Source organism: Mixophyes fleayi, chromosome 11, assembly GCF_038048845.1.
Source record: "Mixophyes fleayi isolate aMixFle1 chromosome 11, aMixFle1.hap1, whole genome shotgun sequence".
NCBI lineage: Eukaryota > Metazoa > Chordata > Amphibia > Anura > Limnodynastidae > Mixophyes > Mixophyes fleayi.
Window position 1 is genome coordinate 18456114 of NC_134412.1, and position 51669 is coordinate 18507782.

Sequence of the window (51669 nt, forward strand, 5' to 3'; positions counted from 1 at the left end):
ATATATATATATATATATATATATATATATATATATATATATATATATATATATATATATATATTATGTGTTGTGGGGGGCAGTAGGAGGAATTATGAAGCAAAGTTACATATATATGAATAGTTAATGTGAGGCAGTAGAACTAACGAGAGTTAAATGGGAAGTTGCAGCCACTGAGTCCTGTGGACAGATATGCATTGTTACATGACAATATAACTTGTGTAGCAAGCAGTGCAGCAGTCAGGCAGACAAGATACTTAAATAGCGATGCAGGGGGGTAAACAACAATAATTGCACAGCAATGTGAGGTCACTGGGTGCTCATATCATTTTATAAGGAGTGTTTGCATGACCCCCCCACCCCTCCTTGTTTCCTTTATACAGGAGGAGGAGCCCTTCAGGGAACAGAGTGAGAAAGCACCTGGGTGTGTTATGTGAGAGCGGGGAAGTCCCTCTGTGACTGCTGCTTCCTACACAGAGCTGCCAGTCTGTGAGCTGCTGGCTGCAGAGAGGGGGGACACCGGGGGAGTGCGAAGAGACGGGGAAGTGCAGGAAAGAAGGGGTGGGGGGGATTCAGGAACTTTGAGGGGATTATTAAAGGAAAAAAAAAAAAGGGTGACTCTGTTCAGTGTAGTTGGAAAGGCAGAAGGGAAGAAGAAAAGGGAAAAGCAGAGGAATCTATACACAGAAGAGGGTTATGTTGCAGGCAAGTGTCAGCTCACAGGGCTACCTGTGCATAGGATGTTAGGGATCAGAGGGTGCAGTAAGGTAGAGAGAATGGACATGCAAGGGGCAGGTGAACATAGTCAGAAGACTGAGGTCCTATAATTAGACAGTGACTGAGACTTGCAGCTCTTGAATAATTAACCCAGATAATTATATGCAAGAAGAGGGCAAAATAATATTACCCCAAACAGATATTAAAAGGGGAGGAGGGAAAAAAAAGCCACTTATGAAAGGGAGGAGGAGAAGGGAGGAGAGAGATTAGAGTGTCAGACTTAGAGCTGTGCTCCCCAGGGATTGCAGCTGTCTCTTTTATGGAGTGACAGCCAGTGATTTATCAATGGACAGCCACCAAAACCACCTTTCTGGAGGCAGGGAGACCTCCTCCTCTCCCTTGGACCTCAGCATCAGGAAGAACATGAACATGTTGGATGTCATCTCCAGGGGCCCTCCAGGATTTTGGACCAGAGGACCTGTAAGGGGGTCCATGCCCCTAAAAGAGGTTAAGTTGGAGAATACAGAGCAGACCGCAGAGGGCCAGAGTGACTCGTTTGATGAACCAGGACTGTACAAAGACCAAGCCTGTTTGCCCCTGCGGAAGCGAAAATACCCCCCTTCACCTAAGGAGGAGAGACCCCTTCCGAAATACACACACGAATATTCAGACTGGACCAGGAAATATTATGGCCCTCCTTATATGACAGTGTCATTACCCTCTTTTCCAGCAGCTTACTACCAAGGTAAGTATCTTGAGGTGAGGGGAGCAAAGAATTTGTAATCAGATGTATCAAAGTCAAGTAAAACATCTAAATAACAAACATCATGATAAACATAAACAAAGCAATAATGCAAAATAGAGCACTCTCACCACAACTGTGCATAAATATTATTAACTAATAACACATACAATGTAATATGCAACTCTCACCTTTATAGTCTGATTGCACAATTTGGTTTAAATCTGCAGTAATTTTGCACAATAGACTAAATCTACCAGTAAAATAATGGTGCAGATCCTGGAGTTTATAATTTTCTTGTTTGTCATTAGTGAAAGATATTAGTAGAGTTTTCAATAAGTTTTCTATCACATGTTAAATGCAGGAAAAAATGCGTTTGCACTAAATAAATGTGTATTTGATATCTGTGTAGATGCATTGACAAGTGCAGCAAATTGGGATTTATTTTTAAAGGTGTCTGACAAAGCAAGAAGTTATCTTGTTCCAGCTAGATATATGGGGAAAAAGCTTATGTTAATGCTTTTTGATGGCATCTTGTTGCGTTTACGAAACACTGCCATTGAGATGACTAAATTTACCCGTGTCAGATGCAAACAATGAAACGAGAATCATAAGGAAAAAATACCCTGCAGCAAAATGCAAGTTAAATGCATGGAAAATTGCAAATATATATTGTCTTGTTTGGTACGGTGATTTTTATTTTCACAACTATTTGCATGCACTTAAGTTACGTTACAAATGCGCCTTAATGCAATTGTCTACAAAGTCTTAGAGGTACACACCTTATCATTACTACATTACATGCTATTGGGTGCAAAACCTTACTAACATGAATACACCTGTTGGAACGTTATAATTGGCATATGTGCTGTTAGCCAAGGATTGGGCAATGTTGATTAATGCAAATAATATGAGACCTTTTTGAAAATTGCTTAGTGACTGTTTAGTGCCGTGTACAGTTTCTAGTGTATCTTTATTGTATTGTCTTCTACAGCCACTGACCAAGATGCTTGCTGATCTCATATATGCACTCACTAGACACTGTACAGATGCAGGCCTTGCTGCAGTGAGTGTTGCACTATGGCCACGGATTAAGTGGAGAATCTGTGCTGTCCTATAACAGATCTTTGTGAGAAGCTCAGGATATTCCAGTTAATTGCAAAAACTTGAAATGTGCCATAGATTACCATCCACTGCAATACACTATACTTCATCTATAAGACCGATTCTTTTCTCTCATTACTGTAATGTCCGGCTGTGCTCATTTCTGGGTGCTACAGTACCCGAACACTGTGTATTTTCTCACCCATCTCTGTGGGGTGCGAGGGGAAAATCTGTGATGTTGGATCGGTGCGGAGTACCCCCGTGAACGATACGGAGGCACTCCGCAGAGAATTGAACCTATTAGTCGGGTCCAGTCTCGTGTAAGAAGTGAAAACTTTTCGCGCTGGTAACTTTGCACAATCCTTCGTGCCCAAAACTGTACATTATTCATCATCATCATCATTTATTTATATAGCGCCACTAATTCCGCAGCGCTGTACAGAGAACTCACTCACATCAGTCCCTGCCCCATTGGGGCTTACAATCTAAATTCCCTAACACACACACACACACACACAGACTAGTGTTAATTTGCTAGCAGCCAATTAACCTACCAGTATGTTTTTGAAGTGTAGGAGGAAACCGGAGCACCCGGAGGAAACCCACGCAAATACGGGGAGAACATACAAACTCCTCACAGATAACACAATTGTTGGGAATTAAACTCATGACCCCATTGCTGTAAGGCAGAAGTGCTAACCAATTAGCCACCGTGCTGCCAATATGTTTTATAATTTAATGAAAGTAGGAAATTTGGATGTGCAAATAGAAAATGTTGCGTGTACTTCTCTGAAGAGAGGAAAATACAAAAATACAGCCGACTCTATGTGGCGGGAGTGGACGGTCCCCCCCCCCCCCCAAATAAAACAGCTGTGTCTTAGATACAAGTCCCCCATTGCATTATTTGTGTATGTCTGCACATACAGATACCTGCACATATATCTGTGTGTATATTATGAATCCCTGTTTTCCTGAATCTTCTCTTCACCCTCAGTGTGGAGATCAGATTCACTCAAGAACAATTCTCTGCTCACGTAAGAAAGTCACGCATGTGAGGAATAGTTTTTCTGGCATGCAGCCACAGTTTTCTAATATGAGGAATTGTTGGCAAAAGTACTTTTTAGTTTTTGTTTTGTGTAGTTTTGTTTTTTGTTTCTTCTTCTGTGCAATAGTGAAAAGTTAGACATTTGAATAGGGGAAGAAAGAAAAAAATCTTTTCGCTTTTCACAGGACTACCGTTTTTAGTTCATGGCAGTGAACAGACCCCCTACATGTGAGCGTCTCGCAAATTCTAACATTGCATCGTATTTCTACCAATGCTAAAGGCTTGATCCCACCACATGCGCATTTGCCACATTATTGTGCATTTGCCGTTGGTCTCTACCCATTCCCACCTCAACGTGAACTGACGTGTGATAAAAATGTTGCAAGTCCTGTGTTTTACGTATGTGTAGCTGTGACAAGACTGTAGCTGTTGTCATAGGGAGAAGTGAATTCTGCAATAGTCGCATTTCTCTTCCTTGCTGCAAACGTGGTCCATGAATTCACATAATGACAGGTTCATATAACAGATGCTGTTTTCCTGCATCACAATTAATCCTGAATATAATAGACTTAAAAACAGACAGAATAGTATCCTATAATTTGAATTTAACAAAAAATGTAATTCAGATTAGTATATTTTCTCTATAGTTTACCATACCCGTCCAATAGTCCAAACTTTGATGGGACAGTCCGGATCCGTGGGGTGGGGTGGGGTGGGGTACATCATTACGATGACCACCATTCCGACAAGAGTTATAGCGACACTACTATGCCGATCGGTATAACTTGGGCATGGGATGAGTCTGGGTGTGTTGGAGTGTGGCCAAGTTCTGTCCCGATTTTGCAGTGTTGGGAGATACCGTTTTATCGATTTGAATTGATTTACGAGTGCAGGTTCTCGGTGTCCTCAACACTCAGTTGGCCAGGCTTGGATTGGCGTGGCTAACTTGCTGCATAGATTGTGGGAATGTACTGTCCTATTTTTGTAATATCAAAATTACTGAAAAAGGACCAAAGAGGTGAAGTGCCTGAGGTTGGTGTGATCTCATCCATAGCTTCCTCTTCTAAGTCAACCACATGCACCGATCTTGTAGCTTGACTCGAGCTCCGAAGGGCAGGATTTGTTGCCAATTAAGGCACCCGTTTGGCTAACGTGCACAGGTCCTGCCGTTCGGTGCACAGACCACATGATCACATCACATGACGGTCAGCTATAGACCCTATAACCTTACATACAGACTTTTGGGCATGCCGATTCTTTCGAGACCAAGCAGGCGGTGATGTCCAATTTTCTGGTATCGCCACTAAATGTGAGGCCGGCACAAGATTATAGACAACACTGTCCGCTAAATTGTGATTTATTTACCTTATCTGTTTCAGCACAGTGAAAAGTCACACAAATAGATATTTATTCTGCCCTCCTAAACCTTATGTACTGTCTAAGCATAAATATACATTATTGGCAATGTATAGATGATTTTGACTGTCACTTTAAGAGATCAATAAACGTGGTGGGCAGTATTGATACGACTCTGGTTGACGGACGGAAAAAGACTAAAAATAAATATTTGCAACAACAGAATTTATTGAAAACCGGCGCACTTTAATGATTAATTGTCATATTTCCCTACCCCACCCCCACCCATCTACTTACTGCCAAAAAAATGCTTTTTATTTTTCCATTTAATTAACATCGTCCAACCCTTGGCTAACAAAAGCTATGCCACTTATATAAGGTTCTAGCAGGTGTATTCACGTCTTGTTGGTTACATACTTCCTACTAATGTTCCTTTCCTTTTTTTCTGAGAAGCCTTTCATAACAGTCTGTATAAATATGTATGAGCCAGGGGTAACTAGGACTATAGAAAGCTCTTACTGCTAATTACAGCGGTAAATGAACTAATAACTTGCAAAACCTACAAGAAAAAAATATATACTAAATATCCTATACCCCTGTGTATATATAGTCTGGGGTCTACTTGATTAAAAGCAAAACTAATATAAATAAAAATTATATATATATATAAATTTACCTTTTTGAACAGAGTTGTAAAACTATTACTAGTGTACACAGTTTTGCAGTTTTGTGTATGTTTTGGATACAGTGAATCCATTGTAATGCTTTAGAAACTTATAGTTCTTCTACGATGTGCGGATTCGGAAGAGTACAAGAGATCAGCGGATCCTATTATCAGGGCTGGTTTAAGGTTTGTGGGGCCCCCTAGTGCAAGTAGCCTGATCCTGCCACATTTGTGCCTAACTTTTAATGAGGGCCCTTTGTTCACTTACAGGCTTTTGGATGGTGAATGCGGAATGCAGGGTTGTGTTCCCCCCGTCCCCGTCCCCGTCCCCCCTCCGCGCTCTTGTGTGGTCATCCCTGGACCACTACCTATAATCCCGCTCTGTCTTATTATTTGTAGAATGCAGTGGTTTGGTCATTTTATCATTTGGCTTTGTTGGTTGGTAAAACAGCCAAACAGGTTAATAAATTAGCCGGTACATTAATCGAATTTCAACTGGTTTGCATGTAACAATTTATAGTAATATATTTGTGGATCAAACTGCGTAGTACTATTTTTATTTTTTTTTTATTTTTTTTTTCTAATTTGTGTTGTCGTATGTTACATTGTTTTGGTTGAATGTCTTCACTTTAAGAGCATTTTGACTAAGGGAAGAAGATTGGATTTGTATGACTGATTTTTCAAAATGATTCGTGATCCAGATTGATGGCAATCCATGGCAAATCTCACCTCATTTTGAATATCGCATCCTAGGAGATGTCCAACTATAATTAAATCCATACCCTGGAGCTTTCCCAGTTTTTATAGGAGAGTATGCCTTAGTGTATTGGGGTCCTGGCTGGAGGGGGGTTTGTTATGGAAAGATTGGGGTGTTGCCTCTTTTGAACCCCTATTTCGTTTGCAATATTGGGAGTCTGTAAAAGTAGTCGAAAGTCAAGATCAGTAGCAATCTACTGAAGGACACTGCTAGACTACACTTAACAGGCCTGAGTCATTCATACTTGCCTACTCTCCTGGAATTCCCAGCAGGCTCCCGAATTTTGGGGAGTCCTGCCGGAATAGTAGGCAAACCTCCCGGATTCATGGTGTTGAATGGCAGGGGCGGGACTTAATTGTGTTTTTAAGGCCCACCCCCTGCTATTCAGTGCCATGAATTTCGTCATTTTATACAGTCACATGACTTCTTCCCCGGGGGAGAAATGTTGACAGTTGACATGCATGGAGTCATTAAGGAGAGCAAAGCATAAAAAAGGAGTAACTTTGCACCTGGGCAAACCCATGTTGCATTGGAGGGGGGAGGTAAATTTAAAATGTGGGGACAGGTTTATAGTTGGGGTAGGGCATGTCCTAGATTAACTTTTAAATTTTAGTGTAAAAATAAAGCTATCAAGTATTTGTGTGCTACATGAAAAAACAGCCAGTACTTTCCTTACATGCAAAATAATAAAGTCACTTGCACCCCTTGTAACATGGTTTGTCCAGGAACAAACTTGCTCCTTTTTTTTGCCTTGCTTTCCTTAATGACTCGGGCCCAACATGTACAAAAAAGACCAGTGGTAAGTAACAACAATGTTCTTGAGCATTAACAGCCCTGGCATTATGCAAATAACAATTTTTGCAAGGCAGGGCCAGATTACCTTCTAGATCAGGCCTGTCCAACCTGTGGCCCTCCAGATGTTGTGAAACTACAAGTCCCTGCATTCCCTTCCAGCTATCAACTGGTTGTCTACCAGCAAAGCATGCTGGGGCTTGTAGTTTCACAACACCTGGAGGGCCGCAGGTTGGACAGGCCTGTTCTAGATGATCTTGGTCCCCATCTTGGACCTGGGGATCCTTTTTTGTTTTTTTGTCAGCCTGACCTGAATTTTGAACCGTAGGGAAGGGGTATAGGGAAGGACCTCCCGTATCTACCACGGAGCCTGGATCACTTATATATTACTTGGGTGCAGTGTATACCGTCCCGTCATTTCTCTTACCACATGTGCCGAGCTCCTCCAATCAGGACTCGGCACTTGTTGACTTTTCCCGCTCAGACATGAGTGAGCTGAGCGTTCTTGATTATTGCTCATGGGACCTTAGATCAGGGGGGGCCAGTGTCCCCAGGCAGGCTGTGAGTACAGCATTATTAATGAAATAATTTATGTAGCCAGACCTTAAAGCTGATCTTTATTGTACAACCTGCTGTCCTCTAGTTGCTATAAAACGACAAGATACAGTAAGCCCCCAGGGAAACTCAGCTACACCAGCTAACTTTTATTGATAAATTTTTCCGCCAGGTCATAATCTATTAGACTCCTGTATTTGATTTTTTTTTATGCATCTTGCATAAATGAAACGCATGCTGTTTGTAAATTACCCTGAGAGCGTGCTTATAAATGCTACCAGTGTTTCACCTTCTATAATACATGAATACCTTATTTGTATTCTGTAGAGGATATAATAGCAGAAAAAAATTATTGTGGCACAAACGTGTTTAGAAACAATTCCCCCAATTGTGAACTTGAATAACAGGATAATAAACCACAGGACTATGAACCATGGAAGCTGGAAGCTAATGTAAATTGTGTATGTTATCTGATGATGTAGTATTTGTGAAATATGTCGGAAGTAGCTGATGTCTTTTCCTGTTGATTGTGATATCGCGTATGCGGCATCAGGCTGATGAAAACCTTAACTAATCATACTCCCATTTTCCTGGAAAAACTCTTTAAAATGAATTTCTCAACAGGAAAAGGAACCAGGCTGGGAATTGTCCGCAGTGGCTGGATACACATATTGCTAATCTAATGTTAGACATGAATGTTTTCAATGGAGATACAAAGGGGAGGGGAAGACAGAAGTGCAAACCTTGCTGCGAGTTTGGGTGGCTGTTTTGTTCGGGTTCCTCTGTGTCTGCCTTGCATAACTATGCCCTATGGAAGTCAGTGGTCTGTTGTGATACTGTGCAGCTATCTAAGCCATGACTTGGCAACATGTGGCTTTCCAGCTGTTATGGAACTACAAATCCCAGCATGCCTTGCTAGAACTTGCAGGACCATCGCAGCTAAACAAGCCGCAGGGCGTTTACCATTTCTGGAAGCTTTGCACGTACATGATTCTGATGACCTCAAAGTAATGTAATGTACTTTGAGGGCAGCACGGTAGCTTAGTAGTTAGCACTTCTGCCTCACAGCACTGGGGTCATGAGTTCCCGACAATGGCCTTATCTGTGTGGAGTTGGTATGTTCTCCCCATGTTTGCGTGGGTTTCCTCCGGGTGCTTCGGTTTCCTCCCACACTCCAAAAACATTCAAGTTTGTCAATTGGCTGCTAACAAATTGACCCTAGTCTGTGTGTGTGTGTGTTCAAATAAGATTAAAGTCTCGTGTACAGCGAGTGGAATCGGGCATTGCTGTACTATCTGGTGAAGGCTCAAAGAAGAACCTAATTTCAGCACGGGATTGTTGGAAAATCTGTTGTGATCAATTCACAAAGTGCTGGAAATTGTTTCATGGGCTTAAAAAGAAAGGTCGCCTTTTTTCCATTGAACATGGTCATAAACCGTATAATACCAGAGGAATGGAAGTTCCCAGATAAACGTTTTCTTAATATGAATAGATTTTGTAGGATGGACCTTTTTCTTCTGAGGAGACTATAGTTTGGGAGATGCCCCCAAGGCTGGATATGGCAGTAGCCAGACTGACCAAAAGAACTACAATTCCTCTTGAGGATGATAACTCCTTCATGGATGCTGTGGATAAAAGGGTTGGAGGTGCAAAAAACAATGACACCTGATTTTTCCCCGATGATGCCAGACAGACCCCGATGATGCCAGACAGACCCACTCGATGGTAGATGTTACGGTAGGAGGCAGAATTATAAATGTTTTAGCAGAATAGGCATTAACCACAACAGATGAGTGGGTACTATCTACGATACAACAAGGTTACAGATTGGCATTCCTATCGCAACCTCGGTCAAGGAGTTTTCCAAGAATCACCAAATGCCAGAAGCTGGCAAAAACTGGTGCTAATGAAAAAAGATCTGAAAATGTTTTTGAATTGGAGTCATTTGCAAAGTTCCAGAATCACAAAAAGGGAAAGTGTTTTTATTCAAAGATTTTCATAGTAGAAAAGAACAGTAGAGGTTTTCGAAGCATACTAGTTTTAAGAGGCCTCGACAAACCTATTAATACTAGGAGATTCAAGATGGGAGTCAATGAGAACAATCGTCAATGCCAGGCATATGGACAAAGAAGCAGAGGCAACGTCCAAGACATATTATGGAATCTGGGACATTTTTTGGAAACTCTGCCATGATAAACCGTTTTCACCAAGAAGGACATCCATAGGTACTACACTTGATTTCATGCGAGATGGACTTGACAAAGGACTAGCTGTTAATACACTAAAGGTCCACATTTCTGCTCTTGGACCACTGTTACGCAGAAGGTTAGCCGACAAGTATATAATAAAGTTTATGCAGGCAGCAAGGAGAATAAGACCCATTTATAACTCTTGTTAGGCTCCATGGGACTGGAAGCTGGGAATGGAGAACCTAAGAGAATCACTTTTTGAACCTTTTCAAGCGATTTCCATAAAATACTTAACAATGGAGGTAAGTTTTCTAGCAACAATTACCACAGCAATGTGGATTTCAGAGCTACGAGCTCTCTGGGCAGAGGAGCATTTTCTGATTATGCATAAGGATAAGGTTGTGCAAAGAACCAATCCAAAATTTCAGCCAAAACTAGTCTCACAGTTCCATATCAATCAAGAAATTGTTCTACCCCCACTATATTCAAAATCAAAGCCTCAAGTACATTGTTGGACTTGCACTGGGCCTTTAAAATTTATTTGAGGAGGACACAGGAATTTAGGAAAACAAAGCAGTTATTTGTTTTAATACAACAATAAAAAAGAGGGAGAGGATGTAAACCAGGAGGTTATTAACTGATTTCCTTCTAAGTTTTTTTTCTTTTTTTGGTGTGTGTGTCTGCGTGTGTTTGGTTTTTTTTGTATTTTTTATGGTATTAAGATATTTTTTAGCTTGGGGGGGAAAACCATGAGACACAGAGAGAAGGGAAGCGTGGAACTTTGTACCCTCCGGGTGTTCCTTCTTATCTGTCCTGACTCACCTGCAAGGGGGAATTAACCCCATAGTGTGTGCTACCATAGAGGAGTACAGGAAACCAGTTTAACAGGTTTGCCGTTTTTAGACCTGGGACAGTCCCTGAGGGTTATGAACAGTAAGCACTGGTAAATGATCAGTCGGTAGCAGAAAAGGCTGCGTATAAACTTAAAAAAATACAATTTTGGTACATGACTGTATGATGTTGACTGTCTGGATAGACTGCAGCAATGGAATGTGGGCTGTAGCACAGAAAAGCAAGATATCCTCCTTGGCCGTGCAAGATAGCGGCGTATATATGTGATTCAACTCTTTGTTATTGTAGACATAGAAACATAGAATTTGACGGCAGATAAGAACCGCTTGGCCCATCTAGTCTGCTCAATTTTTAATCTATGGTAGCCTCAAACCCTATTTGATCCTTAGTTCTTTGTAAGGATATCCTTATGTCTATCCCAAGCATGTTTAAATTGCTCTACTGTTGTAGCTTCTACCACCTCTGATGGGAAGCTTTTCCACTTACCCACTACCCTTTCTGTGAAGTAGTCTTTCCTCAGATTTCTGCTGAATCTACTTACCCCCCCCCCCCCCAGTGTCAGTGCATGTCCTCGTGTTCTAATACTTCTCTTCCCCCCCATTGTCAGTGCATGTCCTCGTGTTCTAATACTTCTCTTCCCTCCAGTGTCAATACATGTCCTCGTGTTCTAATACTTCTCTTCCCCCCCAGTGTCAGTACATGTCCTCGTGTTCTAATACTTCTCTTCCCTACAGTGTCAGTGCATGTCCTCATGTTCTAATACTTCTCTTCCCCCCCCCCCCCCCAGTGTCAGTACATGTCCTTGTGTTCTAATACTTCTCTTCCTTTGTTTCCCTCCTGCACCTTGTTATAACCATTGATATATTTGAAAGTTTCTATCATGTCCCCCGTTCCCTTCTCTGCTCCAAACTATACATATTAAGATCTTTTAGTCTTTCCAAGTAAGTTTTGTGCTGTAGACCATGCACCATGTTAGTTGCCCTTCTTTGTACAGTCTCTAATGTATTTATATCCTTCTGGAGATACGGCCTCCAGAACTGAACACAGAATTATAGATGAGGCCGTACCAATGACCTATACAGTGGCATTATTACTTCTTTTCCTTCTGATTCCTCTCCCTATGTAACCAAGCATCTGACTTGCCTTTGCTATTGCTTTGTTACATTGCTTACTTGTCTTTAAGTCACCTGAATTAGGCAGACAATGTGAATGTTATATTGTGTTGCTTTATCCAAAAGCTTTGCCTCTGGTTGTTCAATGTCTGTCAATTAACCTTTGTACTAACAATGGTGGTTACTGGACAATTATTGCAAACTTTTCAATATCGTTCAACTTTAGACATTATTTGCATGGTAAGTGTCCAACACATTAAGGTGGAGAGTACCATTTCTGTTGTCACTCTGAATGTCTCCTACTAGCCTTCTAACACTCAAGTAAGTGGGTTCACCTCTTGTAATAGTCCGTTAGAAGAGTGGTACTTAAACTTCAATGTGTCAGTGTTCCATTGTTCTGGAACGCCAAATAAGGCTCTAGGACCTCACGCTGGGGTCCCGACCCAAAGACCACACAGCTCTGAGCTAAAATTCTCGTATTCCTGGCTCATAGAATCTGAAGTAAACCTCAATCTCTAACAGGTTGTATTGCAAAATAAATATAGGGCCTGATTTATTAAAACACGCAAAATGAACATAAATTGCGTTGTTTTTGTTTTTTTAAAACGCACATAAATCAGCATACGCACGTCCGTATTCAACAAGGAGCGCATCTGAAGAAACGGCGCTTGCTGAATATGGGTTTAGGTCCGCTCTGCTCTAACAGACAACACACAGCAGGATATGTCCAATACATATGTACAATATAAAGCAGAGGGGGTGAAGCCGCAATAGATTGGGCAGCACGGTGGCTAAGTGGTTAGCACTTCTGCCTCACAGCGCTGGGGTCATGAGTTCAATTCCCTACCATGGCCTCATCTGTCTGGAGTTTGTATGTTCTCCCCGTGTTTGCGTGGGTTTCCTCTGGGCGCTCCGGTTTCCTACCACACTCCAAGAACATACTAGTAGGTTAATTGGCTGCTATCAAAATTGACCCTAGTCTCTCTCTCTCTCTCTCTTTGTCTGTCTGTGTGTATGTTGGGGAATTTAGACTGTAAGCTCCAATGGGGCAGGGACTGATGTGAGTGAGTTCTCTGTACAGCGCTGCGGAATCAGTGGCACCATATAAATAAATGGTGATGATGATGAATAGTGTGTCTAGTTTTGCAGAGCAGTAAAGAAACACTGTTATCTTTTTTTAGAGCGATATTATCGAATTAAGATAAAGTAGTGGTGAGGGTCGACTGGGACTTGAATTTTGTACCAATTAAGAGCCAACAGTCTTTGGGGCATATTCAATTGTTCCTCCGGCCGCCGGAAAAACGAGCGCGTTAAAGCTATTACCGTTTATACGGTAATATTGCGCGTAAATACCGTTCATACAGTAATTTACTCGCTTAATTACTGTATAAACGGTAATAGTTTTAACGCGCTCGTTTTTCCGGCGGCCGGAGGAGCAATTGAATACGCCCCTAAGGATCTTGACCTATTCTTATGGGACCTGTTTTGTGCACTTTGGAATGTGTAGATACACTGTATGTAATAACAATCTGGAGGTTCACACATAAAAAAAATATATATATATAAATAGACATTCCAGATACCCCTTACTCATGAATCATTTAAGCTATAAATAAGGCTAAACCAAACTGTACTTTAGTGGGGGAAAAATGGGCATCCTTAATGAAAGGGGTAGTACTGAAGGTTGTGACATTTAGGGGTAGATTCATTTAACCTTCTAAAAAGGAAAAGTGGAGGTGTTGCTCATAGCAACCAATCAGATTCCAGCTATCATTTATCTAGTACATTCTTGAAAAGCTACAATCTGATTGGTTGCTACAGGCAACACGTCCAGTTTTCCATTTTAGAAGGTTTAGTAAATCTACCCCTCACACTTTTGTACAATGTAATTCGTATATGTTATTACTTGACCTTTTAATGAAGATAAAATACAAGTTGGTATTTTATGTTTTTAGTGACTCTAAGTCCACTCTATTCCATATGAAGTTAATTGAGGCATTCACAAAGGAAAAGTGTAGTCCTTCTATGTCTGGGATCAGGGAACTTTTTTTACCTTTTACCCCCAAATATATTTAGATACGCCGACGTTACCCCCTTGATTTGAAAGGAAGGAAATCTAATATTATTAATGGAATTTAAAATGTTATTGAATCTATTAAAAATTTTTGAAAGCTTCAACTTAAAAACGTCAAGTTTTGGAGAAATTATGTTGCTTCATTTTTGATACGAGAGCATCAATATTGGGGCATTTTGATGTCAGAGCAATTTGGATACAGTCTTCAGCGTCCATTCGATTTCTCTGCTTTGTTTTTGTGTTCGTTAGAGTGGAAAATCCTTGTTCGCAAAGGTAGGTTGTTGCAAAAGGCAGCAACTTTTTGACTGCCTCATGTGCAATTTTGATGCCTTTGCAGCTGTTGACATCCAAAAATGTGACAGATCTGCTTTGTTTTCAATGCAATACGTGCTTCATTATTGCATCGAAGCTCAAGAAGTGCCTCTGCCAACCCTTGAGGCTCTTCTGGTACAACAGCAATTTCACATTTAAAGGGGTCTAAAATCCAACTGACAGCATGTGAATCGGCAGCATTACCCCCAGGAATTTTTACCCCATTTGGGGTAATTTACCCCTGTTCCCTGACCATTGTTCTATGTAATATGGGGGGTGGGGGATATGTGGAAGCCCGATTTGGGCTTTCATTTCCACTGGTGAAAAGATCAGAGTGGGGACCACAAGTGTATATGGACACATATCACGGAAACCCCCACACGGCCAGGCGTCATAGCAGACTGCTCCAGACGTAGCCACTTCCCTGTTCCCGATGTCTGTAACGCGGTTATTGGTTTGCATAATTTAGTTGTACGGCATAGGAATAGTTACTAAAAATATGATTGCGCTATTAGACCTTCAGACTCTCCCATTCTACTGTTTGAGTTTCATCAACGCCTCTCACTTAATAACCGCCAACCCTTGTCCGTCACCTTGACGAGATTGCATGTCTAGGCGTTGTCTTCATATTTGCATCTCGGTCGCATTAAGAAACGTCCAGGGAAAAATGGTAAGCCTAGAAAATTCAGGTAGTTTCCAGAGCTGGCATCAGTTTCATGAGCTTCCCATAAAACAATGGGAATACACGTAGCATCAGCGAATTCAACACAGTAACATTTCTGCTTTTACATTCTAATCAGCTGCTACCGTTCGTAAACAAGTACCTTAAATCAACAAAACAAATAATAAGATAAATGAGCGCATAATGTTTAGGTACTGTTTATTTTTGGGGTTTTTTCTTGCCCCTGCCCCCAACAACCATAACGTGTCATTTCAGTTCCTCTACAAACTTTTATAGATGCCTGTTACCAGGCTACTTGTGATGTTCTCCTACAGCAGCCACTCTTCCATCAACGTTCTATACTTTCACAAGTACGCACTTATTCCCAAGCTTGCACGTAACAATTTAAATGTTTATAGGTATAAAGGCAAGTTAGCCGCTGGAACACCCAAACTGAAAACAGGTGAAGGTCAAAACCAAACTAGACCGTACAATGCAAAATTTGCAAGCAGTCTTGTGGACAAATACAAGCAATGGTCTTTCGGCAGACTGGTGAGCACACAAGGGTCCGAGCACTGCCTACATCTATATGCTGATCTGATACTTGCGCCTCTTTAAGCCTGGAGGAGCACGTCGCAGTCAGAGTACAGTAACGATGCGTTTGCGTAAATGTGAACTGAGGGAAAAAAATACACTGACGTCATCAGTTTGCGGATTAACCTCTGGGGTTAAATTTATGAAGCTGCAGTTTTGAAAAAGTGGAGATGTTGCCTATAGGAACCAATCAGATTCTAGCTGTCATTTGTAGAATGTACTAAATTAATCATAACTAGAATCTGGTTGCTATAGGCAACATCTCCACTTTTATCAAACCCGCAGCTTGATAAATTTACCCCCTGGATATAGTGCTTTCATCATTGACTATGCCTATATTATATGATTATTTTGGGCGTATTTGAACTATAAATTTTGCTACCTTTCACACATACACGAGAAGGAAGCCTCCGACTTACGGGTAATTTTTTTTTATTTATGTTTTTAACACCGATGCGGCCAACTGAATGAAAAACTGTGGAGCCTCAAATGTCCATACAAACCTAAATTTGAAATTATAAATGCAGTTTTTTTTTTTTTTTTTAATGTTTTTTTCATTTGATGCTACTGTACCTCACTGACACATCTTAGAGATGTCTGAGCCTTCCAAGTGCTGATTTCTGCTACAAGTCCTAGGGAACACATGGGGTGACAGAAAGAGGTGAGGCAGGAGCCAAACATTGTGACATAATTTTGAAATTAAGTCAGTCACGTATATATATTTTGAGAGAACTTTGGGGTTTGTGGGTGCAATAGATTATCATGATGACTGAAAGCATACATTCTGTAGTCTGTATTTATTAAACAAGAAAAATAATTTACACACGTGAATCCATCTGTAGTTTTTGGAACGACTTCTGATATGGTTGGGGTTTGGCTACTCAAGTTGACATTTAGAGAAAAATAATAATGACGTTATAAACACTACTTTACCATGAGAATTGCATTACTTAGCTGTCATCTGGTACTAAGCTATTACCTATAATCAAATATAATTATAGCTCTAATGAAATCTCAAAAGTGTATAATGCGTGAAATTACACAGATAAGATTAGAGACTGGATTTGGGCCTAATGAGAAAGGAGTTGGTTAGTTATCACCATAAAATATAGTTATTGTAATAGGATATTGTAACGATAGAGCTGCTCTTAAAAATGTGCTATTTATAAAAATGTGTTTTTCTCCTTTTAGTTTAGCTCTCTTACCTAGCTCATTAGCCATAACTAAACTAGTCATTACTAGGACACTTGCACTTCAATAATACATGTACGGTAAATCCCACTTGCAACGCCAGTGCTGGATTTGTGAGCTTTGAGTTTGTGCTGCTATTGCTGTGTGTTCCATGTTGGAGTTTATGGTTGATTATAAATTATTATTAGCTGGCTAAGAGTCAACTATGTGTTGGTTAAAGGGCTGTTTCCTTTGTGCGCATATACCAGTTAACTTTTATAGGTCTCCTAAAAATCTTAATTTGGTCACGTAAGGGCAGATAAAGGGTTTAATTTCTAACCAAATAAACTGAGTGTACCTACAACTGAGCCACATGGCTAACCATCGTGCCGTGTGGCTCAGGGTAGTCTGATTGTTTTTGGCTGTGTGGTAAACCAGGTCAGCCGATAACCTCCACGTGTATTATGGATATGTGTAACGTTGTCTGCCGGAAGTCATCAATCTAGCTAAACAGTCGGATAGCACCGTGTTTGTCCAATTTAGCAGAACCTCCTAAAAATACTTGCGATCTCTTGGGACAATCTCCAGAACACGAGTGAATAGTTTCTTAAACATACAATTTACAGCTGCAAAGTCTTAACAATTTGTAACAGGCAAACATCCAGGAACAACGGGGAAACCCAAAGTTCCTACCATGAGAAAGCCAGGAAGGGACTGCAATAATCAACATTCAGATATTGTTAGTATGAGTCCAAAAACCTTGCAAAATCCCCAAGTAATGTTTATGTGAAATGTGTATAATTTTTTTCTGTGCATAGTTCAGACATTTACAGTTACAGTAAACATTTACTGCTAAAGGGTATATCATCAGTAACTCAACTCAGATGCAAATGGTAATTTCATCTGGCTAATTCATTAAGCAGTAGCTGCTGAGCTTTCCTAATATTCTATTTATTGCGATAAAATTACTCTATAGGATAATAGAATATTGTGGCAGTGGGCTGGCAATGCTTATAGTACATAGGCTATTGTGGCATGTAATGCAGAGATTATTGTTATTGTCATTGATTTGTAAGGTTATGCAGCACCGAACAGTGGGTAAAAGAGAGAATACATAAAACAGGGACATACAAGGGAGACTGAAAAATACGGGCTTGGGAATAAAAGGTTACAGAAGATCCTGCTCCTTCTACAATCAACGGAATAAAGGGCAGCGCTGAGATAAGAGAAGTGAATGCGGCTTAGAGTAGATGTTGGTACTGCAGCGAGGCAGTAACTGTGTAATATAGGTGGAAGTAGGGTAGGCTGTTGTGAGGAGGTGGGGGATTGGAGAGAATTTAAAGGCAAGGGGAAAGTATGATCAGCGTGGAAGGGAATACCAAAGATGGGTAGCGGCGCAGGAGAAGTCTTGTAGTTGGTACTCAGAAGTAGTTACCAGAGAAGAGGTGTAGGCCAGAGGAAGATCTATTAAGCTGTGAGGGAGAGTATTTTGAGATGTAAGAAGGTTGTCTTTCTTCAGGGCTTAGTAAGTCACAGGGAGTAAGTTGAAGTGGATTCCGCAGTTCCGGAGAATAGGGGTGTAGGGATTTGCAGAATGATCTGCTACCTGTGGAGTGGCACGAGCGGAAGACCAGTTTTGTTGCAGCATTTAGGATGGTTTGGAGTGGGCAGAGATGGGTGAGTGGAGTGCTTGAAAGCAGGAGGTTGCCGTAGTCAAGGTAGGAGATAAGAGAATGTGTAAAGAGGTTTGGTTGCATCTTGAGTAATAAAAAATCCATATTCTAGAAATATTTGAAGGTGGAGGCGACAGACCTGGAGAGTTACTGGATGTGCGGAATAAATGGGTTTGAGAGACTGAGAACATTTTTGTGGTGTTGACGGTGAGAAATTTGAGAGGAGCGGGTGAAGTTGAGAGAGGATGATTAGCTCTTTTTTGGAAATGTTGAGCTTTAGGGAGCATTGGCGACATCCGTGGGGAAATAGCGTAGAGACAGGATGTCACATGGATGACGTGAAGGAGAGGTCGTACACAGAGGCTGAATGAGTGAATGCGTTCACCAAGAGCAGAGATGTATAGTGAGAAAAGGGGGCCAAGAATAGAGTCTTGTTGGACTAAAACAGATAGTGGTGGTGTTCCAGAGACAGTGAAGTACGAGGTGGATAATTAGGACGTGAACCTGCAAAGACCTTTGTCACGAAGGCCAGTGTATCATGAGCCAATGTGCATGTTTCCCTACAGAAAGCATTTGGCTGTAAATATTTTCTAACCCAAAGCATGGTGGGTAAATCTGCTGGCTGATTATTGGTGTAGGCAACGAATACTTATTAATATTGCACTAATTAGTAGACCTGAATTGAGCTTGTGGTTTCTCTGTGTCTTCTCTTATCTGTAGAAACACAGCAGCTCATGGAGCAATTGTTTCTTTGCGAGTCCTACCAGATCGTGTGCTTGGGTATTCAAACAAAAAGTATCAGCTATAAAATATATGTGCACAAGTTTAAACATTTTCACTCATGTTTTTTTTCAGTTCATCTTCTCCAAATGATAAGATAATTTGCAAAACAAAAAACACTTTTCCAAACCATCTTATCATATGGGGGCATCAGGTACACACACGTTTGGTCATGAAAAACAAGACGCAATACAAATATACAATTTGTAACTGGAATCGGCAGATTAAATCATCAAGAGTTGCTGAATCATTCAAGAAAAGGATAAACTATTGGCATATGAGCTTATCTAGCAGAGTAGGTCATAGTGGTTAAAAACATTCAACTGAGCGTCAGATAAAGTCACTGTATTAGTGTTAGAATATTCACCAACCACAATTATGCACAACAAATAACATTAGGGGCTAGATTTACTGAACTGCGGGTTTGAAAAAGTGGAGTTGTTGCCTATAGCAACCAATCAGATTCTAGTTGTCATTTATTTAGTGCATTCTACAAAATGACAGCAAGAATCTGATTGGTTGCTATAGGCAACATCTCCACTTTTACCCCTAGGTCTTATTTAATAACATAAGGCAATGTGGGGTAACCCATAACTATCAATCAGATGCCATTAGATTTATTAGTTTGCAAGTTCAAATCCATATTGCATCCCTACTAGCATATAACATCCTTAAGGATGGAAGACGCTTCTTGGGCCCCCAATGCTATGGTCTGTTGGGTCCCCTCCACTGGCTGTGGGCTCGGGGGGAATGCGAGCAGAACCTAGGGGGTGTGTCTGCATGAACCAATAAGCTGCAGGCCCTCCTGCAGTCGTCCACACCCTTTTTGTACTGCTCTGCAAATATGTACTGTGTATGCAATCTACCACTGACCCCCCCCCCCCCCACCCCCACCTTGAACATCAATCCATGGCTGAATAGCCCATCCCTTTATCCATATGCATGTATACCCAGCGATGATTCAGATTGGGAGTAGAAAAGTTACACATTTGCAGTTCTCCTGCAGCAGCAGGGTAGTGTCCCAAAACAGCCAAATATTCTGCTTGCCCCTAGTTCCCAGCCATGGACTTGTGACAAATAACCTTTATAAAAAAAATAGCATAATTTGTTTCCTCTGATTTCAGGGAGTGCTGCTGCATATTTACCATCCACGTTACCCCTGTACCCCACGCCTACAATTGTGAACCCACACCACCTGAGACTTCAACCATATCACACAGTGCTGCTTTCTACAGACCCAGATCTACAGGCCGACCTCCGAGCAGCTACACAGTCGGATGAAGACGGAGACACGTAAGTCCTCCCGGCTTTCTGCTACATTAACCTTTATTACGTCAGAACAGTGCACGTTTTCTGTACTGTATCCTAAATTTTAATACGACCATATCTCTTGCTACTGCTACTATGCCTACTAAAATAATCAAGCTGTTATGACTTTATTCTAGAATTGCACAATAGCACAGTGGTTAGCATTGCAATCTCAGTGCTGGGGCATTGGACTTTCTTCCGAGCCAGAGTGCTATCTCTATGGGGTTTGTATGTACTCCCTTTGCTCATGTGGGTTCCATATGGGTGATCTAGTTTTCTCTCCTAGCCCAAAGGCATACTGTTAGGTAATTGGCTTCTAAACTGGTTATGTTCTTTCTGTGATAAAGAAATCGGGGCTGGTATTGATGAGAATAACATTATCTGATTGTACAGCGCTGGGGGATATTATAATAAATTAAATTCTAATACGACATCTCAGCAGACTGCTCCTTTCTCTCATAAGACCCATTTATACTCCAAAGGAAATATTTATAGGTATAGGACCTAGGCACAAATAGGGAAGATTGTTTTTCTGTAGAATTCTAACTCGTATTGTGGCTATATACTTGTTTGTTTAAGGACTTTTCTCTCTCCAAAGTTGGTTAGGGAGTTGCCCCCCCAGCAAAGCCCCATTCTGAAAACTGCAGCGCTATCACTCTCTGGAAATAGCAACCAGCTATTGAAGAACTGTGTATTTTATTATTATTATTATTATTATTATTACCATTTATTTATATAGCGCCACTAATTCCGCAGCGCTGTATAGAGAACTCCCTCACATCAGTCCCTGCCCCATTGGGGCTTACAGTCTAAATTCCCTAACACACACACACACACACACACACACACACACACACACACACACACACACACACACACACACACACACACACAGACTTGGGTCAATTTGTTAGCAGCCAATTAACCTACTAGTATGTTTTTGGAGTGTGGGGAGAACATACAAACTCCTCACAGATAAGGCCATGGTCGGGAATCGAACTCATGGCCCCAGTGGTGTAAGGCAGAAGTGCTAACCACTGAGCCACCGTATTTATAGTAAACCTAAAGCATTTTGCTTAAGCCCCTGTGACCCGATTGTGGCTTGAATACTGACGTCTATTAACCAGGCCTTCATGTTATTACTGGAATGTCAGAAATAAAGGACATAGAGACTACCTAGTATGGCTGTTCAAAACCCACAAATTTTACCCCATGTCCCCGAGACCACTAACTTCCTCCACCCTCCAAACCTTCCCTGTTTACCTTCTTTAGCTTGTTTTAATGATATCTACTTGTGGCTACAGGTTTTATCTTACTCTTTCTGAAACCGTTCATGCCGTCCTGGTTACCAGGTCTAATTTCCATATTTAGACCAATAATAGTTCAAAAGCAAACCAAATATTCACTTCCTCAAATAGCCCTAAACAAAGTCCCTAATTTGCAATGAAAACATACACTGATCAACCCCAACATTAAAACCACTGAGAAGTGAAGTGAATCACATTGATTATCTCGTTACAGTGGCATCTGTCATGGGGTGGGATATATTAGGCAGCAAGTGAACAGTCCGTTCTTGAAGTTGATGTGTTGGAGGCAGAAAAAATTGGGTCAGCGAAAGGACCTGAGCGACTTTGACAAGGGTCAAATTGCGATAGCTAGATGACTCCAAAGTATCTCCAAAATGGCAGGGTTTGTGGGGTGTTCCTGGTACACAGTGGTTAGTAGATACCAAAAGGGTCATGGGCGACCTAGGCCCATTGATGTGCGTGGAGAGCGAAGGGTAGCCCGTCTAGTCCAGTCCGACAGAAGAGCTACTCTGGCACAAATTGTTGACAGAGTTATAGCTGGCTATGATAGAAAGATATCTGAACACACAGTGCATCGCAGCTTGCTGCGTAGCCACAGACCGGTCAGGCTGTCCATGCTTGCCTCGTTCCACTGCCAAAAGCACCTACAATGAGCATATGAATGCCACAGCTGGACCATAGAGCAGTAAAAGGTGACCTGGTCTGATGAATCATGTTTTCTTTTACATCATGTGGACGGCCGGGTGCGCGTGCGTTGTTTACCTGGGGAAAAGATGGCACCAGGATGCACTATGGGAAGAAGGCAAGATGGCGGAGGCAGTGTGATGCTCTGGGCAATGTTCTACTTGGAAAGCTTGGGTCTTGGCATTCATGTAGATGTTACTTTGACACGTACCCTTTACCTAAACATTGTTGCAGACCAAGTACACCCCTTAATGACAACGGTATTCCCTGATGGCAGTATCCTCTTTCAGCAGGGTACTGCTTCCTGCCACACTGCAAACATTGTTCAGGAATGGGTTGAGGAACATGACAAAGAGTTCAAGATGTTGACTTGGGCTCCAAATCTCCCAGATCTCAATCCAATCGAGTATCTGTGGGATGTGTTGGAACAACAAATCCGAGCCATGGAGGCCCCACCTCACAACTTACAGAACTTAAAGGATCTGCTGCTAATGTCTTGATGCCAGATACCACAGGACACCTTCAGAGGTCTTGTGGAGTCCATGCATCAACGGGTCAGAGCTAGTTTTGCGACATGAGGGGGACCTACAAAATATTAAGACGGTGGTTTTAAATTTAAAGTTGTGGCTGATCGTGTATATCTTTATTGGTGACCTTGATAGATATAAAATATTTGCAATATCATATGCATACATAAAAATTAATAGCATCTTGCTAATTGTCCTTCGGCACAAGAGACCCTTAAAAATTAGGTTGGACTTCTACTCCATGATGTAGAAGGTGTGAGAGAGACCCCAAGGATCCATTATTTCTCTTTTTGATTAAAGACAGTAATTTGATTGAAAATGTTCCATTGGACATTCTGTCAGATGCTTGAGAATGGAGTAAACGGTGCAAAGGCCCAAAGTCAGCCAAAGCTTCTCCGTCAAGGGTCCCACACTCCAACGAAAACTAATCCATCCTCTTTGGCTCTCCGAGTTAAAACCTCCTTCAATTTGTAAGGATCAAATCTACCCTCGGGGTGGTTACCAGCTACTTGAGCTGTCCCTTATGAACCATCTAACACTCCTTGCCTCCCCCTCGCGCTCAGGCTTAAATGTAACAGAGATTTATACTCTGGTCTAAAATCTGATGTATGAGAGGGCATTATGCTTGTATTTTTATCAGCTTATGTGACCATTTGTGCTTTTCTACCCTGGGTCCCGTCCTGCATTAGCTGCCCCCTCGTTCCAGTGCATGACGTCTATCCTAAGCCTTGCAATACGCCAGACCCAGAGTGTGACTGTCAGTTACCGGACCCAACATCTGGTGCTCTTTGCTCCGTCACTCGGCCACTGCGTATAGCACAGCACTTCCTCATATTCCTAACTGTGTGTCAGCTGACTGCTAATATCATTTAAGCAGCACTGTGCACTTTCAGTGCCAGAGTGTTACATCCAACAGTTTCCTGTTATACTGCTTCCCAGAGGCTTGATCTTTCCTGCTTTCCCAGACCCAGCTTGTTGGACTTCTCTTTCGTCTCCTGACTTTGTACTCTGTTTGGTGTCTATACTTTCTTCATTCTGGCTTGTTTCGATGACTCTTCTGACTTCAGGTTTCATGCTTCACCTTCTACTTGTAGCAGACATTAGGCTGCTTGATTCAACTTCGGCCTACTGATTGAGTACACAATCCGATGACCACGACCTGAGGATCCCTCTGCAGCCAAGCCCAAAGCTCCTTGCAGGGGTCTTGGACTCCACATCACTGCTTTGTTGGCAGTAAGTTGTCTGCTATCTCCAGATCCTACTTTCTGACAAGCCTAAATTGTTGGGTTGATCCCTTAACTAACCGTACAATTCACCCTGCTCACTTCTCCAAGACCCCTGTGAGACCTTCAACTTACATAAGCTAATTCTAATGAATTCTAATTCCTGACTGCTGAAATCTAATGTAAGATTTACTACACTACACATTAAGGGATTCAACCACCCAGAGAAGAAGTCAAATGTCCTTAGACTTCTAGCCTAAATAAATCATTCATCTGCTTTGCCTTCAGGAAATTGGACCGCCATCCTCCCATAAAAAAACATAACTTGTCCACTTTGGTATTATAGTTTATAATATCCTCAAACAGTCCAGAGGGGGTATCCATTGGCTTGTTCCATTTTACACACATTGCTGAACTTAAAGCTACCTGGTTCTAATCTAGAAGATTACCTTGGCCAACATTGATGCCCCAAACATAGGTCAAGTCTCTCTCTCATCATCATCTGTGCTGGATATTTTGGTATTCGATCCCCATTCTTATGATTTCTGTTATTTTCAAATGTAAAGCTTTAGCTGCAATCTGATAGTTGTGCCCAGCAGATTGTCGTTGTAGTGGGGCCTCTTAAACCTATATATTAATCTTAACATTAATACACCATCATCATTCTAGCAGGAAACAATCACTGTGTTAAAGATGAGACAGACTTCTAAAGTAGTCAAGTTTGTCTGGAAACCTGCCAACCTGACATCACTAGACAGTAGGCTAAAAGGGTAATTCCCCGTAAAACGTACTGTAGACCAACCAGCCCTGGAGGAGTTTTAGACCTTGCTGAAGGAAAAAAAAGGATCCAGCTAATCGGATGAGGGAGCTAGAACTAATCGGATGAGGGAGCTAGAACTAATCGGATGAGGGAGCTAGAACTAATCGGATGAGGGAGCTAGAACTAATCGGATGAGGGAGCTAGAACTAATCGGATGATGGAACTAAATAGGGAATTATACTTTGCTACTGCAGAGGATCTGTAGGAGTAAGTAGCACAGAACAGAAATGCAGTCTATATTCTGCATTTGCCCAGAGCATACAGACATATTTCATGCTCTCTTCCAGACTGAAGACTTTTAAACACATTGGAAAATAGTTATTATCCAAAGCATGACATAAATTCATTAAACCAGTGGTGGACAAAACAAAGTGAAATTCCGGAGCCCGTTGGTCAAATCTAGGAGTTAGAATGTTTTTTATAGGTGCCAGGGAAGATGTGCACCCCATTGACAGTGATGGAAATGACCCCTGATAGTTAAGCACCAGCCACCTTTTTAGATACATGTAACTTTTTTAAATTTGCCTTACAGTTTTAGGCATTGGGGGGTAACATCTTGGCTCAACTCTAAATCGTAATGTAACAACAAAGCTGCCCAAAGTTTCTGTGCTACAAGGAAAAACCAGAAAATTGTATGTGCACCACTTACAATATGTTTTTTTTCTCCATGTGCAAATTTGCACCCTAATCTGGATTTGTATACGTATGCATGTATATAGGTACATAGCTTTTCTAAAGCTATCTTCCCCCGACAAACGTTTGCGCCGCAGGACATAACCAGGTCACTCTTCGGTAGTGAATACGTAAATTCAAAACCTCTCTGTATAGAAAATGAGAAACTGTTAGTGGGTGGTGTCGTGTATTTTGAGTGGGGGCCCATGTATTAGTTCCATGGGGCCCCTGGTAGTGTTATTTTGCCAGTGTTCTTTCTCCACGCCTGCCCCGTTCGATACAGCCGCCTCTCCACCTGTTCTTCTGCACTTTGCAAACTTTAGAATTCTTCTGCTGTCCTTCTTACACTAATATGATATTGTTCTATACAGAACACGTAACCGCACCCCAGCCCCCGTATTATTGTATAATCTCTGCTTTCACATCTCCCAATGCTGTCTTAACTCTGTGTGTTATCTGTGTGTGTATCTCTACAGTGTTTCTCCTCCCCCTGAAATCTTCAGAAGTTTCACTTTATAGTAAAAGCTTTTTCTGTGAAATCCCGTAACTTCCTAAAACTGACACACATCTAAATTTCCGCCCCCAGTCAATGCACTGCCCGCCCCCTATTTTATTTTCTGCCTACCACTGATTTAACACTTGTTCATCCAACAGATACATTCTATATGTCCCACTAACATAAACTTGTATGGGTGTCGGCTGGATTGCTGTTTCATATGACTCGTGTACTGGCCAAAACCTCATAGGTCCTTTCTTTTGCAAGTCACTATTTTAACTTAGAACTAAAGTCTTGAAAAATATATTCATTTAGTTGCTATTATTCTCTCCGGTCCCAAATACCTTGGAATTTTAAATGCATTCCCTTTCTTGTAATTATGTATACTTTATAGTATGTAAAATCATTTTTATTATTAAATTACGCTGCAAATGTTAAAAGCAGATACACAATTTAAATAAAAAAATATTAGTTTATTGTACTGTTTTTATTTTATTGTTAATCATTTAAGTAGCATGCTACCCCAGGAACAATACATGCACTATGTTAGTGTGTACGCTTCCATGATGCACGATTAACGTTCCAAAGCACATTGTATTGTTTGATTTGGTTTTATAAACGGACTAAAAATCTCGGTCAACGATGGAACGAAGTCGTTCCAATCCTGCAGTGTGTAAGCACTCATTACCGGCAGTGTCCATAGATCTCTATGGAGTGTGCAGAGTCAGCATATTTTCAGCCCATGGTTATGACAGATGAAGAGCACAGATCTGAAGGTAAATCTTGTAAAAGGTGTTTAGTGTGTACCCATGAATCGGCTGCTGATCGGAACTTTCAGTCATTGATTAAATCGTTCACGATTATTAATGCTGCAAAGTTCCGTGCTGATGCTCTTCAACAACAACATGAATCTTGCGCTATGGGTGGAGATCTCTCAGATACTCCTCTTGACAGCTATATCTGCGGCTGCTTCCACCTCTGAATGTTCCACAATTGCGTGAATACCCCCTTACTCTACGTGCCCTACACTTGCCCTCCTCCTCTCTAAGTCTAAGGAGTCAAGTGTAATATGCGTCACTTGGCATTGCATGCATATCTATTAATTATAACCTGCACATTATAAACTATGTGCAGGTAATAGAGAATAGACCTCTGGTGAACGGTCACATGGGGCAGCTACCTAATTATGGAATGTCCAAACAACCTCTATAAATACAACAAGTTTGATTCTAGGCTTAATGGTCCTTTAGTGTCTGCTGGTCAATGTTCTCTGTTCTTCTTGACTTCATATTCTCCTATCCATCACATATCTTCTGTGCTTACCTGCTTATCTCAACCCTCGTCCCAGGCAAACTCCTCTTAATGTCCGTCATGGACTCTTACAGTCTCCCACCCTCTGATTTTCAGGCTTGTCCCCCTGCTTTTCCTAACGTGATTTTACGAAGCCTCCGAATCTTGTCTGATCACTCCCCCCCCCCCCCCCCCCTCAACACCCTTATCTGTGTTCTCAGATGGTCACCACTGCTGTATTTTCTGCTTGCAGAGCGCTACACATTGCTGTGGTCCATGGAAACATCTCCGCAGCCCAGCGGGTGATCTCCCTGCTTAACCACGGAAGAAAAGACCTGGATGTACTAAACAACCTTAGACAGGTAAGTGATAGGAAATCAGTCGCCTGTGAATCTTTCATCTCTCCAGATTGCCCTCTCTAATTGTTTTGTGAATACTTAGGGGAAGGGGGTGGGTTTAACAATATCGGGCAATATACAAGATTAAAGCTTAACGCAGCAATAGAAAGTCTTCTCTGGCGCGAAAGTACCTTGCTCGGCTTCTCCGCGATACTGGTTGGCACTCTTACCGCTGTGCAAGTGTAACCTTATTTTTGTTTGCTCACTGAGTGATTGTGCGCTGGACAATGTTGCTTTCAATGGGATTTTGTGTCGTCTAGGTCCATTTGATTTGGTAAGTACATCTCTCTGCACCCGTAATGTAATGAATGTACTTTTTTACTAAAATGACTCCAGTGTTATAAAAGTAGTTATTTATACTGATGGGACACATGAAATGGCTAAGTGGTTAGCACTTCTGCTTCACAGCACTGGGGTCATAAGTTCAAATCCCAACCATGGCCTTATCTGTGTGGAGTTTGTATGTTCTACCCGTGTGGGTTTCCTCTGGGTGCTCCGGTTTCCTCCCACACTCCAAAAACATACTGGTAGGTTCATTGGCTGCTATCAAATTGATCCTAGTCTGTGCTTGTCTATGTCTGTGTATGTTAAGAAATTTAGACTGTAAGCTCCAATGGGGCAGGGACTGATGTGAGTGAGTTCTCTGTACAGCGCTGCGGAATTGGTGGCGCTATATAAATAAATGATGATGATGAAATGAATACAGTACGGTTTCTTTGTAACCTCTCTGCACTTTGTTTTTACTGTTGATAAATAGAAAATAATGACCTTTAATGCATTAAAGCGACACTCCCAGTTAGCCGTGGGAGTTATTGTTCATGATATTAAAATGAGCGCTGAGACGGGAGGGCGCTGCGCATGCGCCGTACTGGTTTGCGTGCCCCCATCCAATCCGCAGCGTCCCGGCTTTTGGCGTTCTCTTTTGAATTTCAATGCAGATACTACATCTATTCAATGTTCTTTTGTTACCTGCATAACGTAGATGATATTTTCTGAGGTTCGTAGGTGTGCTCCACTAAATATAGTCACCTTGAATATCTTAATAGCTGGTTGTGGGTTATTAGTACTTGTTTTCCAACCCTCTAAGCAATGCCAACCTTCCCTTACGTACTGAACATATGCCCAGTGTTTAGAAGTAAACATTGTCGTTGTTCATCTTTCCACCGTTGCTTCTTTTTGAGAGAGAACATCAACTACCACCAACACCAGCAGTGTCATTCACAATGACACTGCTGGTTGATGGGGCAGGGGAGAAGCAATTTTACATTTCTGATAAATGTTACATTAAGTTGAGAAGCAAGGCTGGGCTTTTACTCTAATATAGAATAAAAAGGCACCCCAAAAAATAAAAAAAAATACGTTGTCGATCAATCTTTATCCTTGGATGAATCAGAGAGCTGACGGGTCTTTATTCTTGGATGAATCAGAGAGCTGACGGGTCTGTCTATTGCCCATTGTAAAAAACTGTGGCTATGTTCCTTCTAAAACTGTTTCTGCTAATCCTTTTTATGATATCATTTAACCACTCCTAATTAATATATTTCATGAAAAAGATAATTTGTTTCCTGCATCATAAAACCTGTTATTATAATGCTCCGTGATAGCACATTACACGTATTTAGTTCACATAACTGCTGTTTATAATAAGTTCAGTGTTTCTGACTCTTGCTGGAAGTCACGTGGTTCTGGGGGATCCCCTTTGCTGTTTGTTTTCAATGTTTCCTCCTGACCCCTCCTGCAGCTCTACAATCGAGGTTCAATGATACGCACATTGCAAGATAGAGTGATTCTTGTGAATGCGAGATAATCTTCTTTCTCTCTTTCACAATGAGTCTTGTGATACCTGTGGGTATGTCCGATTTCCTTATCAGAAATGAACAAAAATCTGGTGAATACAAAATCTTCTGCATGCATTTTGCAAATATACAGTTAAACTTATGGTAAAAGAAGCATACACTAGGGGACCTGGCAAATGTGCAACAGTCCTTTGTGGACTCTGCATCGGTATTGGCCAAACTAGGAACATGCCTAGGGCAGCAAAGTTTAGTGGGCAGAATAGAAATAGCTACATGTTGGTTTTATTTACTTTTTTGCTTTTGATTGGGACATGGTCTGTACTAATAACCTATTTTCCAAAGTGGACATAATGGAGGAGGGGGGATGTTGGATAGATGGGCATGAGCGCTTTGGGTGTGCAATTACTAATTTAGGACATGTTGAGAGGCATTGGGGATTGTAAGCTAAATATCCGTTCATTTCAAATAAGAATACATCTATTTAGTTCACCTGAACATAGATCTATTCTGGCACACTGCTGTCCGCTAGACAAAAAGTTACACTTGTAGTCAAACTGCATATGCATAAATGAGGTGAATAGTGATGCAAACGTGTAAAGTTGAAAGTGATAAACACGGAGGGCCTGATTGATTAAGGCACGTAAAAGGAACGTATTGCGCGTTTTTGAAAAAATGCACATAATTCGGGCATACGCACGTCTATATTCAACTACAAGTGAATCTGATGTAGCATCTCTTGAATACAGGTCTAGATACGCTCTGCTTGTACAGAACGTGCCGTATGGAGACAAACACAACACACAACTGAATATTTCCAGTACATATATGTAATATAAAGTCCCAGTAGAATGCAAAGAGAAAACAATATTCAATTAACCGCAATTCAATTCCATTTTTAACGCTACGTTTTTTATGAAACGGTCCTCTCGCACTCCAGTAGACTGTCTATGGAAAGTATAGGGTGTGCGAGGCAGCCGCATTAAAAGCTATTCAATTGATTTTTAACTCTGGGGGGGGTAAAAACGGAAAATATGCTGTTTTATCTCGTACCTCCTTGGGGTGTTTTAAAAAATAAAAAACCTCTGAAAACTATTTGAAATCATGTAATAATGTGGGACAAAAGTTAAAAACTTGTGTTTATCACTAATGCCTAACTTGTGTAAGTTGATTTTCTTATGAAAAAATAATGAAAGAAAAAAAAAAAAAATCACTAATTATATTTCTGTATGTTTTTGGTACAGTTATTATGAATGTAGTAATGTGTTTTGACATGGTATAGATGATTGTATGATAAAAAAAAATAGTTCAATTAAAAAATATGCTAAAGAAAGTACTGTGATGTAGATATTATCAATGCGTAATGTATGGAAATGTATGCAAAACCTTTTTTTTGTGTTCTACATGACCGCATTAAAACTCCCCTAAAATCTTGCAAACACAATTTTTAACACATGGGGGCAGCGTTCCCCCTTTTTCAATTGAATTGCACGAGTTTTCCCGCTGCGTTAACTGAAACCGGTAGCTATTGCCATCAAAAATCCGCGGGAGATTTTTTGGTTTTTTTACGCGACAGGGGGAAAAAAAAATTGAATACCCCCCTATGCTTCTTAGAGATGTTTTTAAATAAAAAAACTAGCTCACCCCTTTGTGAAAATTTTTGGGGTGTGGAATTGTTTATTACTTGATGTGTTGATGTCAAAGTCAATAACAGATTTTAACAATGGATTGTATCAAAAATCTAACTTGGACAATGGAACCATCTAAAATGAAATTATATTATGTTTTGCTTTGAGAAAGCTCATACAGCGAAACGCGTGTCTGTGTTTGCTGTTTGTGACTGTTCCCCAGTATAATTTAATTTTAGATGGTTCTATTGTCCAACTTCAAGTTGGATATTGTGATCGACAATGGGCAGTTCACCCCCCCCCCTTCACTCCCCCCCCCCCCCCGTCACCATTATTATAGCTAGAAACTGGCAAATTAGCCGATGTGAATGTTTTAGTACTAGCTGGAAGAACTGCATTATATTAAAAATTGATGCACCAGATTGACTAGCAGTATACCATTCACTGCTTTCTTAATCTCTGGATTTGTGGATAGAACTCAAATATAGTATAATCCTTGGGAATTCACACTATGGGGTCTATGCATCAAACGGTTGTTTCCACATCTTTTAAGTATATTTGCTATGCCTTAACTGCCTATTGTAGGAGATTTCGCAGATTTCTTTTAGGCTAGTACCGCGCAGCATCGCAGTCCCCATAGATTCATATGGGGACTGCGATGTTCTGCGATGCATCAAGCTTTGCCAAGCTTTGCATTGCACGGACAGGTAGCGCCATCTCAGGATGTTGTTACCTGTCATTTCCTATGGGATTCTGCAGAAGCCTCTCTGGCTTCACAGAATACGATACAAGGATGCGCACAGCAGTAGCCCCAGCATGATGCATCTTAGCAGTACATAAATATGAATCAATGCAATGTGCAGCGATGCGTATTTAGTTGTACCGCATCAAATTGCTGCATAGACCCCACAGTGGCCTAGTGGTTAGCACTTCTACCTCACATCACTGGGGTCATAAGTTCAAATCCCAACCATGGCCTTATCTGTGTGGAGTTTGTATGTTCTCCCTGTGTTTGCGTGTGTTTCCTCCGGGTGCTCCGGTTTCCTCCCACACTCCAAAAACCTACTGGTAAGTTAATTGGCTGCTATCAAAATTCTTAGCGTGTGTGTGCGTGCGTGTTAGGGAGTGTAGACTGTAAGCTCCAATGGGGCAGGGACTGAGGTGAGTAAGTTCTCTGTACAACGGTGCGGAATTAGTGGCGCTATATAAATAAATAATGATGATGATGATATCCTTAATAATTTAGCAGAATGTTTATCTAGTATCTCCATTCAAACAACTTGTTTTTTTTTCCAAACCAACTAATCCAGTAAAACATCCTTCTAACAGGAGGGTGATTACTCACTGTTTGGCAAAACTGAATAAACAATAAATATTTCTCATATAATCATCTGATGTTTAAATAAAGAGATCGAGAGTCACGTCCAGCAGTTTTACAACACTAGTTTATTTCACTCATCACTTCTACTTTTCGCTGATTTTTATTGTTATTTTATTGAGTACAGTAATAAAAGTTTTATATTTTAATGTGATCACTTTTAGTTTAGAGCACACAATGACTAAACAGATCTGTAGGGGACTGTATTGTGCCCCGATTGAGAGCCAGCTTTTCTCTTTCTTCTGTTATCAATAGATGTTAATCCTAGCTGGCTGGTTGCACCTCCACCTAACAAAAGAAACCGATAGAAAATTCAATTTATCTGATGGAATTTATATACTAGAGAATAATTCAAGAGGTTCCGGTCCTTGATTTTCACCAGTGCGACTATCTCTTCTATGATAGAGATAATTACTGACCCAGAAAAATAGATGAATTCACCTGTGCATGATTAAAGAAATCCTGGAGATATGAACTGTTGGTAATTCTTGATGACAGAGTTTAAGCACCTCTGACTTAGGGGTATATTTACTAAACTGCGGGTTTGGAAAAGTGGAGACGTTGCCTATAGCAACCAATAAGATTCTAGCTGTCATTTATTTAGTGCATTCTACAAAATGACAGCTAGAATCTGATTGGTTGCTATAGGCAACATCTTCACTTTTCCAAACCCGCAGTTTAGTAAATATACCCCTTAGTGTGTCTGCAGGCAATACTCTCCCCTTGAAGAAAGAAGGCAGTAAAATCGGCTAGATACACCCTACTAAGGAGGTTATCTAACTATCTGTGAAAGATAGGGTTAACATTTTTAAATATAACCCTCTATTTAGTCTGTTTCATCTATGTGTTAACAAAACATTTTACACATAGGTAAATATATCCTTTAGTCTTTCAAGGGCAAAAGAATTGAGACGGTCATGGGACAACTGGAACGCACAGAAGACTTGTTCACATTGTGCTATTGAGTTCTCTATATCTCAAGGGTTGATCCGCAGGGTCATAATTGTGTTTTAAACACAATCGGAGAAAAGGACCGGCATCCTCTCCCTACTGCTCCGCCTCCCAGGGGCAGCCAATGGGTGTGAGGCCGCACCGTTACTAGTATGGCGGGAATCAGAGTAGTGGGTGGTCTCCATACTCTGATTGGTGAATGGCTATAAGAGTAGGATACGCTCACATGGCCTGTACAGAGAGAGGGAGGGACCACAAGGGGGGTAAGCAAATTAATTGGATCGCCCCCACAACAGACCTGGGGTTCTATTTTTACCCTAGTAGAGATTTGTGATACCCCCCCGTATTCTGTATTATGATCTGGGTTCTGATGATTTATTTATTTTTATTACAACAGAGATATGGTTGGAAGGAGGGGCTCTGTTAAACCCCCCCCCCCCCCCTCATAAAGGTCTAGACCCGCCACTGCTATATCAGCATACACTATACTGCACATGTCATGAATCGATGAATCTGATGTATTTTCCTGGAAATTGTACTGAAATATTGTAAACTATGAGTGCTTTAGAATTCTGTTCTGTCACTGTTCTTACGATTGCCCCATCGTTCCATCTGTCGATCTGTGTATCACTTATTAACTGTTTCCTGACATGATTTCCAGCCCTCACTGTTTAATTCTCTCCTTTCTCACCCTGCCACAGACTCCACTTCACCTTGCTGTGATCACTGATCAGCCGGACCTAGTGGCTCTGCTGCTGGAACACGGATCCTCGCCCCAGATTCCAGATCGGAATGGACAGACTTGTGTTCATCTGGCGTGTGAATACGGAAGTATCAGGAGCCTGGACGTGCTGATGAGAGCTGGGACCAGGAGCCTGGAGGCCACCAACTACCAAGGTGTCAGATTATACTTAATATAACAAGCTACCTTTTGATTGTAACCATTGTTGCTGAATGACTGTGCCTAAAATGTGTTGTTGTAAAAACTGTTTAAAATATTGATTTTAAATTAGGGGTTTATATTTTCATTGTTGATGAATAATACTTTTAACATATGGGCATTTGGCTTTCAGCCTACACAGATAACTTTATATTATTATGAGTGCAGATCACACTGATCTGCTAAGGTATGAAATGTACATCGAACAGCGCCACCTGGTGGCCAAATTATATTGAAAAAAATTGTAGCATGATTGTATGGCTTTATTAGAGTCAGCCTATGTCCATTAACATAATAATACTCTTGTTTTACAATGCACGATGAGAGCTGCAGTTATGTATTATTTTTGAGGAAAAAAAAGATATATGTATTTGGTTAATCGCCCAACTTTCATACAGTTGTTATATAACAAACACATAATTGTCGTCATATAACGAACACATAATTGTTTACTGTGCATGAGTTCCTGTACAAGCCTAGTTTTGCTTCATTTGTAGTTGAGAAACAAGCACAATTTTGGTGTTGCACAAAGATAGGGGTTCCCTAAGTCAAATTTGTATGTTACTTTTAGATGCACCTACAGGGCTCATTAGCAACCTTATTGATACCAATACTACGTAGTTGACTACTCTCCCGGAATGTCTGGAGACTCCCTAATTTCTGGGAGTCTTCCCAGACTCCCGGGAGTGCAGGCAAACCTCCCGGTTCCTGGTCCGTATGGTTAGTTGACCGGCGGGGGAGGGTCTTAGTGACGTGGTGCACCCGTCATCGCAGCCCCGCCCCCTCTATGATTGGCCAAACTAACTGTGACACCTTAGGGGGCGGGGTCAAGTGAAATGTCCTGCTTGGCCACGCCACCAAAAAGCACCAGCGAGATCTCCCCTCCTGGATCTCAAAAGTTGGCATGTATACAATACTATGGTAGGAACAGCAAAAAAAAATGCTGTAACCCATAGCAACCAGTCAGGCGCTACGTTTCAGTCTAATAGCAACCAATCAGGCACTACCTTTCATTAGTCACTACTTTTCCATGCTGTGATTGGCAGTCGTAAGTCACATGACACTTCGTCTTCCCCATACTTCGCCCACAGTGCCCATTATGGGGATGACACAAGGAAAGTCCACACCCATTTACTTTCTATGACATCACTGAAGTATGCAGCCACTTACCTCCCCTAAACTTGACCTTTTATTAAAAACATTGGAGCCTCGGCTGCATGGCCAATATGATTAATTGTCTTTGCAATATACAGATGTTCATATAAGTGAATGTTCATGTGTGACTGTAATAGATTGTAAACCAACGATAAACCACCTGGTGCATCCACAATGTGTTTAACATTGTGTCTCCTATAGTGTGTTTAATGCATCAGTATGTTTGTATTGTGTCACTCAGCTTCCCCATTTTATTTGTTCCTTCAGGTATGACTGCTCTGCATGTGGCAATCAGCACAGGACGCAGGGATATCACTCTGTGTTTGCTGGAGCATGGAGCTGACGTTAATGCCGTGGTATGATGCCCTTAAAGGGGTACTGAACCCCAAAGTGTGTGTTTGTTTGTTTTTTGTTTTTGTTTTTTTCATGTGTGTTTCCAAAACCTGCCAAAAAAGAAAACATTCTTGGCATGGTTTTCCTCTTATGAATGCATGATATATTTTGCTCCTATCCCTTAGCTACTGATCAGTAAGGGAGCGTATTGCTGCAGGCACTCAGCCTTGTTATCCCCATCAATCTCCTGTACTGTCTGTTTTAACACAGATTCATTTCCCTCCATTCAAGCAGCTGCCATTTCTTAATCATATTAACAGTTGGCATTCCTTCTGGGATTAACCCATACTTACCAGTCGCATGAAATAAGCATTGTCATGTTGGTACTTGTAGTTCCACAACAGCTGGGGAACCACGGTGTTGTTTACGACTTAACCATTTTGATTTGTGTGCTTGGCAACTAATTTAGGCTGGCACTGGTGTTAGTAGCATAAATATTCGCCGGATGATAAAGATATTTTGCACGGTACAGAATCTCCTCGATAGTCCAGCCTGAACCCTGTGGCGTACAACCCAACATTTAGAATCGCGAAATCAGGGCAAAATAAACCCTGTCACATTCCCTCCACAAATGTGTATAAACTCCACCCAACTTTGGTTAAGCCCCACCCCCTTGGAATCCTAAGAATTTGGACGTACCACCAAAATCAGGACAGTTGGAAGGTGTGCTATAGCCACGCCTATATTCACTACCGCCAACCAAAATTAATGGGTATTGTGGTCAATGGGCCTGAGTCATTAAGGAAAGAAAGGCAAAAAAATAAGTAAATGTTCTCCGGGACAAATTAGTTTATTATTTTGCACTTTAGATACATACTGGCTGTTTGTTCATCTAGCACACAAATACTTGATAGCTTTATTCTTGCACTGAAATTAAAAGTTCATCTAGGACATGTCCTACCCTAACTATGAATCTGTCCATATATTTTAAATTTACCTCTCCCTCCAATGCTACATGGCTTTGCCAAGGTGCAAAGTTATTCATTTTTTTATGCTTTCCTTAATGATTCGGGCCCAACATGTACAAAGCAGACCAGTGGTTTTGGATGTAGACAGGTGGTTAAACTATTTCTTATATCACCTTGTCTTCAAAATTGCTCCTAGTTTAATGGTTTTTTTTGTTTTGTTTTGCCCAGGTACAAAGTTACTAATTTTTTTTGCTTTGCTCTTCTTAATGACTCGGGCCCAATGTGTCTGAAGTGTGCGAGTTTTCATGTTCATGGAACACAGGCTTCAGAGGTCATGGAGTTTTAAGAAGGAAGTACAGTGTTCTAGCTCCTTGTCTAATTATAGTCTTTATTGCTTTATTACAGGATATAAAGAGTGGGCAGAGTCCCTTATTCCACGCAGTAGATAGCGGCTCAGAGGAGTTGGTGGCGCTTCTGCTTCAGGTGAGTGTTGCCTGGGTTAACCTCAAGTTATCGGTAACCAGTCAGCCGAAGTTGTGCAATACTTACAGGCCACCTACTTGCATGCCTAGGACAGGGTAGACATCATGTTATGTCTTTAATATTTCTTTCCCCCCCATTAAAAAGTATGCCCCCCCCCCCCCTCCTCCCCAATGTAGTTTTGGAAATATTGAAAATACATCAAGAGAATAGCTGGATTGCATTCCTAATTGCTGTGTACAGTTATTAACACCCTTGCCAGCCATTATACTGTGCTTCGTCTTCTCAGTCTTTGAACTTCTTATAATAACATCAAATGCATTATTAATTTAGCTGCTGTGGGCTGTCCTGTTGGCTGAAGATCATATAACTCTAATCTCCTGTGTCCCTCCACCTCTCCCACATGTCCATGTGTTCCTACATCTCTCTCATATCTCCTTTGTGTACTTATATTTATATCGGCAGTCTTATGACTATTCACTAGCTAGACTACAAGAAAATGGCAGCCTAACAAGAGGACAGATACTGTTATACATAAATGAGGCTATATTTCCCCCTAGTGTTTCCTCTAGATAGCAGACCTCCCAGACTGCCCTGCCTGTAGAATATAACAATTAAATTCAGTGGCCTAATTCATCTAGCAGGAAAAAGATCTGTGCACAAGAGAGTGGCTACCGCTCCCCTACAACATAACAGCGATCTGATTTTCAGCCATTTTTCCAGGGTTCCGGTAAACGGTGCCATGAGTATGGTGTAATTTTTCACACTGCTGTACCTGGGAGTGCTGCTTTAAATAACAACTATGTTTCCACAGGCCCATAGTGTGACACCCAACACCACTTCCTCCAGTAATTCAACTAAAGAAGACTGAAAACACTGACCCCACCCCCCCCCCCCCCCCCACCACACACACACACACACACACGCACACACAAAAACTCAGTCATTTTAATAACAGAAACTCAAATGCAACTTTCATAATGATAAATACATAGCCAGTAACCAGCAATTCTCCAGGTTTTGTACACTGCAGAAGTGTGGTAAGGTTCCTTTTATAGGTATTTCTGGAAACGAAAGGCCGATGAGCAGCCTTCGTAAAAACCACACTCTCCACCAACTAAGGACTCTCTTAATCTTTCTAGTATGTTACCTTTGGTCTTACAAATCCTCATGCCCACTAATATGGTGTAACCATTCTATTCTTTTTATAAGTTATTCTGCAAAATAGCTGGCAATAAAAGTATACTCTAAAGACCCAGCTTATTGTGACAGAATTCTCTGTTAAGTGTCACCTTAATTGTTGCAGGCAAATAATTTAGTTCATGTTTTCCCCAGTGTTTTCTATGTACCTCCCTAGCCTTCCAGCACCTGTCCCACAACGGCAGTAGAACGCCCTCCCACTATGTGTAACGTCCTTAACCCTAGCGGTATCGTACCTAGTTGTCATGCTTGCTATGGAGTCCTCTATCACACCTAGTGGTGGTTGTTGGGTAGTGCAGATACAACGGGTTAATTTAAGGGGCATTTAATTCCTGTGGATCAGGGCAACACCAAGAAGCATGCCCAGTTTCCCTAATGCTTCCTATATCCTCAATGTGCATAAAAATACACATCACAATTTACGCTTGCAGATGTTCAAATCGCCCCGCGTAATTGTAATGGCCATGTGCTGCTCACTGATGTTCCGTCTGTTTCCCACAGCATGGCGCTAAAGTCAATGCACTGACTTATGCCGGCAACACAGCATTACACGTGGCGAGTGGACGGGGCCTGATGGAGATAACACGTTTACTAATGAGGAGCGGAGCGGATGGGAGCATAAAAAACTGTCACAACGACACAGCCATGATGGTGGCAAAGGACAAAAAGGTGAGATAGCGCAGGACAAAACTGACATGATGCTGAAAAGCTCTTATATGTGTAATGGTGCCTGCTCATAAGGGTCTGCAGATACATTTGTTTCTGCTACTATTGAGTTTGGTCCGCGTGGTCCGCCTGTCTGATCATTGCATCAGTGCGTCACTGTGATTATGGCATGCGTTTGGTTCAGAAACACGACAACATTACATCCACAATTCAAATATCTACAGTATTGTTACTTCAACAATTCAAATGTAGGCATTATTATTAGGTTGACATTTGAAATGTAGACAGTATTATTAGGTCGACAATTCGAATACAGACATTATTATTAGGTCGACATTTGAAACGTAGACAGTATTATTAGGTCGACAATTCGAATACAGACATTATTATTAGGTCGACATTTGAAATGTAGACATTATTATTAGGTCGACATTTGAAATGTAGACATTATTATTAGGTCGACATTTGAAATGTAGACAGTATTATTAGGTCGACATTTGAAACGTAGACAGTATTATTAGGTTGACAATTCGAATACAGACATTATTATTAGGTCGACATTTGAAATGTAGACAGTCTTATTAGGTCGACATTTGAAACGTAGACAGTATTATTAGGTCGGCAATTGAAACGTAGACAGTATAATATTGTTAGGGGCATAATATGGATATGGAATATAAATGTCAGCGTAATAATACTGTCTACATTTGCATTGTCGCCCTAACAATACTGTTGATGTCATTATTGTCTACTTTCCTACCCTGTCTATATTATGGTGTCGACCATAAAAATGTCGAACATACGTATCACTCCCGTGATCATGTAATTTCACAGTTATCTATTCCTCGTTACTAACTAAAATAGTGTGTTCACCATTTACTGCTCATTTGATCCTCATTCATATTTCATATAACTCCTTGAAGTAAGGCGCCATAAGGACCAATTTAGTTTAAGTTGCAAACATTTTTTATTTAAGTACGTTGTTTCCACATGATGACTATAGATATTGTCGTTGGCGTGGGTTAAATCTGCGGACTGCGCCTCTGCCCTAATACACCTGCTAATAGAAAAGATTTATGTTTGTATAGGCATGCTGGTACAGATATAATTACATTCATTATTCCTGCTTGTTATGGTCTATTCTGCTGACACTACGAATGTGATTTTTATCCTATAGTAAATAACGATTATTGATAAGCCTACGGTTAACATTATCTAAATTATTGTTACATATAGTAGAGTATTCATTGTGCACTATATATATTGTTTATTAACATTTATCTAATTTGTATATGCTGTTTATTAACATTTTATCGAGTTGTCTCGTATTTTTGTGTAAGATACACATTTCTGTACTGTGCAAAATGATATATACATATAATATATACATGTTTGCGTATCTTTGTGGTGTGGCTCCCTACGCCTACAGAGGTGGAGCTTGGGCGAGCAAGCGTAGGCTGAGGACCGAGTTCATGTAGTTGCGACACAAGTAGACTCGGATGAATACTCCTGTTCATATGTATTTTAGGAGGTGTCTTGAGGGTGCAACGATCCACAGTGATCATAATGCTTATCGGCAGCACTATCTAGCAGCTTCTGATTGGCCGATAGCGTATTCATCATCATCATCATCAACATTTATTTATATAGCGCCAGCAAATTCCGTAGCACTTTACAATTTGGAACAAACATTAGTAAGACAATACTGGGTAATACAGACAGACAGAGAGGTAAGAGAACCCTGATCGCAAGCTTACAATCTAGCAGCTTCTGATTGGCCGATAGCATATTGACCCCGCCAGCTGATAAGTCATTAGCTCCATGGCCGTCTATTCTCATTACTTAGTTGACAATTGTATTTGGACTGTTAGAATAAGATTCCTATCTGTTTCTAAAGGGCAAAACAGCAGATGTTTGTATTTTGATTTTAATCTAAATTGTATTTTTATAACTTGTATGTGTGTTTCTATTTAGTTATATTTTTTTGCATTTGTTAATCATTGAATTGTTTGCAGCAGCTACAGTCCCGTCCTTTTGTATTGTGTCTCTCTCATTAGCATCAAGGGATTTTTTTTCTCTAAACTACAATGCTCCTGCTGTGCCACCACTTTGTAGGAGTATGGCATTAAAATAAACAAACCTCTTAGTTCCTTTTAAATAACTATTTTAGTGATTCCTGAACACGCAGTGAAAGAGACACTGTTCCCTTTTATACAATAAACATCTGAAATCTATAAAATGATTTAAAAGGGAACTATTTTATTTCCCCCCCCCCTTGGCATTTAACGCACAATTACAGAGAAAAACAAAATCCCCTGCTTTGTGGCATAGTGCAAATCATCACAACAGATTGTCGTTTAATTGTAATCCTCTCTGCAGCCACTTAACACAATTGTCCATTACACTGTACTCTTCTGCAATAGTTTCTGTTTGAGCACAAACTTCTCTCTTTAAGTGCACTTGTTTCCTAGACATATAGGGCCTGATTCTTTAGTGATCTTATCAGCCGTTTTTTGCTTATCTTAAGCAAATCCACTCTGTGCATGCCCAGAAAAGGGAGATAAGAAGCAAAATCCACTGCATAAGTGAAGAATTTCTTAAGTTTAGAGTGAAGTTAAGAGGGATTGCAGCAGATCACATTGTCAAGCCCCCAAAACTTGTCCCTTGGCCTCTTCCTCCAGGGTCTCCCGTAGTGTGGTTAAGAGTGTATTGTTTGGCTGCATACTCAGTCACCATACTCCATTGTTCGGTACAGTGTGATATGTTGGTGTGTTAGTTGTGTAAATAAGATACACACTCCTTTAAATACACCACCTACTATTATACATGAATTATAGAACAAGACAGACAATTTGGGGAACCAGTGGAGGAGTCTATCCATACACCAATCCACATCTGTTTGCAAATGAACAGGGAGACCAAAGGATTTGGGTCCACAGAAGGGATCATTAACTCACCTTGCACTTAGCTGCAAGATTTGCCCTGAACCACAGCAACCAATCAGCAATCCGCTTTACTTGTTGCATGTTAGCCAATGAGAGCATGTCTCGTGGGTTTAGTGCAAGTTTTGCCTCTATAAGCCGTGTTTGTCTCCAGATTTCAAGCAGTGGTTTTATATTTTACTGAACATCTACAGACAACAGTAACATGAAATAAAGTCCCCCACCTCTAGAAATAGTACATGTGTGGTTTTGCTTATGTGGGCTGGGCTGTGGGTAATCTGGTTGGACTGGGTTACACTATTTATTAGGCTGGAAAGATCCGTGGGTTGGGGTGCTTCTTCTTACCACTTACAGATTCTTTGTTACTGTGAAAGCACATCAGCTGCAGTCATTCAGAAAGCCAGAGATAACTGGTAGTCGGTCCTGGGATACAGCCACACGCCCACCTGCATCCTTACACCTTCCGTGACCCCTGCACTGTACAAAAGGTTACGTTATTGAAATCGCCGGTACATTGAGGCTAATGGAGGGCATCCTCTCGCCACGTCAACTTGTCACGGAGCACAGTCCAACCTTCGCTCGTTACCAAACAATATTCTGCTGAATGGGGAAACAAAAACACTTAAAACAATCGCTGCTGTATATTTTACATTAAATATGTTGTTCTCTTTGTCAGCAAACTTGTAGTCGTAGGTACAAGTACTCACAGACCGCCCCTGCTGTTGTGTTGTTTTGTTTTGTTTTTTTAAATCCCAGCACTTTTGTTCTTTCCACTCCTATTTACACCGGCTGGAGAGTAGCCCGAATCACGTACGGAGGTGCAGTAAGACGCTGTAAACCGTGAGAGGTGACGCCGCGCTCAGGCAGTAATTACTGTAGATTTCACTTTAATTTCATTTAATTAAAATAAATTATTTAAGTTCAACAAACAGCCCTATTAACCTGGCTCACAGCCCGTATTACATGTATATTCACCTGGAATAGGAGAATCCCACGGTGAGCTTTTAATCCCGGTAGTCGTTGTATAGACCTCCTGGGCCCAAGAAGGGTGGACACGTGGCATCAAAGGGCAGTAATTGGCTTCATGACGCTGTAGATAGTGATAGAAGATATGAGGGACTTCACAACTTTGATTGCTATGGTACAGTACTCACATTAAGGTACAGTACTCACATGTTCTGTGTTCTCCAAGAGTGAACGGATCCCTATAGTTCAACCATAATTGCATCCTTTTCTTTCAGGCAAGGACCAAGTACTTTGAGCTTTATCTACCATTATACGGTGACAACCAAGATTTTCTATCACCGCTTTTCTTGTACCGCCACGATTTACTTATATATTCGGCTTCCCGGTGATACTGGCTGGCAGCGGTCAGAGAAGTCTTGCCGGTTGGTCAGCCAGTCATGCATGGGCAAAAGCATTGGCCATGCTTTGCCCGTTTACACATGGGCAGTGGAACGGGATTCCCTGGCTTGGGCTCCCAGTTTCCACACAAATATATTGTACAAATGGAGTTTCAGGTCTATGATTGGTCATTTGAATCTATACTCTAATGGGGCATATTCAATTGTGTCCCGCGGCATTAAAAATATTACCGTTGTTACGGTAATTCGAAAACGAGCTGAAATCCATTGTTAAAAGTACTGTAAGAACGATAATTACGTGCATTATTACCGTAATGACGGTAATTGTGCGCACGCCACGTTACTTTTCCGTGTAACGCCAACAATTGAATATGCCCCTAAGGGTCCAATACCGACTAGTGTTGCTTTAAAGTCCAGGTACACCACATGTCGATCGAGATCACATTTTACATGCAGTGGTAAAACAGAGCTTACACTTCTAGGTGGGAGAGGGGGGGTCCGTGCAGGACACTATCTGGACTCCAGTATGATCCCTTGGGGTCAGTACCAGCTACTGCAGCAGGCAGCATCTGAGAACTACACTACAATGCAAACGCTCCCAACCACAAGTGCACTTGTTAGCACGTATAGGATTACATTCCTATACACATATGCATGTGCTAGTAATGAACATGCTAATAAAAGCAAGTATACTGATCCCAGAGGGTACACACTACAGGTTTTTCACCAGATTATTGGGCCAATCACACAATAAACGACTGTTCAGCCTGATATTGCATTAGTGTGTGTACACTGCCACAATGAGCGATTATCATTCCAAAGCACATTGTATCTCTCGATTTGATCTTATAAATGGACTAAAAATATTGGTCAACCATAGATCGATGTCGTTCCAATTCTGCAGTGTATACGCACTCGCCACCAGCAGCGTAGGCAGATCTCCATAGAGTTTACAGTGTCACGATCTTTTCAGCTGATGGTTATGACAGATGTAGAGCACATATCTGAAGGTAAAGCTTGTAAAACGTGTATAGTGTGTACACGGGACTTTCAGTTGTTAGTAAAATCGTTAACTATATCGGGGTGCTGGTACATGGGGAGACATTTTCTGTAGTGTGTAACCAGCCTAAGGGCCCTATATCAGATAATTCATGAAGTTATTGCCGTTTTGATACATTAAACATGATCACAAATGATAATTATGTTAATACACGTGGAATCAATTATGAACAACTCAACATTTTATATGGTTAATGTTAGACATCTAAGATTTGTTATAATAAATGTTCCGCTATTAGTGCATCCACAGACATAATAAATAAGGATATATGTAATTGTCAGTCTTGCACCCCTATAGACAACGCAGGGACCGGTACTTGTGGATGTGTCTAGTTGTTCTGCTACCTGAGTTGGCCAGTTAAATGACGCCTTTCTCATCCCATCCACAAACTACTGAAAATATTTGTTTATAATTGTGTACCTATAAAAAAAAAAAAAAAAAAAAAAGTATTATTAGATCTTCCAAGAACTAAAAGTATACATTTGCATTAATTTTTTTTTTTACTATTTTTGCAATAAATTTCTCTGCAATACCACCACCAAAAAAAGTCCCCCTTTGCTGCCTCGTTAGATGTACACATCCGGGGTGACTGTATCCCAATTTTTACCATTTCCATGAACCCTCCGCTCACCACAATACACAACACAGCCATCGGACCAATAGTAGTTTCACTTTTAGTTGTGTGTTGCCAAACGCAAGGGGCATTTAACGTGCTCGCCCCGTGCCTGACTTTCATGTCTAGTCAACAAACAGTCCCCACCCACTCGTACCACAACAGCACTCATTGCGAGAGTGCGCTTTAAAGTAATCTGCAACTGTCAGTGAGAGAAAACACCCTCCTAACTTTCAGGATTACCTCAGACGAGCAAGTTGCGGTGTGTTTAATTCTTCTCGATTACTCAATCGCTTGCTGATTTGTATCTTGTGTACGTTGAGTGGAGGTCACACATGAAAAAAAGATCCCAGTGTGACTGAACCCTTCAAATTGCTAACTATCCTATGTAAATTGTACTAACGTGCAACAACAACACTGGTGAACTGTGTGTCTGCATGTAAGAGATTTCACATGCAACTAGGAATGACTTGTTGTGTCTTTTTTGGGCTAAGGTTACAGTTCTGTTGACCATTGGGTCAGTGACATCAGGTCTTTGCTTAGATAAACAGACGTGCGGTGCGATTTTGTTTCGGAACATTGCAAGCACTCTCGCTGGTCTGTTTAACAATGACAATTCCTGTGTAATACTCTGTCATAATACACAAATAATTATGTGTATAAACACCTGTAAATAATAGTTGTATAAACGGCGAGTCCTGATGTCATTGCTTGTAACTTGTGATGTCATCACTTCAGTGTTAAAAAGGAATAAAACACCCCCTACTGTAAATTATAATGAATGTTGCCATTAAAGAAAACGTGTTTATTGCACTCGCTACTGTAAAGTGATATGGATAGTAGAAGTCACCTCAGAATTCTGTTATCTGTATAAAATGCGGCTTTATATGGTCACGTGACTTCTAATGTCGTTATATTTTATAGATAACCAGATTTCACCGTCTGTGGGCCACATTATTGCCCACTGAAAAGTCTCTCTGACCACCGTTGCTTTGTATTCCCCTGACACAACAAATGGTTTTAATGGTTGAAATTGCCGCTGTGTTACTGGAAAGGCCACAATACGAAACCACAGCAGCTTCATGGTGGAAATCAGGGTTAGTTTCATCGCCTATACCTGCCTGGAAGGCCCAAGGGACACATCATCAGATATAGGGGTCCAGCAGCATAGCGACACGTATATTCCTCCGTATCCCAGATCTGAGGATCCCCATGGTCTTCCTGCATATTTAATTTCGATAGTAGAGTTCCCGTACTTCAGGAGAAGGAGTAGAGTATTTTATAACACGTTAGAACCATCTGATGACGGATGGTTGTTTTTAGATGAATGTCATGGGGTGCGTTTGGCATTGGTTGCGAGGCATTAGGATAAGATCTTCCAGGAATTTCTTTCCTTACTGTCCACACGGAAACATCCGTGTTGCTGAACATGTGCAAAGCGTGTGTATTCAAGTGCGGACTTCTCTGGTAATATAGCCGAAGACTGCGCCCTCTGGTGGTTGGCTGAAAGGTATTGCCAGAGAGTGAGCGTATTATTTATCAGCAGTCAACAGGTCTAAGTCAATCATCCGTGCATTCAGGTTGTGGTTGCTTGATGACGGGGGCTGGTGGGCTGTGGTGATAAAGCCCTAAACAGGAAGCACGGACGCCAAGTCATGCACGGAGGCTGAGCCATATCTTTGTATACCACAGACACTCTCAGTCCTTACTGTTCTGTAGCACTTTGAAATGGACCAAAGGGTGACAGGGGATTTGTATGTGAGATTCTAGCTATTAAGAATCCAACACCCCCCTCTCTTATATTACTTTTTACTAACAATAAAACACTAACACTTACGTTTACCAGAGCAATGGACAGGTTAAAGATTTCGGGCCATTGTCATTATGTTTACTGTTATGCACATCTAGTTGCTATCCAATAACGATTGTCGATTGCCGTAATGTGGTTCCAAAGCACAATGTGATTTAATAGCCAAAAGTAGCAGAATAACAATAAGAATAAAATAAGTACAGCCGTTACTTAGCAGGCGCCCTGGATTTAGTGTACAGTCATTCAGGTCTGAAAGCTGTGGTCAAGTAGACTGGCTACTGGGTCCAGAGCTCCTGCTTATATACAGTCAGTGAATACAGTAAAACAATACAGATGGTGTGGCTTGCTTCTATTGGTCCAAGCTTCAGGAAGGTTCAGTGTAATGCAGGTCATTGGCCAGTTCAAACGAAAATATCCAAAGGTGGGGGTCAGCTCTTTAGGGGATGCACTCTGATTTTCCCACCAAGAATCCAGTTTAAACTGGTCTATTTACATTACACAGACAATAGCATTCTAATAATTTCTTCCCTATTATCGATAACTAGAGTATGCAATGTGTGATCCCTTCGGCAAATGAACCGAACTGCGGATAAATTGGGGATTAGAATGATACCAAACATGATATGTTTCCTGTAACCTGAATCTCTGAATTCCCTTACATGCATATAACTTATAATATCAACCATAAACATTGTTACATCTTGACATAAATAACTGTGTTGTAACTACTATTAATGTGAACTATGTACAAATGTGCATGTTCGTGTGTAAATGTAAAACATAAGTGTTTGCCACGTGTTGTAGCTGAATAACCTCCTCCACGCCGTAGTGTGCTATACGCATAAGACAAAGACAATCAAGTTGTTAGATATTAATTGAAATGACTATATCCAATTTATCTGTCTTCGACATTAAGTATTAAATATGTTTTGGTTTTTGGTTTTACACTTAAACTAGCACCCTCGGCCAGTGACATAACTGTGTAACTATCCCTCATCCCTACCGCTTCTCCACCTTGCCTTTTACTCGCTCCATCAGGATGCATTCTACAAAGGGTCCAATAGTGATTGCTCTCTTGCTCTTTGTTGAATGGGTAAATGTATTGAGATTTGAACCGTGTGTGCAGTAATTACTTGAGGTCTTTTTTCGTCATTCGAAAGTTCCCTGGAAACCAGAGGGGCCTTGCAAACTCTTTGACTTTAGTCGTCACACGACTGGTCTCTGTTCTTTCCTTAAGCGCTCCTATCAAATTATTTAAAGGAGTGTGACCACCTTCAGGCTAGGACCTCATGCGATTGTCGCATTGTCTTTGTGAATTCTTCCAGCAGTGAATTGTTAGAACATTCCAACGTTGGTGGCTTCACCTTGGGGTGATGAGGATCTTAATGCAGGAAACCATTCTGCGGGTCAGAACAACATGCAGTAGTAACTGTAAAAGATCTAAAGTGAAAGTCCATGGTTTTAATTAGTCAGCGACTTGTCCCTTTACCTAGTATCGCTGATTTCTGTTGTTGAAAACTTACCTACCTCTCTATGTATGTCTCCACCTATTTACACTGTAAGGTTTTCAGAGCAAGAATTTATTTCCTATTGTACCCAATGTCTGTTTTGCATATATAGTCTAAGGTGCTGTGTACATTACATTGTACATGAACTGTATATTTCCTAGGATTTACTGCCTTGTCTTTTAAAATGGGTAAAGTGGACAGCTTTGTGCACCTATACAGATCATTGCATTTAATGTTCCTCCTTTTATTTGTCAGATTGCCGATATAATCCGGGGGAAATCGTCTTCTCCACATGCTCAATACGAGAGAGTGAAGGGAGAAAATAAAGACCGCTCCTGTACGCCACCACGACAAGGAGGATCGTCCGGTCGCAATTCTTTAAGTCCTTCTCAATAAGAGGGCTCATTGCTCTCCCTACCTCAAACTCAATACTGTGGCTCTACTCAGGGACTCTACTCAGCGCAAGCCCTGTGACTGCCCATTGCTTGTGTCACTTCGATCACCCCGAGGAAAGACAGAACTAGTTCCCAGTGATCAACGGGTTGTGGCAAAGACACAAACCACCGGCAGAGACGTTTTCTATCATACACAGCATTATACCGTTCCAGGACACCTCATTGGCAACCTATGTCCACTTTATCTGGCACCGTGAAACATTCAGGAACGTATCTAGATGAACTTTTCCTGCACCACAATGTGACTCCACAGCACCGACCATGATTGAAAATAAACTTTGTTGTTAAGATAAAGGAGATATTTGCAGTATATCCCGTCTTCCGCTCCCTTTGCGTTTAACACACGTGTTTTGGTGGAGGTGGGGGGGCGGGTGGCGGGTGACCTGTTCTATGCTGCGGGCTTTGCATTCCTGTAAGTTATTTAATATTTTTTTACAATAAATATTTTTTTATTAAAACAAGCTGCGTTGATCAGAATGAAGAGTGTAACCTGGTGAGGTTACTGGGAATACTAGCCAAAAGTAACAGAAGTTAGTAGACCAGTGACGGGCAACAGGCGGGTCCTCCGAGTCTTCACCGGCGGCCCCAAGCCCCTCCCTGATTTTATTGTCTGATTTGTCTGTTATAGCTTGTAACGCTTAAACCGGCTGCTGATATCCTTTTACAGATGGGTTTCTCTTTCTTTGATGAAATATATTGTTTGAAAGTTATTATTGACATTTGGGGTAATGTGTGGCCCTTTTGACGGTTAAAGGGCCGCCCATGTGGCCGTTACGGTGTAACAGGATGACCATCACTAAATAAGGTGCTCATTACTAGTCCTATAGAAAACAGTATCATAACGGGGACTGTATCCTTCTAAATTAGATTAGCTTAATGTTAACATCAGGAACTATATACTCTAAACATATTTTTAGGCTATCCCCCTGTGTAAGCTATAAGCAAGTTCAGTCCAGTGTCTTGCCTGCTCTAAGTCCTCATTTTGGTATTTTAAAGACTTGGCCACGCCCCTGTTTATGCCCCACCCTAAGATGTCACATCTGCTTTGCTGCTAGGCCACACCCTCAAGCTATCAAGGGTCTTATGGGCAATAGAGGAGAAACTACTGAAATGGGTAATTTGCAAACAGACCACATCATCAGATGGGGACTTAATAACTATAATATTTGATTCATTCATTCTTAATATTGACATTAGCTGAATACAAAGGGCTGAAAGAATGTCTGAACACCTAACAAAGTAAACAACGACTCTGCCGTGGGCTGTTGTGCACCAACTAGGTGCAAAACAGCTGTCTGCACAGAGCGGTTTATTTTGTTTTTCATGCTCATAGGGGTAGATTTACTAGAACTTCTAAAATAGGAAAAGTGGAGGTGTTGCCCATAGCAACCAATCAGATTCTAGCTATCGTTTATCTAGCACGTTCTAGGAAATGATAGCTAGAATGTGATTGGTTGCAGTGGCGGAACTACTGGCGGTGCCCATGGATCCAAGGGGGCCGGCTGCCCACTATTAGTTCCGCTTTCTCTTTTCTGATTGTGCGGCTGTGGGTCTCCCCTGACGTGCAGTGACGTGCGTGCCACAGTTACTTCAAGAAAATGGAGCTGCGGCGCCGGCTGCAGCAGCCCCTCCCCCTTTAAATTATGTGGAACGGAAGCTCCGTCTGCAGCGTCTGTGTGCTGACTCAAGAGGTGATTCAACTTTCATGTAAGAAAACAGCTGCTTTTGTGTTTAGTGATAATGTGTGTATGTGTGTTTAATATGAATTAGGGGCACTGCTGTGGGGCATAATATGAACTGGGGGCATTACTGTGGGGCATAATAGGAACTTGGGGCACTACTGTGGGGCATAATAGGAACTTGGAGCACTACTGTGGGGCATATTAGGAACTTGGGGCACTACTGTGGGGCATATTAGGAACTTGGGGCACTACTGTGGGGCATATTAGGAACTTGGGGCACTACTGTGGGGCATATTAGGAACTTGGGGCACTACTGTGGGGCATAATGTGAATTGGATGTACTACTGTGGCATAATATAAAGTTGGGGCATTGCTGTGTGGCATAGTATGAATTGGGGGCACTATTGTGTGGCATAATATGATACCTAGGTGTCTGATTTTCCCAGAGTGTACACCCTAATGAAATGTGCTGTGTACACCTATGTGTAACATGTGGGGCATGCACCACCTGACACGCACGCCGTCCACGTGTGATTGCAGAAAGAGGTAGACACAAGAGTGCCTCTGAAACGCAGAATAGAAGGTAAGTGTGGGGGGAGGGGTTAATGTAATGTGGGTAGAGGATTGATTTAATGGTGGCGTGGGGGCTAGTCACTCAATGGTGAGTATGTACATAAGATATCTGGGTCTGTGTCAGCAGATGTTGTATTTCTGCACCTGTCGTTTGTATAGTCGACTCTCTTCTGTAATATATTAGAATTTATTTGGGAAGTTTTGTCTCCGGTATTATTTATTAAGTGTTCGCACATTGAGAACGCTATTTATAACAAATATTACTTTTCATACACCAAATGACTTCAGAGATGTCA

At 41.2% G+C, this 51669-nt stretch overlaps 1 protein-coding gene across 1 annotated transcript; it reads left to right on the forward strand.

Annotated features, from left to right (window-relative positions):
- The first annotated feature begins 579 nt into the window (after positions 1-579).
- Positions 580-49430, forward strand: BCL3 (BCL3 transcription coactivator). Its single transcript, XM_075191015.1, has 8 exons — positions 580-1462; positions 20274-20442; positions 27730-27838; positions 34326-34521; positions 35987-36075; positions 37426-37503; positions 39202-39369; positions 48919-49430. The coding sequence occupies exons 1-8, from the start codon at positions 1063-1065 to the stop codon at positions 49057-49059; spliced, it is 1350 nt and encodes a 449-aa protein (XP_075047116.1). The 5' UTR covers positions 580-1062; the 3' UTR covers positions 49060-49430.
- The last annotated feature ends 2239 nt before the right edge of the window (positions 49431-51669 follow it).

What these genes read in the sequence shown, in the direction of transcription:
- BCL3 (XM_075191015.1), top strand. Translation starts at nt 1,063, where the DNA reads ATGGACAGCCACCAAAACCACCTTTCTGGAGGCAGGGAGACCTCCTCC. An exon ending in TCGGATGAAGACGGAGACAC is followed by an intron (nt 20,443 to 27,729) that starts GTAAGTCCTCCC and finishes TTCTGCTTGCAG; the next exon opens with AGCGCTACACATTGCTGTGG. An exon ending in GGAGGCCACCAACTACCAAG is followed by an intron (nt 34,522 to 35,986) that starts GTGTCAGATTAT and finishes TTGTTCCTTCAG; the next exon opens with GTATGACTGCTCTGCATGTG.